At 36.9% G+C, this 72,089-nt stretch overlaps 2 protein-coding genes across 2 annotated transcripts; both read right to left on the bottom strand.

The window, feature by feature from the left end:
- Positions 1-50,064: 50,064 nt before the first annotated feature.
- Positions 50,065-51,063, bottom strand: LOC134743719 (retinol dehydrogenase 11-like; the record flags this gene model as incomplete). Its single annotated transcript, XM_063677324.1, has 1 exon — positions 50,065-51,063. A coding segment is annotated over one exon (987 nt), but the record flags the coding sequence as incomplete, so codon positions are not given.
- A 9,707-nt stretch (positions 51,064-60,770) lies between these two features.
- LOC134743718 (zinc finger protein Noc) lies at positions 60,771-62,669 on the bottom strand. The gene is made up of 2 exons (XM_063677323.1): positions 62,460-62,669; positions 60,771-62,306 (listed from the first exon to the last, which is right to left on the bottom strand). The coding sequence occupies exons 1-2, from the start codon at positions 62,544-62,546 to the stop codon at positions 61,053-61,055; spliced, it is 1,341 nt and encodes a 446-aa protein (XP_063533393.1). The 5' UTR covers positions 62,547-62,669; the 3' UTR covers positions 60,771-61,052.
- Between the last annotated feature and the right edge of the window lie 9,420 nt (positions 62,670-72,089).

Genomic DNA, 72,089 nt, shown 5'->3' with positions numbered 1-72,089 from the left:
CAGACGGACAGAAGGACAGGCGGACAGTGGAGTCTTAGTAATAGGGTCCCGTGTTTACCCTTGCAACTGGGGAAGTACCTTCACCTTACAGAAAACCGAGACACTAGACCCTACTCATAAATAGTGTTGTGTTCCTGCCGGTAAGTAAGGTTGCCAGAGCTCAACGAGGGAGAGGATTGTTAGGGTCGGCAACGCGCATGTAACTCCTCTGGAGTTGCAGGCGTACATAGGCTACGGAGACTGCTTAACAGGCGGGCCGTATGCTTGTTTGCCACCGACGTAGTATTAAAAAAAAACTGACATTGACTTCATATTTAGTCGAAATAAAAACCTTTTCCGTGTTAATTTAACGCTTTACAAATATTGGCGTGACAGATGCGTATTTACTGTGCCCATATTTATTTTACACTACATTTAACACCGCAAGGGAGTATGAGATACAATTTTATTTTTAACATAAGACGTTTTCATAATGACGCTGATGACAGGTGCAAGTTGTTCTGCGTTGTGTTGAGTGATAAATAATGGCAGGTTTTTATGTGACTGTGTTATTAGTAACTTTGGGTTTTTAATTATGTCATAAGTTATCTTTTACACCATTTTTTCGGGTTTTTCTAATGCAAGCAAATTATTTTAAGACTATTTAAATAGGTAAAAAACTACGCATATTTACTTAATTCATATGGTCACGGTTATTCTGTGTTATAACACTAGTACTTAATGTTAAGGACTATATAAAGCCGAATGTTTTTGATTAGACCCTTATCTACATAAAGGGGTAGGTCCTTTTTAGGGTTCCGTACCCAAAGGGTAAACGGGACCCTATTACTAAGACTTCGCTGTCCGTCCGTCTGTCCGTCCGTCTGTCCGTCTGTTCGTCTGTCCGTCTGTCACTAGGCTGTATCTCATGAACCGTGATAGCTAGACAGTTGAAATTTTCACAGATGATGTATTTCTGTTGTAGCTATAACAACAAGTACTAAAAACATAATAAAATAAATATTTGAGTGGGGCTCCCATACAACAAACGTGATTTTTTTGCCGTTTTTTGCGTAATGGTTTGGAACCCTTCGTGCGCGAGTCCGACTCGCACTTGGCCGGTTTTTTAAATTTGTGTAATAGATTCATAAGTTTAATGTACACAATCTGTAAACGATGTCCGTATTAATACGAGTGACAATTTTTGGTTTAAAATCCACGTGTGACCAAATAATACGCATAATTATAGGGGGTTAAAAATTACGATCGTATTTTATGCAACTAAAATTATCGCCAGGAACACTAAGTACAATCCATTAAACTTTTAAGTAACTTTTATAATTTATTATAATATAAATTATAACTTATCATGAACATTACATTAATAAATAACAAGCTACATGCAAATTCGACATGATAAAAAGCTTCCCATTTAAAATAAAGTTACATCAACTTAATTTATAAACAAATGTGTATCCTTATCCAAAACGCGTTCACTATTAATTAGAAATAGCTCATTCAATCTCAAAACCCATAACAGGAACTTATCATAATTACTGGCCATAAATTATATTTCCAGACAGTGGCAAATGACTTCAGTCACTCCCGACCTCGATCCAATATCAAATAATTCAAATATTTGGGCAGCACCCATCTATCACTTACCGATGATAGATGGAGCTGTGTTTATTCAAACGAAACGACGTATACTGCAACTTTAAAGTTAAAAAGCTACTTTAAGACAGTGGGTTAAAGTTGTTTATTGAATGGGATAGCTGAATAAAGTCTTAGTAAAGTTTGGAGTTGGGGTTTGCACGAATGTTGTTTGCTCAATTGACATTATCGTCCACGTTTCACTTAGCAATTATTTATTGATGTCGCAGTAGTTTGGATTAGATAAAGGGGAATTGATGGTCTGTTAATTTTAGGGTTCCGTACCCAAAGGGTAAAAACGGGACCCTATTACTAAGACTCCGTTGTCAGTCTGTCCGTCTGTCACCAGGCTGTATCTCATGAACCGTGATAGCTAGACAGTTGAAATTTTCACAGATGATGTATTTCTGTCGCCGCTATAACAACAAATACTAAAAAGTACGGAACCCTCGGTGCGCGAGTCCGACTCGCACTTGGCCGGGTTTTTTTAAGGATGGGCCGATGGTGTTCAAATAAGATTGGCATTTGCAGGTTGACAAGTTCGGGTCGGAATTGTTATTCCTTGCGTTTCTAGAAATATTTGTATTCTCATTGAGGATACCGACAACTACACTATCGAATATTACTTACTATTATTATAATGTATAAATAGTAATGATCCGTTACACTATTAAAATCAGATATATATTATAATTTAGGTACATTAAGTGTACAGATATGTGATACAATACAATTCTTATTAGAAGCTTACTTGATGTTTCATAGTAGTAGTATTATTGAAGAAATCTTAAAATAATATTTAAACAGCAACTAGCAGCACTTATATGACCAAAATATCTTCTCCTTTTAATAAATCTACTGTCACACAATTCCTATACAGCTAAATGTGACTTTACAATGCAAGTGCTCGAAAAGTGCGTTTCCTACGGAGCCATATCATGCGGAAAGTACAACTTTTCCGCACTAGTGCTTTTTGTTTTCAATTTTTATTTTTTACAGTACATATGGTGCTACTTCCTCGCACTAGTGCGGAAAAGAGCACTTTTCCGCACTAGTGCTTTTTGTTTTCAATTTTTTAATAATTAAACTTATTTGCCATTATATGTTTTTTTTTATTTACTCGCACAATGCATAGTAAAACATTGTATGATACACGTGTGTAAAGATGATTTCCGCACTATGCATAAATAGCTATTATATAATTCAATACAGAACACAAAGCTGTATTCGTTATATTTTATTGGACTCATTGAAAGCGCTCATCATTCAAACCCACTCCCAGCTCTACCACAGCGAACAGAAGCCAAAAGTTAAAATAAATACAAAAATCCGTTCGAATGCACGACAGTTTACACCTCAATCTACTACTCATAAAAGATAAACTCGCCGCTTGAAATATACACTGTAAAACAAATAAAAGAATACACGTTGAAATACGGGCCGAGATAATGGGCTGACAGCTGCGGAGCGTATTTCTTTATCTGTGCACATAAAAAATGTTGAGTTACAGCCAGCGTTGCTGCGCTAAGTCAGACAAATTAGTCTTTATTTTAATGATATTTGGCGTTGATTTGTCCTTATTTTCTATAGGTATTTTATAAAGTGTTTTTTTACTTGCGGTTCCCCTTTTGTTTTAACAATGAAAGTTATTACAAAGGCTGCATCTAATTTTTCGTAGGCAAGGTTTTATAGTGATTTTGGATATTGTATTACCCCCAAGAGGTAATAGGGATAAAATTTTCCATAAATAAATAAATATCAAACAAGCATACATAAATCGGCCTAGTCACACAATCAGCTATTTTCTGTTGTGGGTTAGTACCCGACCTTTGTGTTCCTTAATAAATACGATATTGGTATCTTCAAATACCTTTGATCAAATCAAAATGTATTTATTTTGGAGAAATAAAGTATGTATTAGGTACCTACATGTATCCTATATTAACGATAATGAAAATGCAAATATTTATTGATAACTATTGTTACATGTCGTTTTTTTAGTAGGTTACATAAATCAAATTAATTATTAAAATTATCAATATTCAAATTATTAACAAAATTATAATTATCAGTATATCAATTATTATTAACATCTAACAGCTCTAGCCTGTATTAGTTATTAAAGCACTGGCATGTCGAAAAACTCACTATACTCATAAAACATCTTCTCAAGAAGCTATTTTTTTAATTTAGATTTGAAGCCTACAGTGGAAGTTGCATTTCTAATGCAATCGGGTAATCGATTGTAGACTGAAGGTCCGAGGCAATAGACCAAGTTAGCCGACTTCGCTAATGTGTGTCGCTCTGCTACCAGCCGGTCTCCGTACTTGTTGCTACGCAGCGGATATTTAGAGTTCGTACCCCTGCGTTTGAACAGATCTCGATTGATGTGTGTGAACATCGCTACCTGCTGTATTAGTATACAGGGTAGGGGTAGGATTTGGAATTCGAGAAATAGCTCCCGGGCTAGAGCGTCGTTCGGTATAAAATAGGCTGTTACTAAACCCCGTAAACTTCTTCATAAAGTCCGTCAACGTGTACTATCAGCTAAATATATAACTAAGGTATCTTAAAATTTTAGATCCATAGATACCTTCTTAAAATGACGTTCGGATGGTACCTGCGTTACCTACTGCAGCGGTGAATCTTTTGAATGTATTTCTAATTGTTAAACATTAAATACACATACAAATTAATGGAACATTCTTGTCCATAAATATAATAAAAATACGGCTTAGTGTAATTTCTAAATAAAATATGCTATAAACGCTTTTATTTGTCACATATTTCTGTTCAAACATAGCTACTTAAAGCGCTGTTACGACCTATGAGATAAGCATATTTTATTTTTATTGTCCACATTATACACCTGCATCACAAATGTAAAAACAACTTTAACCCAAAGTAGTAAGGTTTAAAATAGCTTGTTTATAAGCTTAAGGAGTCCTGTAATACTGCCCATGGTATGCTTAAGTGACTTGATATGACGTATATAAGAAACGGCCATAATGACGTCATTAATAACGATCGCTGACGTTTTTATGTCTATCCGTTGCCTTACTCGTGTTATTTGACTACTTTATAAACTTTGGTATTAAAAGACAGATAAATTGTTAAGACTGGTTACATCCATATTTGCGTTCTCTTATGGGACACCTTATCAGGCACGACAGCTTTTTCTTTAACATTCTGGAAGGCAGGATGGAAGAGACGAGAAGCAGACGAAAGCCTAGAAATACATATCTCCGCATGCTTCGCATTTGCATCTTCTCAAATGATTTTTACGTCTAAGTCCCGAATCTGTTAAACAAAAGCCATTGTTTCTTTTCCGCGAGCGATAGGCCATTGTGGGCAATTGTTAAACACAATGGCACGCGCTGTGGTACGCGCTCAGAGATAATGAAATACAATGGCCGACCGTTCGCTTGTTCGACCGTTGTTTAACAAATTAGGGTCTTAGACGTAAAAATCATTTGAGAAGATTTATACTATATGAGAAAACCAAAAGACTGTTCCATTAACGAAAGGATTGTCGATTACTCCACCGACAGGAGCAAAGGTCTTTAGTTATGATGATGATGATAGAATTTAGCCTCCGCTTGTATAACATCATCATCCATTTTGCCGCTCTCTCAGAGCCATTGAAATAGTTAAAACTTGTCACTCATACAATTTAGGCCGACATATTTTGATCTGGCGGTGAAATCAGTTTATACATTTTCCAATATGTCTTAGTCTCACAGCAATCTCCCCTGTGTCTTCATAGACTATGATGAAGATATCGCTATAAATATGGTTTCACCACCTGTCTAATTCATCTATACCTAATGCAACTTTGTACGGAGATTATCAGTCTATATTCTACTGGTCCCTGGCATTATAAATTTATTAAGCCCTCTCAAATTAGGTCGCGACCTCCAAAGCCGAAGGAATAACTTTTCCATATACATTGGTTATTTATTTAGTTCATAAATTATACGTGTGGGTGTAGAGCCTGCATTTCCATATATCTAAGTTAAGTTTAAGTTTCCAGACTACAACGTTGTCTAATTGGATCCTTTGTTTGTAAAAAAATACTGTTACACCCTAAATCTGGCGCTGGCTAAAATTTGGCGTATTTTTGTAACTGCGGCGGTAGCACGGTCGCATTTTTATCGTTTGTCACCATGCCTGTCTCGTTCTAACAATTATGTAAGTGCGAAAGTGACGGCCATAGTGACAGGCGATAAAAATGGAACCATTCTGCGCCCGCTGGTGACAATATGATACAATAATATGTGACATTTAAAAATAGTACGTCGTCAGTTCTATAATATTTTTCTTTTCATATTAGCTTGTGTACGGGGAAAGCTGTCATCTCCATACAATATAACCTTAAAAATATTTTTTTATTGAGATGACAGCTGTCACCGCATCCTAGCTATGTGAAAAATACTATAGGTCTCTTTAATGATCAGACAAGTATTCGAATTTTCATATAAAAGTACAGTACACGAGAATAAGTATAAAAGAAACCGGCCAAGTGCGAGTCGGACTCGCGCACCGAGGGTTCCGCACCTTTTAGTAATTGTTGTTATAGCGCCAACAGAAATACATCATCTGTGAAAATTTCAACTGTCTAGCTATCACGGTTCATGAGATACAGCCTGGTGACAGACAAACAGACGGACAGACGGACAGCGGAGTCTTAGTAATAGGGTCCCGTTTTTACCCATTGGGTACGGAACCCTAAAAAGTACAAAATATTTTTGTACAACATCTGTTTATTTCCTCATCGTTTTCTTTAAAATTAGAATTAACATATTAAACAATTTTAATATGTTAATTCTAATTTTAAAAGTTTTCTTTAAAAAGTAGGTAAATAATAAATTAACAGTGTCCTACTTAGATACAGCTGAATACCGAAAATATATCAAAATACGTAACAAAATTTTGATAAAAAGACATTACGTAGCCATAAAGCAGCTATTAAAGTATACCTATACATTTTGATAAATGTTCTCAGAAGGATATCTCAGTAAATATAATAACAACCGGACCACACCTTCACCGACACCATAAAGCAGAAGTTTATTTCCAAATGTCACCCAACAACACAGACAACAAATACATCAACTCTGCATTCAATCGATGTCTGACGTTCATTTAAAATTCGCCCTTTGTGTTTCATAGACATTATAAAGCTGCCGACGTGAAGTGGCCACCCACTGTCACTCGTCGAATGGCCGACAAACGGCCAATCCATTTACCCGCGCACACTTCCACTGACCAATCCTTTATGACCTTACTACACTTTTTCCCCACTCAATTTTCAACTGTATCTGTTAAAAATTAAGGCTCTAAATCGATTGTAGTGTAGAACGTATTTAAGGTAAAGTTTTTAAAGGTAAGTGCACACTTACTATATAGTAGTGTTTACACAATTCCGGACTGAAAGCGCAGGAAGCTTGGACCTCACAATGTATGTTTGTCAGTCACGATTGAGCTGACAATAACGACGTTTTAAAAGAAATGAGGATAAATAGGGTGAGGTGATTGGGAATATTAATTATGGTCAACCGTGGGCCACACAAGCAGATTTAGATTCTATTAAATTATGTATCTATTATTCTACTGAGTTTGACTGAGTGTAGAGTTTAAAATTGGGATTTTTTGATATTATAATAGGTACTTTTACACCTCTAAGGATAAGTTGATGATCGTTGTTTTTATTATATATATTTTTTTATATTTCAACGCGGAAACGCAGCGAGCGTGTTGGGAACTTTTGCGCCTGGAATGACCCGGGGTGGGTTATTTGATTAGTTGTTATTGTGCTTTTATGTTGACTGTATTTTTTTTTGTAATTTAATAATTGACATTGTAATTGTATGTAGAATTACGAATTTTATTATTTATGTTTTGATTTATGTATTGCCTATTTTCTGTGTAATGTAATGTAGTTAGTAGCTAAGTTTAAATTTGAATTGATGTAAAATAGATATAATTTATTATATATTATATTTTATCTCTGACACCTAGAGACTTAGCAGTAACAGCAAAAACGATCACGAGTACGATCTGACGTATGCTAAGTGGCTTTATGCGCCACGCCGTGCTTTAAAAGCTTTCATTGTGCATCCACAGACGGCATGTCCACGCTTCATCAGTCTGAGGACAGTATTGCCTCATGCTGCACGAACGGGCAACGGTAAAATACTTACCACTTCCTAAACACCATTAAGAGGTAACGGGTAGAGGTATAGTTATCACCCTGTTTTTCATGAAAATTGATTTCCTGAATTTTTTTTTACTATGTTGATTGTGGCTACAATAAATATCTAAATCACTTACTCAAGTTGTTTTATTTCGAAATTCATATCTCTGCCCTATTAAGGGTTAAAAAACCATATATATCGATTTAAACTAACACGATTTTCACTCATAATTTTAAACTAACACAGACTTAATCGCGTAAAAACTTACGTTTGTTTAATCGCCAGTCTGCCTGTGACCACGAATGTAAAGTCACGTTCGAAACGTCAGGCCATAAATAAACGCGTTTTTACCCGATTAAGTACCGTGTTAGTTAAAATTAAAAAACATATATAATACACGTACTAACATTACTGCACTCACTAATTATAATCCCGAAACGTTATTCACCTCCGAGCTAGCATCAAATTCAAATGTAACTACGCCATAAGTTTGAATTATGACTTACGAGCGGCATAACGAAGTGCGCCCTGTATCACGAGCGCGCCGCTAAATGGCCACTATATTAGCTTTGCGGCGTGCTAATTCTGAATAGATTTAAGACTTTACCGGAACACATAATTAAGCTAAGCCTGAGGCCTTTTGGTAACAATTATAACAAATCTTTAATTTTTATTAGAATAAATAAATTAAATAAAAGAAAAGTCTGCAGAGATTTTGACAGCACCAGTGCCAGTGTTATTTATACGTTATAATTTCATTAAAACTTCAATTTCTAGTCAAGCTTATCGACAACCGACAATGTGGTACCTTTTAGTCGAAAACGTCACAAATACACAGTAAACACCCATAAATCGGGAACACAATTTCTGTGATGTTCATACAAATAAAGAAACCGGGACCTCATACTCGTATTTTATGAGTATGACTATGACTATGCGGTAAAAACAACCAAGTCTTCCAAAATGTTTTCTAAATATACATAAACATTTTGGAAGACTTGGTTGTTTTAGTACCTCATACTCATACTCATAAAATACGAGTATGAGGTCCCGGTTTCTTTATTTGTATGAACATCACAGAAATTGTGAAATGCCTTCCTTTACTCGAATTTAAACTATCGTGAGACATACTAACATAAAGCTAATTTTACGGTTTCACTCACGTGATTTTAGTCACTCGCGTCCCCTCCTCCCTCCTTTATATAATAACCCGCACCTTTTCAAGGACTCGTCTTTAAATTAAACCCAACACACGACATCTGCCACCCTAAAAAATCCCAAAAATCAGTCAAAACCTTAAAAAGCCGATCATTCGTTCAGTCATGTCCACCGTTGCAAATCGTTCGCTACCCGATTGGACCGTGTAATCCATGTTTGCCGATCTAATGTTCACGGCTGCCTCACGGACAATATATCACGACTATTGTAAATGCTTTGGACACGGTTGTCTGCCAATCCACAGTTCTGCTTTCGAATAGGGTATTGTTCGTTTGATGTTGAGGGATGACTGTCAGTTACATGTTTCCTTGGTACGTCTGTTTCTTCTGTGATGAACCTGCATTGAAAGTAAAACAAAAACAATTGCCATAAGCTAATTGTAGTTATCGACTAGCTTAATTAGCTAGTTCAATCAATAAATATCCACCATCATCCCTTAAAATATTAACCATAATGTGAATGTCTCTCTACGTCCTGTCTGTTACCTCTTCTAGCTGAAACCTCTGAAACAATTTTATTTAGATGATAGAAGCTCTCTATCTGAAGGTTGTCTGGAAGAGATCGCTGTTTAGCGATAAGTCCGCCTGTTGTTACCTACCAATTTATATCTTTTCTCAATGTCTGTATCTTTTTTCATGTAGTGTGCACAATAAAGCATTTTATTATTATTATTTGTATGTCCTTGTGGATTTCACGGGCCTATAAATCCCGGTCTTTTGATAGGCTTGCGTGGGGATATAGATCCAACACGTAGAGGCCCCTTGGAGAGTTTTAATGTCATGTAGAACGCCTGCTGGAACCCGTTCACAGGCGCAACAATAGACACCCATGAACCGGTCGCAGCAGGCATTGGGACTATTGTAGAAAAAGTGAACAGTATACCGGTCTATGGATTGAAGTTTGGGTGGACAATGAGACTGGGCTATTGTAAAGACGTCCGGACACCTGCCATAACAATGTTTTTACAAGTTATCGAGGCAGGTGGTGACTTGCCGCTGACTAGATGGGCCCCTGAAACTGCCGTCGTGAAGACGACCAGGAGCAACACCGGTGAGAGCGGCTCAGGGGTGTCGAGAGGTGTGCGCCGCTTTCTACCCAGTGGCTGTTAACAGCCACTGTGCCCACTCGCCTCTTATGCATCTTTCACTTCCACCCCTGGAGCATATAGCTCTAGCGACTCCTCTCTGGACAGCCAATGAAGGCAAACCAGAGCGTCTTGCGGGTCCCCTTGGAGTCCACTCCGACCGACAAAGACACGCCGGAGACGGAGACCCTGACCGACTCTCGGGAGCACTCGGGGCCGTGGGGTCGTTACTCCCCAACAGCTCGCCACAAGCTGCCCTGCGGGCTTATTATTATTATAGAAGATAGTTTGAGTCCCAATAAGGACATAGGATAGTTACTATTAATAAAATTATCATCATCATTATTATTCCACGTAGGTGAAGTCGCGAGCCGAACCTTGTTATCAATATTTATTTAAAGTTTAGTCTAATATAAGATTTCGTAAATTTTGAATTCATAAAGTTGCATTTGTGTCAGGAAAAACTTACATTTGGGCAAGTACGTAGTTGAAGATTGAGTTAAATAAATTAAAATATTACAACCAAACACCTAGTTAAAGATTAAGTTAAATAAATTCAAATATTCCTAACGTAAGGAATATCTGCTAATACTCTCTACAACTAGATAGTACTACTTGTATCTTATCTACTTGTATGCAAAATTAGCATATTGTCTTAACGTTAATTACTACCGACAATTGCCAATCTCTTCGTCAGCGTGGGATGATAACCATGACTGATAAAAACTATCCTATCTTTCCTCGGGACTTAAACTACATATCTCCCCTAACAGCATTTATACGTCTTTATGACGTCAGCGACGTCATTATGACTCCATAATTACGTCATTATGACGTCGCTTGCTACCTGGGTCCATACCAAATTTCATCTAACTCGCGTCAGCGCTTTATGCGTGAAGAGTTTACAGAAAGACATACAGTTACTTTCGTATTTATATACAATATTAGTAGGTATTTATGCGGCTTAATATTTGTTTGTCTACTTCATATTAAATATTCAGTTTTCCGCCATCAAAGATACCATCATAATTACAACATCATAAAACGCCAGCGCAGCGTGACGATCCAGCATTAAATCCTAATTCATTGCGGTCCCCAGTGTAATGACACCCATCAAAATTCAGATTAGCGCGATAACCACGCACCCTCATCTCAAATACTTATCATTAAATGACACAGCAATTTCACCCCTAAACAATCGTGACGTAATAAATTTCAACCCCCATGGACAATGAGAGTTTTAGTCCATAAAGTCCTATATTTATTTTTATTTGAATGGCAGTTACATCTTTTTGTATATACTTATGTTATTGACAGTATTGAGCGATCGGTATCGGCTATTGACAAAAGGCAGTGACAAAAAGGGACCATTTTGACACATAACAGCTGGACTGAACAACGCTTGATGTCAATGGTGTTTGATTTATTAGTGGTTGATGATTGTGTTATATTTGAAGTGATTTTTAAATAGATACATAAATAGGTAGTCATTAATGTTTAGAAACTGATAAATAAACTAAGAAGAGTACAACACTGATTTAAACTTTCACGATTTTTACTCATTATTATTTACAACGACGGGACTTAATCGCGTAAAATAGTTTTAAATTTACCTCCGACGTTTCGAGGACGGCGTTGTCCCCGTGGTCTCGGAGAAGACTGGCTAAAGTTGCCATCAACATCTTCTAGGCGCGCGAGTTTTTCGAACTACCCGCACATGGTCTTGTTTATTAACTTGAACGTTTTGCGCACTAGGGATGCTACCGGGTCGACACACAACACTCACAATATTCGATTTTTCAACTTTCGATATTTGGTTTCGCTTACACTTACTAATGACTGGGTTCCATGTGGATGAGATCTTAAAACCTTCGTCTCGATTGAAATTTCTATGTTTCTTGATTTCAATGGCTTCACGGATTTTTCTACTATAAAACCCACGATCTGTAGAAAGTATTCTAGGGTTGTGAACGTCGGAGGTAAATTTAAAACTATTTTACGCGATTAAGTCCCGTCGTTGTAAATAATAATAAGAAGAGTACAGATTTAAACTAACACGATTTTCACTCATAATTTTAAAACTAACGCGGGACTAAATCGCGTACAAGTCCCGTGTTGGTTTTAAAATTATAAGAAGAGTACAGTTCAAAATTGATAAGTAGGTACCTACAATTTTTAAAAAGCCATGCTTAATGTGGAATAATATGTTTGATTTAATATCAAAACTTGTATTTGTTCTATTTTATGTAATAATGAAAACGAATAGGTACCCGGCATAGATACTTAATAATTGTGTCCCGTAAATAATATTCATGCCATCTTTCATGTAATTTAACGACCGGTCTGGCCTAGTGGGTAGTGACCCTGCCTGTGAAGCCGATGGTCCTGCGTTCGAATCCCGGTAAGGGCATTTATTTGTGTGATGAGCACAGTTATTTGTTCCTGAGTCTTGGGTGTTTTCTATGTATTTATGTATTTGTATATTATATATATCGTTGTCTAAGTACACACAAGCCTTCTTGAGCTTACTGTGGGACTTAGTCAATCTGTGTAAGAATGTCCTATAATATTTATTTATTATTTATTATTTATTTAAGCTTCTCAAATTAAAATAAGACTGTATGGGAGTTTTAACAAATTTGTAATCTTCCCTTTTCAATTCATTATGTTCCATAGTACTAAATTTGCAAAATCATTCTAAAATAATACCTACATACGAAAGTACGTGTGGGCACTTTCGTTATGACATATATCAATATAATTGCATATTTCCTAATCAGATTCACGTGTATTGTGCTGCGCTCACACACCGGATTTGCGTGCACATTTGCATCATGGTAACCTCGTTATTATAATCTGTTCTGATAAATAAAATCAATTAATATTAATCTTAGTAATTATAAAGATTTAGATAAAGTACTTAAACGAAATATAATATCTCCTGTCATATTAATGATGATTAATGAAAAGCATCCGAGAAATCCGCATATCTATACATAATTACATAAATTAATTATTTACTGGCAGGTATATCAGATCGACTTTGTGATTGAGTGTATTTCTTGTAAGCCAATTGTTTTCCAGACTTTTCTCGACTACAATAGTATTTTGTGCAACAGGTACTGTTATGTACATAACAAACCCCTGATTATGTACTTACCGGTGCATTGCACATGCACAATATTTTAAGTGTTACGTGCAAAACTTATTTGTTTTGACAAACGGAACACTTATGGGATCATTTTTGTCTTGCAAATCAGTTAAATGGGTTTTTTCTACATAAGATGGCACCAAACGCCTAAAATGTTAAAAAAATCGAAATAAGTGGTAAGTAACAATTTTGTTTGTAGTAAATATTTGCCTAGAAGTTAAGAAAATACAACAGTTGTATTATATAGTATGAAAATTCATAATATGGCTGTTAAGCAGTTATATTATGAATATTATAGACAACCGCCGCCGCGCTTCGGTTCGGTTTTGCTCTAGTTTCGGACGAAACATAATTTTTATGCCGAAACCGAAACCAACACTGGACATCACCCAAAAAAGTATTTGCGCGGCGGAAAGAAGCGGCAGTTTTTTGCCAAATCGAATCTGCGGCCGGAACATTTGCACTCACATTTTAAGCAAGATTATTGTCTCCATAATAGGTATTTATATTTATGCAGTCGATACAGTCACACCACGTTTTCGAGCAAAATAAGCTATGTCGTAAATATAAGCTTCCAAAAGGCGCCTAACATCCTCAACCAGAAAAATATTCAAAAGCACAATTACACCGTAACATCGTCCAAATTGAAATATACGGCTTACGGGGCCATATTCATTACGAGTGGGACTCGCCGTAACTCAAAAATATGGTGCCTTTTACGAGTTTTACGAGTTCCACCAGCTTTACGGGCGGGACACACGGCCGGATAGACCGTACGACGACAAGTCAGGCGACTAACTTCGACACCAGTCTTCTTCTCTTTACCTTAAAGCTTTCCTGGTTGAATACTAATGCAATATCGTGTCCATCGATCGTATCGTGTATCGTGTTTCTTGGGATTAATCATCATCATCATCATCAGCCAAAAGACGTCCACTGCTGGACGAAGGCCTTCCCCAATGATGTCCACAACGTCCGCTACTGCAATATCCGCATCCAGCGGTTTCCAGCGACCTTTACCAGATCGGTTCGTAGGATTACTCAAGATACGCTAAGTCCCTAGTGTTTTCTTTGAGAGCGCGAGAAATATTATTGATATTAGGTAGGTTTCTTAAGCTCAACAAAATACATATTTCTTTATCAAAAAGCTGTTAGTTGAGTAGACATTCTATAGAATTATCTATCATTGGGTCATTCTCAAAAAACATGTCTGCGGTCTAATTTCCGCGACCCATACCTAATGTATGAAAAGAGATGGCAATTACACGCGACCGCAGACATATTTTCTTGACCCACCCAAAATTTAACACTACGAGTAGGTAGGGGGCTACGGAAGTTTGAAATTCGAACAATGGGCATTCGTTAGACGTTCTTCTATCGTTTGAGATTTTCGCTTTAGCTGTTCTGTTCGGCAAAGCAAGTACAGTGATTTCAATCGACTACGATTCTATGGCATGAGTGAAGATAACAGAATTGCGTTTGGTCGGACGCTCCCATCTTCGTCCGTATTAAGGATGACTCACGTTAGACCGGGCCGTGTCCGGGCCGGAGCTTCCGGCGCTTACTTTTCTATGACATGACAGGTGATCACGTGGTGAATTCCATAGAAAACGAAGCGCCGGAAGCTCCGGCCCGGACACAGCCCGGTCTAACGTGAGTCATTCTTTACTCTTATTTCACCTAGAGTGCGGAGATAGCTAATACCTAACTATTTATTATCCAATTTTTTGACGTTGGTGTTCAATATGGTAACGATTCATCTGCTGGATTGTCGGATCGTCCGAATCTCTCGCAGTTCACCAAGAACGCGGAGACAGCTAATGTCTGACTGTTTATTGGCCGACTTTTTGATGGATGCGCGCTGCGTGCTCTGAAACAGTACTTAAATGTGAGCAATGCGGAGTAAGTACTTTTATAATGATCTCTACATAGCCAACAAGAGTAAGTAAGTACTGTAAATGAAAAATAATGTTTTAAGATGGTCAAAGAATGTATAAACTAAAAAGGTCAAATGCAAATGTTCGACGCCCGGTCTGGCCTAGTGGGTAGTGAAGCCGATGGTCCTGGGTTCGAGTCCCGGTAAGAGCATTTATTTGTGTGATGAGCCCAGATATTTGTTCCTGAGTCTTGGGTGTTTTCTATGTATTTGTATATTATATATATCGTTGTCTAAGTACCCACAACACAAGCCTTCTTGAGCTTACTGTGGGACTTAGTCAATCTGTGTAAGAATGTCCTATAATATTTATTTATTTATAAAAGTTTCTCTTTTTCAGGGAAATGACACAGGCCAATTCTAGTTTAATTATTAAATCTCATTCCAATATGATACTTATATGATACACAGATCAGTAGGTACTTATCATCAGTGTCATAAGTGGCATTTCTTCAACCAAAAACGTCAACATTAACACTGATAGATCAGTATCATATGTCAATATCATATTGGAAACAGATCTAATAGGTAACTAAAACTATTGGCCTGTATCTCTGTCGTAGGACAAATGGGGTCTACCGCGAAGTCCGCGAACATTTAATGACGAAAATTAGAATTTTTTTTAAGACGGGACTTATTGCGTAAAAACTCCTCGCCAAATTTATTTATTTCAGGATAAAAATTACACTATAAATTTGCATCAATGTCAAAATTATGCTTATCTTCTTATCATGATCGTCAAACATTACATACTAAAAAATATAAAATAAATTAAAATAATTTTCTCTCCCAATAAGGATCGTCATATAAGTATGTATAAACAAAAACATGTCAAAAATAGATGTCAATCTTAGCAATTTAGAATCATCATTAAATTAGACTTATATTGACCGGGATATAGACCGTGATTACCTTTTGTATTATTTGTGAGCTCCCGATATTTCGACGCAGTTACATGCATCATGTTCACGGGTGACTGAAGATAGCGGGTGGGTGTCAAAGTTGTGTAGACAGCGCTCTGTCTACCCTCATTCTTGCGCGTCGGCTGCGTTCACTTTCAACGTTACCAACGGTCGCATTCACACTTGTTGGTCCGGTCGCGTTAACTACACTCACGGTGTCACTACGCGTGTTTGATTCGGATATCACTGGTTTTTTACACAAACAAATCACAGGATTCCACACATTTGACAGTTTAAACCCATCTTCACGATTGAAATTTTTGTATTTGTGAATTTCAACGGCTTCTCTTACCAATCTTGGTATATAGTGGCGTTCTGTCGAAATGACCTTGGGACTATGCAACTCGATCCAGTGATTTGTACCCGACTCAAGGAGATGCTGAGCAATAGCTGACTTGCGAACGTCATTGTTCTTGACCGCAGCAGCAATGTGTTCTTTAAATGTCAAACAAAATAAAATATCACAAAAGAAGTGAATGTCATTTTTAAAATACAATAAATCATTTGAATCATAAATAAAATTACATATATCATTACAAATTCAATTCCATGAAGTCACTTATAGAGTACAGAGGGTTATCCAACAAAAGGTTTCTCAATACAATACAATTTTATTTAAATTCTACTATTTTTTGTCGCACTATAGCTTTGATATTTGCGGTAGGCCCCAGTCGTGTACTTTTTAGATTTATCTAGCGCTTATTGTATTAGGTACGTACTAAAATAATTGTAACAAAAATAAAGTTGGCAATATTTTTTTTATCAATTTGTAGTCGTGCTGTATACAATATTTCCTCTATTATTGTCAATTTGTACGTAGGTAGGTACTCATGTTTTGGTAACAATAACTTTTGAATATTTTATTACCACCATATATTTTAACTTAAAAATAATTTGTGTTTACCAATAAATTAAATCCCCTCGCATTTGAAAAGATTATCAAGCTTAAATAAATACGATTAAACATTCAACATTAAAAGAATCCGTGCAGATTCTGATTTATAAGCCACGGTGATAATATCCAGCTAATGATACGTAACTTTTTCATCCGCCTTGTTAGTTCTTTACAAACCGAATGACAATACTTAAAACGATTTAACAGAATTTATCGACATACATTCACAAAACCTACGTACTTTATGCTATAAACACAAATACAAAACAATTCAGCCACGCCAAACTAAACCTAACTCTCATTTTAACAAGAATCTTTTAAAACGAATTTATATCTGTGTAATAATCCGCGTGCATAACCACGACAAGTTTAATCTTTCATCAGCGCAAACAAAAAGAAACCATATCCCTTTTAACACAAGAGCGTTTTTATCTGAATTCACATCCGTGGTTACGCAAAAACATGACAAACGATCCACTGGATAGCCTATTATGTTCTAATGCCCCCATACATTATCTGCCTTAAAAGGCCAAGTCTTGTGTGATAAATTGCCATGTCTTTGTGTGCCACTGCGTGGTGTCGAATGGTACCCGGCAGGTGATACCTTTTTTGCGACTTACATAATAGACCCCTGGTTGTAAATTAATTTCGGCGATGTGTCAAATATGTTGGTTCTCGGTAATTTTTGTAAGTACAATGGCGTTAGATGCGGTAGGTAAAATATTATAAAGCATAATGTGTCATTGCTGACATGGTTTAATTTATTTCTATTTGTTAAAATAGATCCATACCTACCTAATATTAGTGATATCGAGAGGGAGCGAAGGGCGTTGTCGGTGAGGAGTAATATGCTGGCTCGAAGATTCGCTAGATGTTCCGTGGAAGTTAAAATAACACTATTCAAAGCATATAGCCAGTCTTTTTACTCTAGCGGTCTTTGGGTTCGGTACACGAAACGAGCCTACAACGCCCTTCGCATTACATACAACAACGCTTTCAGAATGCTGCTGGGACTTCCAAAATTGTGCAGTGCATGCAAAAAACTAACAATTGTACTATGCATTTAGTTTAATTTGTCATAAAATCGATCCTTGAATTAAAATAAATGAGGTTATAAGCCAATGCAAATAGGATATAATAAGATAGAGTGGTACTGTCATAGTAAATTTTGTAACCACAGCAAATTCACTGCCATCTATCCACACCCTTTAAAACTAAAAATGAAGATTTATAAAAATACGATAAAATGCATTTAAATATATATAAATAATTTTATTTTATTTGCATTCATTATTTTTATATGATTTGACCCATGTCCTTTCACTGGTATACGTTAAAATTGTTAGATAACACACGAAACCGTCAACGCCCTCTATACGAGAGTAGGCCAAAGGTAGTGGTGCCATCTCATCGAGAATCAAATTTTCGTCATTTTCGAGGCACGTTTTTTCCTTAGACTGTATCCATCTATTACGGAGTTATATCTATCTTTGCAAATGTCATAGACATCCAGAGGCGTATTCTTATTTTAATAACACGTTGTGAATTTTATCTAGATTTGTTATAGATGTAGTAGTCAGTGTTAAAATTGTCATTTCATGAATCAGAAACGACAGTTTTGACCCTGACCCCTGATAGATCATATCCATAACAACTCCAGATCAGAATTGGGTCAGCCGCATTCGAGGGAAGCCAGTACTGTCAAACTAGTTTAATTTGGCAGACATTCAGACGTACTCTAAGAGTAACCACAATTGAAATGAATCAGTACACAATGTCAATCAAACTCAAAACCTGTAATTACAATCAGAATATGCCTCCCAGTAAATGTAGGGATTAACAACCAGTAAAATAAAAATAGCTTTCATTTATTCGACTATTCCTACAACAGTTACTCCTTATTCAGCCATGTCAAAATATTTAAATGCGATGCAAAGCCGACAGGACTCACTAGTGACACTCGACACTAATCCTCTCTGGTAATATAAGAGCTGTATAATGTTCCCACCAAATATATGTTAATAAAAATTAACTTATTAACATTATAATGATTTGGTTTTTAAGTAGGCCCTGGTCGTGGATCAGTTCCAGTTATATTTAAATTTTAAATGTACCTATGCTTTTGTTTATAGACCAAAATTCCGGAAGACGCGACGTGGGATGGCACCCGTCAACTACTCAAAAAAATGTTATGTCACACTAAACTCTCTCGTTTTGTACACATTATTTAGTGATTATGACAGGTCAGTAATATAAATTTAAAAGTGGAAAAATTACTGCCTTGGGTGAGACTTGAACTCACGGCCTCTGGCCTCTGGTGAGTTCAACCTTTAAATTTATTCTAAGCTTAATAGCATCGATCGCAGACGTTTCTGCTTGTTAAAAATTAATTTAGGTCAGTAATGTATTTTTTGTCGATATATTTTGGCAATAGGATGTCAGTCATCCGTGACCAAAGCTGATCTAACCCAGCTTTACATCGGATAAGGTAAAAATAATGCAATTATATCGCGTTAGACGCTGTACACACGATATGGATGCATAATCTGAATTGAATTGATAATCACTAAATAAATGTTATGTACTTAGGTACAAAGCAACCCGGTTTGATCGCTCTTAGACGAACTTACGATTTAGTAAATAGTGCATATTTAAACTACCAGAGGGGAGAACAGTGTACGTCCAAATGCTGTGAAAATCCTAAGATATCTTATCATAAGTTCAGCTTTTAGTTATAGTATTGCATACAATCTTACGCCATACGCTTAAATGAATCAAATATAACATTAACGCATTTTAGTAGCAATTTTCAAGTCAATAGATTTTGTGGAAAATTTGTTTTTAATGATGTTTTAGACCTATGTTCAAGTTGTTTAATCAGAATATTTATCAGTACGGTTTTTACTCACTATTATTTTTAGTCGCTTTTGGCGACATGTTTCGGGTTCTTTGGGAATCCATCCTCAGGCACGAGTGTCCGCGGCGGTTGTACGTCGTGCACCGTACCGATAAACCGTACTGATAAATATTTTGAAATATGTCTCACTATAGTTTAAGTGCGATTGTTTAATCTGGTTTCGAATCGATGAAGTTAAAAGCCTATTTTTTCGCAATCGTATTATATCTATAAAGCGCAACAATTTTTCAAAAACTGCTGGCTGAACTCACTGGACCTTATCAGTTTATTGTATATTATTAATCTGAAAGAGCTACTTACAAACTGTCAATACTTACATGTCAACAAAAGCTTATATCCAACCATGCCTTTATCTCGGGCGTGTGTCTGTCGGCTTACTGACTTGACGCGCAGATGTTTCCCGTCAACATTGTCAAGCCTCAGTGCGACTAATCTGTTATTGATAAGAAATCAACTGCAGCGTATAGTATCTCGTTTGCTAGAATTGTTTTTGTAAAAAAAATTAAGCTTGTTGTTGTGTGGCTTTGCGGCCATCATGCGAAAGCGGTGCGCCTCATTACTTAGCCGCTGGCGGGGCAGCGCTGAAGGAGCCCACTGACTATCCGTCCGCCGGACGATATCGGCCTGTCAGTTAGAACAAAAATTTGACAGTTCCGAACAACTGACAGGCCGATATCGTCCGGCGGACTGATAGTCAGTGGGCCCCTTTCAGTATCATGATAGCGTTGTTGGATAGGTGGGACTCCCCTCTGCTGCAGCAGTGGACAAAACATTTCGCGATAATTAGATCCCGCGTTGCCTCGTTCTGGAGGAGACTGCGCTGTTCCGACAACAAAATACTTGTGGCTGTTTCTGACGATATAAGGAGTCCGGTGTTTAAGCGCTGGATTTCTGTTCACATGGATCAGAACAGAAAATGACTGAACTAGATTTAGACTTATTTTTAACATGACTGGCACCCCTTTACAGTGTCAATTAGTTCTTAAGTAGTATTTAACTTTGTACGCAATATGGGTAAATGCCTGAAATAAAAGCTTTTATTTTTTATTTATTAAAACTCCACACTGCAGTAAAATAGGTTAATTTATACTTAGGTATGTAGGTTAAGATTAGTTTTGTAATTCTTCTAACACTATTTTATAAGTTAATGTAATATGTAACTAACAACTATGGATCTATGTCCGAAATAAAATTATTTTATTTATTTATTTATTTATTTTATTATATTTTAAAGCAGAAAACTCACAAACGATCAAACTTGTTTAAATAATGTTATTACAAGCGTTTATTTAACTTGTAACGCAATGTACGTTCGGGTCAAATCTTGCAAACTAAATTAGACCCACTTTCCATTATAGATTGAGCTAAAACTTCACATAGGTAAATCTAAATCGGGTGACAATGCAATATAATGGTACCATCGAGCTGATCTGATGATACAGGAGGTGGCCATAGGAACTCTGTGATAAAACAACGCAAGCGCAACTTAATTGTGTTTGGATTTGTTAGTTTTCTCCATAATTTAAAATCTAGTAGTACTAAGTGTACCGGCATTTTTTTTTAAATTAATTTTAATACTTTTATATGAACTACAAAAAAGTCAGTTGAACGAATAGTGTAACCTTATTTATATAAGAAAAATAAAAATGACTAAAAGTTAATTGCAAAAGAAACTTCCACATTGCACCTGACAAGACACAAATTCCATCTTTTCTCTCGTCCCAGCACATATCTTTGAGTTATTTCCCTCAGATGAAATATGTGGCAATTTCTTTGAATAATACATGGGCAATATTTCAGCGGCTACGGCGTAGACGGTCTACGGCGCTACGTCGTAGGCCGCGTAGCGATTCAGGAAAAATATTAGTTAAGGAAACAGTGGCGATGTATCAGTTTGTTTTATGTCTCTTTATGGAAGGGAAGGATTTTTATAGTATTAGTGATGTTTACTTGTGTTTGTATAACGTGATACAGGTTTGTGAACTAAGGGAACTTAAACAAAGCGTATTCCCATCTTAAAGGCCGGCAACGCACTTACAACCCCTCTGGTGTAGCGGGTGTCCATGGGCGGCGGTAATCGCTTACCATCAGGTGATCCGTCTGCTCGTTTGCGTCCTATTTCATAAAAAAAAAACAAATAGCACTGAAACATGTTTTTTTTAATACCACGTATACGGCAAACAAGCATACGGCCTGCTGGTAAGCGGTCATCGTAGCCTATGGACGCTTGCAACTCTAGGGGTGTTACAGTTGCACGATGCGATGTATCAAATAAAATGTCATGGGATGTTAGTTAATACATAAGCTTAAAACGTATAATTATGTAACTTCTAATCCAAAGATATATTTTTTGTTTACTGGACTGAATTCTATAGTTTAGTACAATTCCTGTTTAATACAATGTAAGCCATGGGATACAGTAGAAGAATCAAGGTGGGATTAATATAGATTGCAATTACTTAGCACCATAGAGTAACTGATACTAGAGCGTTACTGTCATAGTAAATTTTGTAACCCCAGTAAATTCACTGCCATCTGTCGACACACTTTAAAACTAAAAATGAAGATTTATAAAAATACGATAGAATGTATTTAAATATAGATAAATGATTTTTTTTATTTGCATTAATTATTTTTATGATTTTGACCCATGTTCTTTCACTGATATGCGTTAAAATTGTTAAATAACAAACGAAACCGTCAACGCCATCTATACGACTGTAGGCCAAAACTAGTAGCGCCCTCTGAACGAGAATCAAATTTTCTTGATTTTCGAGGCACGTTTTTTCCTTAGACTGTATCCATCTATTACGGAGTTATATCTATCTTTGCTTAGCACTAACAAATATCTGGGGGTATCTTCTTCAGCCAGAAATACTGTAGACACAGCTGTCGATGATAATGATGATGATGATGATGATGTAATGATATGTAAGGAAATAACAAGAAATTACTATCGCAATAAGGCTGCTGATAAATTATGTCTGTTACTACTACTTCACTGGCTCAGTGACCCAAAAAGGATGCCATGCAGTGCCCTATTCGGCGCCACTTCACCACGGAATAGGTAATAGTATTATCATACAGAACGGCCACGCACCGCCCCGCCCCGATTCGAATTACCTCGCCCCGCGACTGCAGATTGACGACCTTTTGCCGACCGCTCAGTACTGTTTTTAAGCAACTTACTCACACAATGACGCATGCTGCGTATACAGACGTGCCGTTCATCATCATCATCATCATCATTATCATGTCAGCCGATAGACGTCCACTGCTGGACATAGGCCTCCCCCAAGGCTCGCCAGTACGACCGATCCTGTGCCGCTCGCAACCACCGAATTCCCGCGACCTTCACCAGGTTATAATTTATTCACCAGGTTTGTTATAATTTTCTTGTTACGTGCCGTTCACACATAGAAAAAAAGCAAGCGAATTTTTATGTATAGCGTGTCCGCCGATTTAATTGACACGCCCAACAGCTAATTCCTTTCACCCCAACATCGTATTCCTGAATTTTAATTCCCTTTCATGTTTACTAAACAAAGCAGGCAGTTAAACTTTCTTATCTGAATAAGCAGCGCCGTAAAAAATACGTTTCCTTACGATGCATAATATTTTAAACCACCCCTAGTCTCATACAAAATGGCTGTCGGCACTCGCTACTATTTTTCCAAGACTATGTGGTGTATAGGAAAGGAGATAGCGGAATGTTTACTGTTATCAAAGATAGATATAACTCCGTAATAGATGGATACAGTCTAAGGAAAAAACGTGCCTCGAAAATCAAGAAAATTTGATTCTCGTTCAGAGGGCGCTACTAGCTTTGGCCTACTGTCGTATAGATGGCGTTGACGGTTTCATTTGTTATTTAACAATTTTAACGCATATCAGTGAAGGAACATGGGTCAAAATCATAAAAATAATTAATGCAAATAAAAAAAATCATTTATCCATATTTAAATTCATTTTATCGTATTTTTATAAATATTTATTTTTAGTTTTAAAGTGTGTCGACAGATGGCAGTGAATTTACTGGGGTTACAAAATTTACTATGACAGTACCGCTCTAGTATAAGTTACTCTATGCTGTTATTGTAAACGGGTATGTAGATAAGGATGCAGTTTTTACTGACCGTTTTATTTTGTGACCTAAATTGAAGACTTTAACGTGATTTTGTCACTTTACGCTAATAAGCGCGCTCCCTTGTGCATTGTAGGGTCTGCCTTCTTATGTCCTACATCCTACCTAAACTTGACTTTCTCACTTCTCACCAATAAATAGTGGGCTTCTACGATTCATGCACACTTCTTTTTAGACATTTTAATGGACATTTCAATATTAAAATCTACCACTAAAATTGCAACTATATAAACGCACGTCCTTATTGATAGGTCGGCGCGGCGACTCAACTTTTAAAGATGACTCGCGTTAGACCGGGCCGTGTCCGGGCCGGAGCTTCCGGCGCTTCGTTTTCTATGGAAAGCATCACGTGATCACCTGTCATGTCATAGAAAAGTAAGCGCCGGAAGCTCCGGCCCGGACACAGCCCGGTCTAACGTGAATCATCCTTAATACTGATACTTTTTACGTCTCTAACGTTACCAAAATGTCTCTGGAGTTAGGTATACCAAGAAATCATGTTTTCAAGTTTTTCTAATTTTCAAGTCTATCAGAAAGCAAATCGCTTGTTTTAAAGTATAATATAAAATGATATAAAATTTATATAATATTTATAAGCGAAATTTAATAAATGTGGTGGACAGATTAATAGTGTCGTTCTAAAAATTGTTTCGCCTAAGTACAGTCGAAGGCAAAAATATCGATCCAGAATTCCAGACTAATGGCCGAAAATATGTGAACACGACTTTATTGTCTAAGGTGTAAGAGCGTACAAGTATTTTTGAAATTTTCGGAATGTATAATATATTGTATGTATGTATGATATATGTATGTATTGTATGTATGTATGTATGCCCTTGACTGTACCTACTCTCTGTAGGTATTCATTGGTTCACCCATCCCAGCACCTCCACCAGTTCCGTCCTCGCTACCTCCTATGCCTTATCACCTTGACATACGTGATAAATTCGCGAGGAGTTTCCCCAGCCTTGGCGGAGCAGTCAAAATAATTTATGTACCTAGTTTAGTGGGTACTTTTGTGAATAGATGGCGCTGTCGAGGTGAACGACATCTTTGTTAACTCGCTGCATGCTTAAATGATTGCTGCGATGTTGCTTCCGTTGCGATAAGGGTACCTTATTAACTTCAGTGAGGATACAGATTTTAATACAGATTGAATTCGGTGAATGTTTTATTTGCTGATCGTTGTACTCTTTGTATAGTGTCGTGGTCAACTGCTAATATCAGGCACATTTGTTGCTTCTTCTTCTTGCTGTGCCATATCCTCAGCGGATGTCGGCGACCATCTTACGGAACTTGGTTCTATCCTGTGCCAGTCTAGACAAACTGGCAGTGTCATTAATATTGGACCAGCTTTTAATGTTGTCTGTCCAGGTTAGCTTTCTCCTTCCTCTGCTCCTTTTTGTTGCTTCCCGTACAATTTCTCGTCATTTTCCGCGGTTAGAGGTCATTCTGGTAGACATATGAGTAGTTCGTGAGTGAAAGATTCAAATAAAATACTTTACTTGATGACACTCTTTTATTCACTAGTTCAGTTCGGATTTATTTAGTTCTTTACTTTAGCAGTTCAGTTTAATTATGGCTTATTATTTTCGCGGCGACAGAAAAATTATAGAGCAGCAAAATATTTGCAACTAAAATAATAACTTGTCAGCGATTAAATATTTTGGCAATCATTTATATTAAATAAGCTTTAAACTAAGGATATTTTAAAATTCAAATAATGGCAGCTACTTTAAGGTAGCAGAAATAATAAACAAGATTACTGAAATCATAGGCGAGGTACTATAAATAAAAATGAACAATCCTAATTGGGCCAGAGTGGAATTGTTTGGTAAATAAGTTTTGTAACTGGCTACAAAATGGGAATCCAAAATTACATTAAAATACAATTTACAATAGGTAGGTAGGTTAGGTTCGTTAGGTAGCTTCAAATGCCCGAAGGGCAAACCGCCCAGAAATAGGAGCCCCGCGAAGCGGGGCTCCGTCTAGTTACGTTGTGAAGTAATTTTTTTTTAAAGAAACAGTCCGACGAACTGCAGCTAACTAGACGGAGCCCCGCTTCGCGGGGCTCCTATTGCTGGGCGGTTTGCCCTTCGGGCATTTAAAGCTACCTAACCTTGATTTATTTTATATGCAATCTCCATTGAACAATTAGAGTAGGCCATTTTCAACTTTTTATCCGCTGTCATGTTTCCGCTTAATTAGTCGCCAAAACAATAACTCGATGCTAGTTTATATTGAAACAAATCCGAAAATTGATTACTTAGCTGCTACTTTTTACTTTATACTAGTCTCCGCAATTAGTCGCCAACTCATTATTTTTGCTACCCCCTTTAATTTTTTATAAATCCCTAAATCAGATTAATTTGTCGCCGCGTTAAATACATGCCTTTAATTATCTTTTCATTTACTTGCTCATTCGCTTAGAGAGTGTCAAGGGCGCCACGTTTAAACATTCGATTCATAAATTCATTTATTTGAGTGATTCATATTGAATGAATTTATCAATTGAATCCTTCATTCAACTCAATATACCTATCCGCGAATGAGAGATAGTACTGTTTATATAGATGGATCTTTTGAGCTACTGAACTAAACTGAACTAGTGAACTAAAAGAGTGAAGTACTTCATAGTGTATGAAAGATGCATATCAATATTTTCTTTTTAGTGACACATTTTGCGCATGACTATATTCTGGCTTTATTCAGGGGTCCTTCCATAGCAGATTTGATCTGGTCAGTCCATCGCATAGGTTTTAAAAGAGAAATTTGATATTATATAATAATTCCATTAGATAATGTACTAATAACAAATAAAACTGCAGGTATCAGATGGGTCGCTGTCTTGATAATTTTGTAACCGACCTAAAAATCTTCCTTAAAGTGATAAGTTCGCCTTTGTACTAATGACGAGTTTTATTTTCCTGTTTTTTTTTTTTTTTGTACAATAAAGTGTTTTACTACTACTAAATCTCTTGAAGTTTCAAGTGTTTATAAGCTAATCTGGGCGTAAAAAGCGTGTATTAAAAATGCTGAAACAAAACTTGTTGTACCTACTTAAATTCACTGGAATCAGGAATAACTAACACGTATGGCTAGGTTCACATGGCATTAATTATTCTCGTTTACCATTTACGGGATTTTATCGAATACCGTAGCGACCGATTTTGAAAGTGCCATACAAATTTTGCGGTCACTACGGTATTCGATAAAATCCCGTATACGGTATACGGGAAAAATTAGACACATTGCTTAATAAAAACAGATAAAGGAAAATAGTTATTCAGTGTCCTACTGTAGGAGTTTTCATCATTTGCTTAATCTTGGCTTGGCTTAAAAAAAAACCGGCCAAGTGCGAGTCGGACTCGCGCACGAAGGGTTCCGTACCATTACGGAAAAAAACAGCAAAAAAATCACGTTTGTTGTATGGGAGCCCCATTTAAATATTTATATTATTCTGTTATAGCGGCAACAGAAATACATCATCTGTAAAAACTTCAACTGTCTAGCTATCACGGTTCATGAGATACAGCCTGGTGACAGACCGACAGACGGACAGACGGACAGCGGAGTCTTAGTAATAGGGTCCCGTTTTTACCCTTTGGGTACGGAACCCTAAAAAAGAAATATAACTCCGTGTGAACCTAGCCTATAGATTACCGTAACCATACCGCGGATTTTATATGTATAGTATAGGCCATCGAAGTGATATCAAAACTATATAATCTCAAATTCACAACAATCATACTACACACATTCATAAAGCACACTAATCCGTGCCGGATCAAACCTACGACCCCAGCTTATTACCCAATGGCTCGTAAAGAAACATAAGCTCGCTGTTTTTAGATGCCAGATACCGAACCCTAAACTGCTGCGCGACCCATTAGTAAGAGCATTTGTTCCCAAGGGATATACAATTCACAAACGAGAGCTAAACGATTTTCAACCGTAGTTTATAAGGCTTATGGTTGGAATTTGGTGGAGTGGTGGTAAGTCGGAAAAAGATATGATCAGTTCAGAGTGGTTAATGAATCGACACCTTGCAACCTTATAAGGTTTAATACTAAGGTCGTGTTGGTTTGTGTGTTTTTGATGTTGTGCAAATTCAGATGGCTATCTGGGTTAAGATCGGCTACCTAGTATTTGCTAAACGATGCCTGGTTTTAATATGAAATAGATGTCATATATTAAAGAAAAAGTGACGTAGCCCTCCAGTGATCCGGCCTTCACCACTGGAGGGCTTCGGCTTCGTCACTTTTTCTTTAATATATGACATCTGTGTGTAGTGTGTGTGTGTAGTGTTACTAATTAAAAAAAAATTTTTTATCGCGTATATAATATATGTATATATATTTTTTTATACTACGTCGGTGGCAAACAAGCATACGGCCCGCCTGATGTTAAGCAGTCTCCATAGCCTATGTACGCCTGCAACTCCAGAGGAGTTACATACGCGTTGCCGACCCACACTCCTCTCCATCGAGCTCTGGCAACCTTACTCACCGGCAGGAACACAACACTATTAGTAGGGTCTAGTGTTATTTGGCTGCGGTTATCTGTAAGGTGGAGGTACCTCCCCAGTTGGGCTCTGCTCTAGATCTGGAATGACATCCGCTGTCCTGTGCCCTACCACACAAAGCGAGATGTCATTCACAGTGCCCATACCTCTCTTTTTGACGTAGTTTAAGGACATACCCGGGTCCTTTTGGACGTAGTTTAAGGACATACCCGGGTCCCGGGTATATATCTTTACTTAAAAATAGTTATAATGTATAACTAGCCTTATGAACCGTTTTTCCATGTACAACCAGCCTTAAAGTTTATAGTCTATGATGGTTCATTATTTTTAGTATGTGGGTATTTTCGCACTATGTAGTTTTTCCTCAGTCACCCGTTGACCACGAACGCTGTAAAGGATTCGAAACGTCGGGATGTATTATAAATTCAATATACGCGATATAATCCGTTTTCATAGTTTTATTTCATGAGTAACTAGAGTGGTAACCGAAGACAATAATTAAATCAGAATACTTGATAAAATAATTTGATTTGCTCCCAAAGTTGTGTTACCTGGTTGGTTTTGTAAGATTTGCTTTTATTTTATTTGACACAATCTAATGGATATGAGAAAGGTGGATGACGACTGTCTTAAGAGATGTGTTGGAGGTACCTAAGTTAAGATTTAATTAAAAAGAAGCAGACGAAAAAGACCGAACCAAGTGGCATATCTCGTAATTGAGAAAGCTGGCTGCCATTCCATTGAGGCGGAAACGAGCGGAGATGAGAGGATGATTCCTCTCATCTCAGGAATCAACCAATAGCTTTGGTGGTAATGCAGCGAAACGGAAAAAAGATGAGAATTAAAACCAATGTTTTTGCCTGATTCTCATCTCCGTTCATCTCATCCTCAGTGGAAAGGCAGCCTTAGGGTAGGCCAAAGATGAAATTTGATGAGATTTTTTCCTTTTTTTTTGTTCGTTTTGAGCTGTGTTGAATAATTCTAAGTGTGTTAAAACCAAAGATCAACACTTGTTGATATTAAACATAAACCAATATTCACCACGCCTACGATAACGGCGAGTTATGGCGTATGCGTGATACGGACGATGCGCGAGCGCTGATCAATGATAATGATACTGATTTATGAAGGGGTTTGTTTGTAATCGGCAGTAATAATACTGTATGGTTGGGTGATAAAAGTGCTGGGCGAAGCCTTAGGGTACATTACAAAGTATGTGTATAATACACGGTGGCAAAAAAATAAGTGCATTCCCGTTGCCAGGGAGGTTTTGGGATTATACTGAGCAACTTTTACTTTTGGCGCTTAGTCTGATCCGTTACTTTTGATGCTGATTGTATAAGCATCGAAACTAAATACAAATCGGATTTTAGAGTTTCAAAAAGGAGTAAATTTTATGTGCAGTCACGGACTTTAATTGTTTAGCCATTTAGGGTTCAAGCTAATTTGGTTGTCAATACTAATGGTATGAAATGTCCAATGTAAAGTAGGTCCTGAATGGCTCAACAATTAAAGTTCGTGGGTGTACAGTCAAAGATAAGTTTCATCATCATCATCATACTCGTATCAGCCAGAGGACCTCCACTGCTGGGCTATAACCGCGAAAATCGAAGTTCGCAAATTGCGGGCATTTTTCCCTGTCACTCTAATTACACCTTCATTGGAGTAAAAGAGAAAGATCCTCGCAATTTTCGCGGTAGCCCCTCTGGACATAGGCCTCCCCGAAAGAGTGCCACAATGATCGGTCTTGCGCCACCCGCATCCAGGTAAAGATAAGTTTACCATTCGTATAAAACAAATTATCACTATAAAATATCGTAGAGCCATATACTTTTGTACACGTCAATTAGAATCCGCTTTGGTCGGAAAACCCCTTCCCATAAAGTATTTAAGAGCAAGGAATTAGCTGTCCACGTCCAAGGGGCTTGATTCATTAGTCACCATTAAATATGGACACTAGAACCGTGTGTTAGTGTGCTGTGCACACGAGGAGGCAAATGGAAACTTACATTTTAATGTCAAAATGATGTATCTTTGTTCTAGAATAATAGAATTTCTGAAAATGGGTAAGTATTAGGATGTAATTATATTAACAGTTAAAAAGATAAGATAAAGATAAAAGAACTTTCTTTGTGCAATAAAGAATTATTGCACAAAGAAAAAGAAAAGTTACACAGAAATAACAGCAGGAATTAATAGTAATGCGCATAGGAGTGCGCATTACTATACCGTACCGAGGAAATAAATAAATGTACATCGAAATCTTTAATACCTTCAAAATTCCTAGTAGGTGCAGTATAACAAAGCAGTGAATTTGTGACCCTCTGACACACCAATGAATCCCGAATCATCTTTCTTCCATAAACGTCAACTCTTTAACTAAAGCAATGTCCTATCTATCCATACTTACAAGCTGCAAGATTTATTGTTATTACCGCACATTTCCTTCGGGTAGCGTTTTAATTACCCGGATCGACGATAAACCATCGTGGGGGCGCACTTTTCTTCATTAGAAGACGGATAGTTGGCCGTGTCGAGAGATTTATGCTTAGTATCTTTTTAATAGTCTTTATCCTTTGTGAACATATAACTTATAGATCACAGATTAGAGGTCACTAAACATGCTTGGGTAAACGGTGCTTAGGCTTAAATATTTGGTAAATTTTTCTTCACCTCGATTGACCCACCATATAAGATAAAGAGGCAGTCAAATTAGAAACAAGAATTGAATTTGTTTTAGAAATAAATAATAATAATAAATAACATCGTTCGTTCAGCGTCTTAATAGCAACGTTCGCAGACGTTTCTGATTGATACATAATTAATAGAAATTGTTATAATTTATTTATTATATAGGTATCCAACGAAATAAAACAAAAGCACCTAAACCTAGGGAAGAGCGGTGCCTCCCTCTTATTTGCTTACCGGGTGGCTCCATCCCCTGCATCATATACATTTTGTTTATAAAATAAATAATTTTGAATCTTAAATTTGTATTTGAATTTTGAAAACAGTTGTTCCATTTCAATCTCATTGCAGGTAATTAGTAGTAATATTAGGACGGTGGGACGGTAGAGGTTAAAGCTAAAGCTGCAGCTTCGACTTCTAAGCTAACTCTGCACCGAATTTGACGTGACAAAATGTGAAAGTAGAAATCAAAATGTAGATGAATGTCATTTTTTTCATATTAAATAGACCTTTATGTACCTATATGTTGAGACTTCCACTGTATTAAAAATCTCTGCAAAGTTAGCTTGGTCCAACTCTAATAACTTGTTTACAAGCTTTGAGCTGCTAAAACGAGTAAAGCGAGGTTTAGACTAGCAAGAATTTGCATGCAATTTACGTTACATTGCTGACTACTAAGGTAAACTGCATTCAAAATGTTTGTCAGATACCGCAATGTAATGAAAATTGCATGCAAGTTCTTGCTAGTCTAAACCTCGCTTTAGACTTCCTGTCAGTCAAGTCGCAAGTTGCGTGGAAAGTCATCGGTTGTTTCTGTACCTTTTACACTATATTAAATAGGAAGAGGCGATACCTAGTACATCTCGCGCGAGAAGCAATGTTGTAAGGTAAGATGTGTTAGAAGGAAAGTCTTTTATAAGACTAAGAAAAATTCAATCCATGTATATTTTTGAGATTAAGAAATTTTAGCAATGAGAACGCAAGTTGTATGCACTGGATGTATTGTATACATCTATAATCAATTGTATCATTGAATCTCTATCATTTTCTCAGGTGTGCAATAAATAGTATTCTTCTTTTTATTCTGTTTTTAATGAATATGAAACCTATGCGTTACGAGTATTATGTGTAAAGCTTCTATGATCTTCATGAATTTTAGTAAAAGTTTGCTATTAAAACCTTAATAACATATTATTTATTATTATTTATTTATTTTAAACTTTATTGCTCAATATAACAAATAAAGTACAAATGGCGGACTTAATACCTAAAGGCATTCTTTACCAGTCAACCATCAGGCTAAACAGAAACAACAGACACATACAGATACATACAGAAACAGATACTATTGTATTATTTGCCTAAGCAAAATTTTATAGACGTTAGTAGACGAAGTATATATTACAAATTCTTGTTGTATATCTACCCCAGAAGCCGACATGGAACGTAAAATGATAGCAGCCCTACAATATATTACAAGGTGTCCACAAGTGTTATAAATAACACGGTATAAGCATTAAGCACTCACAATATCTCAAAACCAGTCCTAACACTGACCACTCCTATTGACCCGAGGCAGACGTCATATTTCAAAAAAGCAATAATGTTACCAGTACCATCGACGTCGTTTATCAAATGAGCGGCAGCAATATACAGCTACTACAGTCCCCTATAAATCATTGCAACCCTATAAGGGCAAGACTTTATGAAAAGGAAATCGCGAAGAATTTCCTACCCAGTGTCTGTCGCATGGCCCGACCTTTGATCGTATCGGAAGGGATCGACACTTTCGACATTCACTTATCATTCTTTACTTACACGTTTAAATCTGCCATCCCAAATTCAACTTAAAAGACAACTAGATTTCACCATTTTTCGCTTGCTCCTGTTCACTTTGCCAGATGCTTTTAAGTTTAACGTCTTGAATTTATGAAAGTAATTCCGACTTATTCTTCCATAAACGTGTGAGGTAACTAGGTAATTTATTACCGCGATTGGATCGCTAATGATTTTATTAAATAGCACACCCATAAAGGTTATATTGGCTTGTCTATTAGTTAAAGTTACGACGCACTCGCCGACACGGGGTCGTCCGCAAGCCATTTGTCAGCGGAGCCATTTGTACTTGTCGAATCACGACCATTAGATGCGAGTGTGACCGCGTGGGGTTAACCCCTGTCCCGACTACGTGACGTCACACCCATAAATCATTCAAAGCTGGAACTTTCAATCCTCAAGAGACTTTAGATACTGCCTGTAAAGAAACCAAGCGCACTGATAAAATTTTAGATGTGGAGCGTTTTGTCGCTTAGTTTGAACATGCGACAGTGTACACTTTGTATGAGTGCTGTCTGGTCGATTTATCTTACCTTGCAGTCTATTGTAGAAGTAACAAGATTTATAAGTGTAGTAGTTAATTACGGCGTGTGTCGTTAATTTAACTCCTTTGTATTTGATCTTAAAAGTATATACGTTCGTATAAAACTAAAGTTTATCTCTTAGCCTTTGAAGTACGGGCAGAGAAAACAAACAAAGCAATAAAGCAGGCCTTTATCGGAGCGCGCAGTCGACACGCAAGCTAATTTACAACACGGCCGCGGGTTTTATCTTCATTAACCCATCGATTCACAATTAAGACGCGGAATAAATCTCTGGTAATGCGCTCCCCGTCCGCGCCGGTAGATTCAACTTCAAACAGATGTTATGTATAAATAAAGCTGAACGGAGGCAGCCACTCGATATATTCCTGTCCGCGGCAAACTTTACAGATCTATCAGCGTTCGCTGGCACACGACAAGTCACTTTTTCATCCATACTAACTTCAACTTTGAAAAGCTTAGCTCCATTTAGTTTTTGTCTCTCTTTTCCTTCACAATCCCCTTTAAAGTCTTCATTATCATTAGCGTCTATTTCAACGTCGATAGCGTTTATAATAGCATGTTCTTCATCGTTACTTGAGTCGTTATACTCAACGACAACAAATCCTCATCTTATTTCCAGTGTAACGAGTCGATGCTCACATTCGATTATCTGGCCGCGGTATCCGAGGCATTACACTTGATGTATCGACGGCGACTGCTCGGGATTGTCGGCCGTCGGTTGATTTAGTACCACCATTTCTTCCCGGCACTCGCTAGATACCCATCTGTCGAGCGAGCGTGACGAATCGCGCCAATCGGGGAGCCCGGAGCCCCTCTAATGAATTGTCCCAAATAATTGGGACACTGTTTTATATCGCCGCCATTTGTATCGTGATCGCTGCATTTGTTAGCGACGTTGATTTGTGCATTGATTTAACCTTTGATATTGGGATATTTGTTTTAGATGCCCGTTTTTATTATTATTGTCGATTAGTTTGTTCATACGTAAAAGAAGCATGTAGATAAATTAACTTATGATGACCATTCTACTGACTACTTACCTATTTAACCCTTAAATCGACAGAAAATACGGAAGGTTGTGAGTTCAAGCCTCTTCGGCGCTCAGTAGTAGTACTGATTCTGATTAAGAAAAAATACAAAAAGAGGGTCAAAAGTTATGTCTAGTATTTTGGATATTTCCAAGTTAAGGTGTAAAAAAAAACAGATTTTGTTTTGCATGCAGTTTATGGCCATACATAATTTAATAAGGGGAAATATTACAAAAAAAGACCAAACTCTTACAGTAAGCCCAAGGCTTGTATTGTGTGAAGATATATTAATATTTATTTATTGGGATTAAAACTACTACAAGAAAACTACTAAACCAAGAAACTACTAAAAGAGGATATAATAGATTATATACTGATTATAAATATATAGATACTTAGAAAACTTCCATAAGTCAAGAACAAGGAAAATCATGATAAAAACACAAATACATATGTGCCGTTAGATTCGAACGCGGGCCCTCCTGCTACATCGGCAGGAACACTACCAACTAGGGTAGGAGGCAATAGATCGTAAAGAAAAAGTTATATGTTACGAGTACTAACCTGTTTCATGGAATAACTACTAGCTGCTTTTACTACCATATCAATCCAGACTAGCTAGAGACATAAAAACAAACACTTTATCAATCCCCATACGGTTTGGCATAGAAATACAGTAATAGTTTATAACGCAATATATCAAAGGGACGTAATGTCTCTCATTCCTTTTAGAGGTGGTTCCATCATGAACAAGACTTGGATCTCTGTATCGCATTCCTCATCTCTGCTTCTGAGTTGGTCTGGCGCACGCGAGCAGGCGAATGCGTGGAATGTTCGTAATGTTGTGACAACGCTTTTAACTGCTGAACGATTTAAAGAGATACTTTATTGCCAATGAAAACTTGTGTGGTCAGGGCCTACTTAGAGTTCTGACCGCCCTAGGCTGACTATGTATATCCGCCCCCCGCTTCTCTCAACTCAGAGCCGCCGCCGCGCCCCCTTGCGCGTCCCCTTGGTCCTTGCGCCCTAGGCTTTAACCTTATTAGCCTGTGGGTAAATCAGGCCCTGTGTGTGGTTGTCGACAAAAATGCTCCTTAAAAGATTAACCACACCAAATCTTAGGTAACACTAACGAGGCAATGATGCAGCAAATCGTATAACTGACAGGCATCATCCACTTATGCACTGTTTGAAACTCAATTATTCACCGCACAAATCACTATTACGAGTATAGGTATTGTAGGTAAAACCAACAGTTCTGGTATAACTCATCAAAAGATGTCTCTTTTCTACTACAATCTGGCTCACTAAAACCGATAGTATTTTCTGGTGTCATTCCTGAGTTGATTTCTTGACAGAATGCAAGCAAGATCATCATAATCGTCCTCGCGTTGTCCCGGCATTTTGCCACGGCTCATGAGAGCTTGGGGTCCGCTTGGCAACTAATCCCAGGAATTGACGTGGGCACTAGTTTTTACGAAAGCGACTGCCATCTGACCTTTCAACCCAGAGGGGAAACTAGGCCTTATTGGGATTAGTCCGGTTTCCTCACCATGTTTTCCTTCACCGAAAAGCGACTGGTAAATATCAAAATGATATTTCGTACATCAATTTCGAAAAACTCATTGGTACGAGCCGGGGTTTGAACCGGTGACCTCCGGATTGCAAGTCGCAATGCAAGCAAGATAAGGTCGCATATTTTCAAGAATTCCATGGCTTCTAATTTTTCTCGCAACGAACATTCTTTTCTTCTGTCCAACGCAGCACAGCTTCAATTCACAAAGCTTCCTCAACACACCTGACCAGTATTAGCCTTTACTCAAATTATCCAAGGCTATTACGAAAACAGATATCAAAGCATACCAGAAAAGGATTTACAGACGAAAACAAAGCTCTCTGTTAATAGATAGACAGCTGCAAGATATCGCTGACTTTGATGCATGCGCATGCGACGCATCTTGATAGACGCCGGCTTCTGTATCGATCGAGCACGCCTCGGAGTCGACGTTTATCCTATGTTTTATTTAGAAATATGACCAGGGCTTGAAGTTGAATCTTGAATAACAGACTGTAACATGGCCATTTGAGGGAGTCTTATCTCTATGCAATTCTGAATTTATGAAAACTTATTTTTACCGTGAATAATCAGGACATTTAATCATAATAATTTATTCAATGCAACCATGGTACACTTTTACTTACATCATAACGATATTAATTAAAAGTAAAATAGCTTTACGTGCTCATACAAAAAAATTGGTACAATTTAAACTAACAAACCGAGTTCTTCAAAACTCAAATAGGTTTGTGTTGTGAGTCCTAGACGATGATAAATATTATAATACATAATGTATAATATACAATAGGTAAACATAAATAATATAGGTATGGGCATATCTAACCGTGTATTTAAATATTTGCGCCCATCACACAAATGCCTATACAGAAATTCAAACCCAAGACCACCAGCTTCGCAATTTGTCATAACCAGCTAAGCTAAACCGTTAAAAGCGTTATGAACTTTGAACTGAAAATAACTCATATCACATATCCTTCGCCATAAATATTACCCGCACGCCATTCTCATCTCACGGCCATCATATCTCATAAGTTTATTAGCCGATCTATCACGGCACGCCACGGCGAATTATGCTGGATTACCTACCGCTTGGGGGCTGTTATTATTCACTGATTAGTTTATCTTGGAAGATAGATGTAATGGGACCGATGTTATTTTAATTCGAGGCTAAGAAAAATAAAATACCTACAAAGATTTACAAATTTTTCAACAACTATTTGCTAAGTTTTTTGAAATTCATCGGCTTCAATCGTAAACGGAAGCTTTTCATTTCACCTTACCTTAACCATGTATTATTACAATCCAAAATGTTTTACAAATGTTAGTGAGATAAAAATGTGGACCATACCAAAACGAAACATAAATCCTTCATACATGGAAACAACTATTTTCCGACAACATTAAATATCGGGACTTATAACAGACTTCCCGTTACTTCAATAATTCAGTCCTATTCATACACCGAACATGTCAAAACAACTAGTAGCCGGAGGCTTCCGGCCGTCCACCATAAAACCCTCTGAAAGCCTCCAACAGTCCCTAATTACGTAAACAGACACATTGACGTGTGTATGAAATGTAATCATGAGCTAAAATTTATCACGGAGTGAATCATTCATGTGTTAAGACAGCTGACAGCACGGCACATATATTATAATGATCGACAACCTGACGTTGCTTGTCACAGAGGGATAATGTTGTTGCCACTCACAAACTCCTTCCCCGTTCCAAATTGAACCACAAAACTGTACACTAAAGTTGGATATTGCTTGGGAGTTAAAATCTCCCTAACGACATTCTCGTTTCAGACAGTGACAAATCTAACGAAAAGAACAAAGTTCCAGTTAAACAAAGACAACCTAAAACTTACCTTAACATTTCAGGCGTTTGATTCAAAATCCTCTGTAGGTTCCGTCTTTGGAAAGTTATTCATGTTGGGAATTGTGACGGGGTTCCATTTCTGCTTCTGTAAGGTAAATCAGACTTTAATAGAGAGCCGTAAGGTGGAAATTTGGATCATGTAAGTGGTGTAACGTAAGTTGTTAGTGACGTGGAGTGTTTCGGTAGCGCGGTAGCAGAGAGAAGTGTCGCGGCGTGTCATCGGGACGCAATGAAGATTTATGAACAGGCCCCTGTACCATGTTCCGTTCAGATCGCGTGCTCGTATTTTGTGTCATTTTTAGAAAAAGAAATGATGAATGGTGGCGAGTTGCGAGTCATTGACATAGACGACGGGTCTCTTGATGGGCGGATGTAACGACACAATTTAATTCATTGTCAAGATAAGATAGCACGCTAACTTTTAACGAGCATTTTATGATGGGTCAAACCATTAAAAATTAAACCTGAATCATAGATATCGTTTTATACCTTTATTCTACTAAAATTATTATCCAGGCAAACATCAGTTGCAACGTTGTTGGTAGGCAGTGTATTAACCCCGCCAGAAACAGAAAATTTTATCATAAATAATTTAGTATGGCTAATTTTATTTAAATCTATATTTAATGAGAATGTTTTTATTTGCTGTAACCAATAGTTGTATAAAGAGTTATTACCATTAACAAATAATATCCAAAAACATCCTCCGTAACTGTCCCAAATTCGCAAAAGTTAGCATAGTAGGAGGCTTATTACGTATTTATCCGCCCGTACGTGGTGAGAAGTGCCTTGGACCCTTCCTGTTTTATTTAGCTGGCTTGTTTCAATTCAATTTTCATTTGTTTGCGTGTTTTATAAATGGCGTTTAGGGTCGGAGGGTTTCGGTTGTTCTTGTTAATGTTATTTTGCAAAATAACCTTTGCGAAATCAGTTAAAAAAAATTGATTCACTGAATAAATATCGTGTGCGTGCTAAAACCCAACAATATTTCAATATAAAATCACATAGTACAGTCATAATCGCGGAAACTCAGTAATATTTTTACGAGTAAACACATGATATAAACACTTTAAAGAACATTTATTTTGAGATTTATATGTAAGTACCTAGTACCTATCGAGTATATACAAGCTAACTGTTCAGTGACAAAGTATGGAGGTGTCATCAAAAACGTAAACTAATATTATCATACGAATTTATCATTGATGGTGATAGCTTGGTCTGATTTTAAGTTATAAATTCATTTTTTTATCAAAAAAGCAATCTTATTAACTATTAGTGTTAACTCCGACGAAGTAGGTGGCAAGCCAGTCAACAACGTAATTTATTCGTATTCCAAAATAGTAAAAAAATACAGATTACAGCCACAGCCTTAACCATTAATCAAGCAAGCTATTAAAGTGAAATAAATATAAAGATAAAGCTTCGTGGAGTCCAATTCGATACGAGGGGAGAAACTCTGCGTCCATAAACAACGATAATAATCACGTTCGTACCACAGAAAAAATAATATACTAATTCAAAACTACCGACCTTCGTTAAAAACGTCATCGTTCAAAGGAAAATTGATTTATGAGCGTGCATTACGCCATTATTTTATGACGCGAGAACGCCCCGAAATAAAATACTAACAAACACACAACCGGCATCCACGACTATTATATGAAACACAATTTTAAACTTTCAACCGAGAAAAATATTAACAAACCTTAAAGTTTAGAAGCTACAGATGGAATTCCCATGACAAATGAAGATGTGGATGGTATGATTAATTTGTCAACGACCGTCATAAAGCGAATAAAATACGGGACACATAAAGAATAAACGCTCGTATAAACGCTGTTATGTCTGTCAACATAAAATATTGTATCCTGTGCAGCGGGGCTAGTCCAAATTGCGTTGCCGACTGATTAGATCCGCTGATGACTAAATTGCGCTTTTTATTTGTTCTCATGCGGCTTTACTATGATATATATGGCACTGTCATGCTTCGTGGGACTTAAGGTCATCTTGGAAGATATTAAACTACGTTTCAACTGTCGCTATTGTTCCGAGGAAACACATTAGGTATTCATATATTGCTGTTGAACATTCAATCAAAATTAATTGCTTGTTTTATCATTCTAATAGTAATTAATGTATCCTTAACTTACTTTAAATAACTTCCCTAAGCATGTTTATTTATAAGGAAAAACGTCTAAGTATACGGAACTATAAGACATACGATTGGGTAAATAAATTTAAGGAACGTTGGCAAACAAACATCATTAAAAATATACAAATATAAATATAGAACTGTCAAAATCGTTTACGTGAGTTGGTGACTAAGCTGCAGATTGTGAGCCAAAATATTATTGTAATATTTTTAATATGTTCTTACATTGTTGTGTTCTGCGTGAATTATTTTTAAATATTTTAGTCACACTTAATTGTCTTGCAGTTTGGCATTCTTAATTAGCTTACGTTAATGTTATGTTTTTAATATTTTTATTATAAAATAATAAACAAAATGTTAACAGTGTATGATAAAGGTACCTACTTGATAATAACTAGGATAAAAACAAAATATTATAGTGAGAAGTTTGAACATAACTACAGTGTTTGGAAATAATAGTTCATAAGAATTCTAGCTATTAAACACAATTCTCGTCACGAAGCAACCATAGTATTTTATGATTCTAAGAAAGGTATAATCAGTGAGACGTTTGAAACTTAGAAATAATAGCACTATAATGATTGCAATACAATCCTTTGGAAATCACAGCACATTTTTGAGACCATAGTCTTTTTCTTAGTACATTTCATCTTAAAGAAGTGGTGTAGGCATCTCACCTCACAGCAGTGGTCGCTACTTTTCTTTTACCACCAAATATCGTGAGTACACTCTCCTAATTAGGGAGCTTGGTGGAAGATTGCGTGTTAGCGTTGGTGATCAAGCATGAAGCCAAACTTTCTACTTCAAACTTGTAAAAACCTTGGAGCGGTTTTGAAACCCAATGGCAGCCGAATAAATTCAAGTAGGTCTGATAGTTGGAACGGCTCCCTTAGATTTGTTCTCGTGACAGACAGCGTCGCGGGAGCCAGTCGTTTGTTCTCGGATTAGTGCCGAATGAGTTATGTCGCCGCGCGGTGACATATGAGGAAAGTTTGCCCAACGTTGGCGCACTGGTGCATGTTTGAGCCAATTATTTCATAATTTGAACTCCTGTTGTTTTTGAGATATTTACTGTGCTTACTTGTTTTGTCTTTTGAAAGTCAGTGTGTAAATAGCTTAAACGCATGATATGCCGGATATAGCTATAATCTCATTAGAAATTGCAAAATTGGATTTTTATCTTTAAGATCATTCAAAAACAATCGGTCGCAATAATTTCAAAAGTACTGACATAAATAGAGCACAAGTTATATATTAGTTAGTCTTTTTATATGCGTATGAAAGACGTAGTTATAATTTACATTGTATAGTACAAAGCAAAGAGAATAGAGTGTATAGAGAGTTATTGTCATAGTAAGTTTGTAGTCACAGTAAATTTACTGCCATCGACACACGATTAAAACTAAAAATGAGATGCATAAAAATACCATAAAAATATTTATATTGGATAAATGATTTATTTTTAGAACACCACATGGTTTTGACCCATGTTCTTTCACTGATATGTGTTAAAATTGTTAAATATCAAACGATCGCCAACGCCATCTACACGACTATAGGCCAAAGGTGTGGCGCCATCTATTCGAGCATAACTTTTTCCTAATTTCCGAGGCACGTTTTTTCCTTAGACTTTACTTATACGGAGTTACATATTTCTTTAATGATAACTTGTAAATTCCTAAAATGTTACGCAAACAGGTATAGAGTAAACTCATTTCCTGCAAATCTACGAGTATTCCCAGTTCACTTTTATTTGTACGTCCATTTTGTTGAATCTTTTCAATCTGAGAGTGAATAGACTAGACATCCTTAAGATAAGCATGCTTCACCTTTCCACCGCATCGGCACTTACCAGCAGGTGATACTGTGGTCAAATGTCCTTTGTCCAATAAGTAAAAAATGTTTTGATATCGAGATTATGATCAAGTCAATGAAATATTTCGCAAAGTTTTACGAGCGCCGCGGCATTAAGTCGCCGAGCCGGAAACAGCACATTAATAATATTTACGTCCGTCCATTCAATTATAATAACGACTGCTCCATTTCTTATATTCGTATCAAGGTTGATCAGTATCCGATTTCCTGTTGTTATTTGACATGGCATTTTGTCAATGGTTCTGGTAATTAATTGCTCTGTATTAGCACTACTTTTGTGACACCAATTTGAAATTGTTATATTTTATAATTGTTTCCACTGAAGCGTATTTAACACATTTCTTAGCTGTTTTTATTTCTTAAACCATATACTTAACAGTGTCTCAAATTTTATATTTGTGACGTAAAAATTCGTTTATTTTTTATTCTTAACGGATACGGTTTTTTTAGCGTCAGTGTTAAAAATGCCACAAGCAATTTGAAATACGCGACCTTATGCAATTCAACGCGACATGTGGCATTGCAATCTAGTGTTCAAGACAATCCTTGATATTATGACGTCTGTCATGACACTCATGACAATTATTAAAAGGCTCATTATGTCGTTATTGTCAAAATAACAATTGACCCAGATGTTGACATTGTCGCAGAGGTATAAATTATATTATAATTACATAATGGCGACATTTGTATGAACGTGCAATTATATGATATTGCCAAAGGTATTGTTTGCTTGTAAATTTGGTTAAGGTTTCCGTTTAATTATGTGGTGGCAGATAATTTGCACAACATATTTTTTTAATGATTGAGTTCATAATAAATGGCAAGGTGTTATTATTATTTGTAAAACAGAATTGTAATGAACAGTCAACAGTCAGCTGTCTTAATCATATTGAAATACCTATATAGAGAAACAGCCGTACGAGGGAAGACCAGTATGTCAAACAATATGTGTAATTTGACCGACAAGCAAACGTACTAGTTGAATTCGTACACATTATAAAAACAGAAATAAACAAAATCCAGCCCATAAATACAATATATTTAATATTGTGTTCGGTTACCGCGATAGTTACTCATGAAATAAAACTATGAAAACAGATTATATCGCGTATATTGAATTTATAATACATCCCGATGTTTCAAGCCCTTTACAGCGTTCGTGGTCAACGGGTGACTGAGGAAAAACTACAAAGTGCAAAAATTCCCACATACTAAAAATAATGAACCATCATAGACTATAAACTTTAAGGTTGTACATGCAAAATCGGTTCATAAGGCTAGTTATAACAACAAATACTAAAACAGAATAAAATAAATATTAAATTGGGACTCCCATACAACAAACGTGATTTTATTTGCCGTTTTTTGCGCAATGGTACGGAACCCTTCGTGTACGAGTCCGACTCGCACTTGGCCGGTTTTTTTTTATTTTCGCGGTAAGTCCTTAGACATTGTGGCATAAATAATAGGCAGGTAAGGCGACGTTTAGGAAAATTTATATGTGACTCTCTAACGAGACTTCACACAATTTCTCCTTTTTACATATTTTATAGACCAATCAGCTGCTACTATAATTTCAATGTGTAAAGTGGACTGTCTGGTCTAGACGCACAATCAAGTAATTAACACATGATATCATTACAGTTAATAAATACTTTTCTATATGATAATTAATAGCACTTATGGTGGTCCTTGAGCGTGTGTCAGGGGGCAATTTCTCTGTAATTAATGTACGTGAATTGACAGGAGTTGGTTAGTCTAAGGGACAAGATATCTGAGAATCTGGATAATAATACTTCTACGTCAATATTGTCATCGGCAAAGGATATAAATTATCCTACCTTGGTTTTAAGAACATCATAGTTATCGTATCGGATCGGGTTAGCTCCGTTTTGAGCTGATTCACTGTGAATTCCTGTAAGCCCTCTTCCCGCGTGCTTTCCATTGTGCAAGATTACGCCGATGTTCCCTAATTCATTCGAAATATAACGTATTTCCTATAGTTTTTACTGAATAACTCGATATTTAGTTAAATTTTAGTAGATTAGTGATGAAAAACCATTGAAAAACTTTAGATTTAATTATTTTCCGATTTCGTCCGCGCGACATGTAAGAATTGAAACAAAATTTTCGGCCATAATGAATGTATTCCTTTTTCAACTTACTCTAAACCTAATCCTATTTCTATCTCTTTCATTCATTCAATCATTTTTCCCGTTCTTTCTTATGTCTATTCAAGTATTCTGTTTCGTTCACTCAATGTTTCATTTTACACAGTAACTAATGCACCTTACACAAGTAGGTATGTGAGTATATGGTCTTGGCATATTGTTGACAATATTGTTGAGAATTTGTATGACTTGTAAAATGTATTTTATTTTTACCAATAAAAATCTGTATATCTGTATCTGTATATCTGTAATAGGCGTATTATGCGTGGTTCTTCCAGTATGAATTGACTAGTACGCATTGCTGTCCAAAATATCTGTAAAAGCTAGCGCCAACACCATATTTCAAACGTGTTACGCTTACTTATGTTTGCTCTATGAGTCCATATGAGAACCACGTACCTAATACAATAATAAGATAGCATTATAATGTTCTGTGCTCAAAACCATAAAGAACCGAATTTAAACTATCGTGAGACATTAACTTAACTAACTTAGCGGTTTCAGTCACGTATATTTAGTCACTCGCGCTAAAAACAATGAAGAACGTTTAAAACACCACCATTGAGAGTCTAATTTTTGCATTTTCAGCGCACTCAGTCCTTACTCTTTTATTTTTATTCCGCTTCCCGCTCACATCTTAACTCAGTTTATTAATCAGCCTTGTAATTAGTTTGGTATTATTATAGTTCATTATATTTCACCTTTTGTTCTGATAATAATGCAAGGCAAGTTGTGGCTTCTGTACTTTTCCACCTATTCACAATAATCCACTTCAAAGCGAATTTTATAATTGTATAATGAAACTAATTTGCTGTATAATTATCAAGGTCTTTTATTGATACAACATTTGGTTATGCGTTAAGACGAAATTGGAGGACCCGCGCGAAATCGCCTTTTAATACGAACGTAATCCTCATTTTCCTCTCTGGATATTAACGTTATTGAAAATATTTTGACACAGTTTTTTGCATATCAATCACAGCTCCCAGCGCAGCCCATCCAAATGTAAGGATTTTATTTTTTTCAAATTTTTAATTGTTATAAAAGTTAGGAGCAATAAAAAAAATTGTATTTAATCTTTTTTTGGATCCTAATATTTACAATAATAAAAAAAAACGAAAAAAGGAGGGGCATAGTTGCAGAGCTATGGTTAATAATATACATAAAATTATGTAAAAAAAAATCCTAATGTCAAAATCCAAAGGCGACATTCGAATGGCCACTGCAGCTGCATTACTGTTGGCGCTGTCACTGGCAATTTCCTTTATAAAGTGAGTGATGGTGTGAACATTCTAATCGCGGCAAGAATGCGGTTCCGCACATCATTCATATACCTAATACGCATTAATTTTCTTCGTTCTTTTAAAGACGCTATCATTTCTTCTTTCTTTTCTTCATTATTTTAAAGACGCTATATTTTACAGGTACCTCTACAAAATATATATACGGAATATTTATTTTTGTTTTTGCAACACATTTTGTGATACCGTAAGACCACCCAACTACCGAAAGCTCCCATTTATGGTCCAAAATAAACTCGAACATTTTTCGCTAATTTCATGCAAAATAAATCTATTTGTGTAGTTTTAAGTTCTCATGTAAGTGAATTGTCAAATTTTTAGTGAGAATAAAGAATCTTAAACCTAAAAAATTTGTTCAGATGTGACTATTGTTTGAACGTCGCTGTTCTAAGACAAAACATTTTTATAATTTATAAATGGAAAGCAAAACTACATAAGACAAAATTAAAAAGAACAATGGTATTGATACTTAATTACGTATTGAACCATACCATTGTGGACATACAGTTGTAGTACAGGAATGTAGTTGCGTGGTTTTACAAAACATCACAATATACGAGTGAGTATCTACGATAATTATAATTATTAATTCATAATCTAATGAAAAATTCAGTTGAATTACCGTAAAATGGGGTGAGTAGGGTTCGCGGGGAGAGTTGGGTTATGAATGGGGAGAGGTTTGAAAAGGGGGTGAGATGGGCTTTAGGGCTACTGCTACAAAAATAATTCATTCCAATTTAAAATGAACAGGAGAAATACTCATAAAAAAAACGATCCAACAATCTTCCAAAATCACCTTTTTTTTATTATAAACTGATCGGCGATTGGCCCTAGTCACACCTGATGGAAAGTGAAGACAGGGCCTAAGATGGAGCTCACCGGTTCAGTAACAGCCTATTCACTCTTGTTTTAAAGAGACCGAGGTCATATTGTCCAATTACGAGGGACTACGGGGTGATGTGGTTTTTCCTGTTCGTCAAAGTTATGAAATGGAACTAACCAAATTAAAATAAAAACTAAAATGCAAACGTCCGGAACACTTATTATATACACCATTGAGTTTGCATATGTTTCGTTTTCAACCAAAAGGTACCATATTGTCGCTTGTCTATAAGGGAGATTTCAAATTAAAGCTATATGGAAATAGCGCCTTATTGACAACCGACAATAAGTACCATTTTGATTGAGAATGGCAAATATGTAAAAATAAAATGTTATCCAGGTTTGAATGTCAGTTTTGCTCCTACTCACCCCATTTTACAATTATTCTATACACTTTACAACAGCATAACAAGTAGCAAATCATTGACTGTTGCAACCATGTTCAGTTAGTTATGTGGACATAAATCGTTCTAAATTGTTCTCTGGACCATATTTCCTTGTTTTATGGCCACGTTAATTTACCAAAGTTATGGCAAACATTACTACTGGGTCTTGAAATTATTGCAAACGTTTTACCGACTTTAATATTTCTGTAATGTTTTAAAATATGGTTTTCCTAATTTCAGCGTTAGGTATTTAGAGAATACCTTGATATTTTTATTTAAGCATGTAAAGTACATGATTTTAGTCCTAATCTTTTCTTCCCTTTAGGAGTCAGGTATACGTGTACTAGCGTACAAGCCCCACATTATATTTATATCCAAATTGCTATGCAACGAATATCTCAATGGTTTGCTGCAAACGGAATGCTATTAAATTTAGAAAAAACCAATATTTTATATTTCCAGCTTAGACATAACATAAACAACAAATTAGTTATAAAGCTAAATGACATCGAGGTACCACAAGTTAAAGAGGTAAGTTACCTAGGCTTCATCCTGGATTCCGGTCTCACGTGATCCCCTCACATCGACCGTATGTGCGACAAACTGTCTTCCGCATGCTATGCGCTTTCAAGAATAGCACCGACCTTGACACATGAAAATGTGATAAAAGCGTACTACGGATATTTTCATTCTGTTCTTATTATGGGTGCTGACCTGTGGGCGACGGCGGCTGACCGCGAAAGGCCTTTCAAATTACAAAAACGTGCTGTTCGTATCATTAGCGGAAAGCCATATGATCATCCCGCAAAAAGTTTATTTAAACAGCATAAGATTCTCTCTCTTCCGAGTGTTTACATATTAACCGCATGTAAGTACGTTAGGGCAAACGTGGATCAATACGCTACCCATTCCCTGGCCCGTAGAAGTAACCGGCTAATCGTCCCGCGGTGCAGGCTTGCAAAGGCCCGAAAGTCACTTGGGATCTTAGGCCTAAAATTGTATAACTTGCTACCTGAGGAAATAAAATTAGCTAAAACGGATAAAAAGTTTGACCGAAATCTTAAAACAATGTTAACTGACTTAGCATGCTACAGCGTCGACGAATTTGTTGAAACGTGTACTAACCCTAAGTAATTTATCTCCTAATTAATATGTATAAGCAAATTTATACCTTATAAATTAAAATGACGACTTGTTAAGCCATATGCGACCCTATTGTCTACTGTTTACCTGCTTTGCTTAAAATATGTTTTATTTAATAATAATTAAGTTTAAGTGAGATAAATACTTACTCTAGAAATGTTGTACCTACTATGTACCTACCTATTTTACTGACCTGTAAAACATTAACTTTTACCAATAAATGTCTTGTATCTTGTATACGTAAAACCTGAATATGGGGCATTTTCTTTAAAAAGTGACTTTATTTTCGATGGCGCGTACGCTGCGTCGCGCGGCGCGGCATTGTATTTATATCGGAGCATCGTTAATAATAGCCTAAGCGCCATGCGTAGGTGAAAGTGGGGTAGAACCGGGACGCTAAGGGAAATGTTGAATAAAAACCATATTTGTAGAAAAATCTACGAACTTTACTACTCTCTTTTTAATTGACTTAATTAACTACATATTTAATTAGATAGTGTGATCACTATTACATTATAACACGTGGAAAAAACAATCACCTTTTAAATCTCTATTTTGTCCGGTTGTATATAATTAATTGTATTGTATTGTTTGTATTGGCGATAATTGCCATTCCGCTGAAGTAGATGGCCGGCGCCGCTGTCTCCCGGCAGTTTTGGAGACCCAATACCATGCATGCCTAATAACATACTAAACGTTGGTGGCGGTTTCTGGATCTGAACTATCTCTTCGACCGATTCCCATAAGGCATAGTACGATTTCAGCCAGTAAGCTCTGAAAGTTGTCTCTTTACTTCTGGGACAGCCAGTAGATAAAGTAGTGTAGGTATGTAAGTACATACTTAGGCATTAAAAGACTTGTGGTCTTTTTATGACACTCGCTTTTAGCTTGTTTCATAAGCCCACACTCATATTTTAATGCCTCTAGCAGCTATTTAAGAGGCCGTAGTCGATTTTGGAGCAAAAATTTTAAATTGATAGATTTAGTCGTTGAAATTATACACGTTTTGTTACGTAATATCTAAATAACAAGTATTGGTTTCTATTAGCACGTTTTCTCATCCTGCCTTTTAATAATGAGGTCGCGAGCGTCCGTCACCGGTAATATATGAAGAGAAGGGGCAGTTTTTAAAAATTCATCAAAAAATTATGGTGGTAAATTATACAAATTGATGTATAAGAATAGTTTCAGCAAATGTTGTAGATTGTTTAAGTTTCCAAATTACGTTGAAATTAAGTCGATTTTCAGAGAAATTGTAACTTGTTTTGAAGTAATTTCTGGAGAAAATTGAATTCGTTTAACTTTCATTTTCTCGAACTTTAAGTCATATAACAAAAATGTAATCTGATAAAGGTCAAGTACAGAATATGTGTAATACAAATTTACCATTTTTAGCAGTCCAAACTACGAAATTTACAAATAAGAGCGACAAAATCAGTGCTTTACGCGCGTTTACCTAAACGTCCTTCAGAAAAACAATCATTACTAATTTAGTGAGTCTGTTTTCAAAAAAATGATCTGATAAAAGGCAAGATAAGAAGACGTGCTAATAGAAAGCAGTACTTGTTATTTTAATTTGGTAACAAAAGGTGTACAATTTCATCGACGAAATCTATCAATTTTACATTTTTGCGACTAAAATCGACACCGGCCTCTTAATGCATATAAACTACTATAATATTTTGAACGCTTCCATTTATTATCTATTGCGTTATGCGTAAGCATGTAAGTATAAATCTTATCGTAATACGAGACCGTTTTAGATTAGCACTGCATTTTGCTTCTTCATGGCGATAAACGTAGTGTTAGCCATGTTAAAGGTATTAGAAATGCAACGAAAACATTTATCAAGTGAAAGTTGATTAAATTTTCAAAAAATCAATTATTACCTAGTACATAGGTCTTGTGGATCTCTTGTCGTCTCTAAAGTCAACAGTGCACTTTATTTCAATTTAACAAACTTTTCTGACACTTCCCACAACTCGCGGGCTACTTTTAAGTCTTGAGCACTTTTTGAAGGTATAGCTTCATGGCAGTCTTTAAAGTAGCGACCACTGATTGACGCCACCTCTGGTGCCACGGCGAGGTGAACCGTCGTCTGGGCACCTTCCCAGCTATTTTTGAAGAAAAGCCTCAACAGGGGCAATAACTGGTTAAACACTGGTATGAAGGTTAAGATCTCAGTATCTACGACACCCGGATGCAAACAATTAACAGTTACTCCAGTACCGTGCAGTTGCCGATCCAGCTCAACAGTCATCAATATGTTGCACAATTTAGATGCAGAATACACCTTACTCACATGTATCGTTTCATCTGTTTCTTTCTCACCATTAAGGTTATTGAAATCGATGATCCCCCTTTCATACGCTATAGAAGAAACGTTGACTATACGACTAGGTGCTGATGATTTTAGTTTCGGCAGAAGCAAGTTAGTCAGTAAAAATGGTCCAAAATGGTTAGATTGCATTCCTAGTAACAGTCCATCTTCAGTCTTCTCTAGTTTTGAGCCGTATATGGCAGCGTTATTTATAAGAATATCGAGTCGTTCTTCTGTTTTGTTGATGTTGTCGGCGAATTCTCTGACTGATTTTAAAGATGCAAGGTCAAGGTGGCGGTAGTGCACATCAGGGTTGCCGGTGGCAGCAACAATCTGGTCTCTGGCAACGGTGGCGCGGCCCTCGTTCCTGCATGCCATGATCACCCGCGCCCCTCTCTCCGCGAGGTTCTTAGCCGTTTCAAATCCTATACCCGCATTTGCACCGGTCACTATAACCACTTTTCCCACCAAATGACGACTGCTTTTACAGATGCCGGTCGTAAATTTGACATAAACCCATGTGACGAATATGAGGAAAAACAGTAAGAATAATAACTGAATTAAAAAACACATGGTGACTATGCCGTGTCTACCGTACGGAGTCGTGTATTACACTGATATAACAATGGCTTGCCGATTATTTACCTACACAAGCAAGTTACACAACGTCTACTGTCCAAAACTTTGTCTTATCACTTCGATAAAATCTATTTTTTTAATGTAAAAAACAAGATTTTCACTTTATTGCACTATTGACAAGCAAATTGTCAGATCTGTCAATACCCCAGTGTAAATTTCATTCGATAGCGTGACGAGATGTACGCGTTTGCGTTAAGTAGTAGTAGTAATCACTTTATTGTACACAACACAGGTTTACTTTAAATGGAATTTTGAGTTTCCAAAACGTGCCGCTTGCCGCTATCTAAAGAAATTTACACTTGGGGGGGTTCAGAACTAGAGTCTGTGCGGAAAGAGAAGAATCGTAAAATGTATTGGATTTTACTACAATTATAAGACTAGAATTGTTTAAACCCCATGCATTGTCCAAAACCGGGTAATCCTATACCCGATTTTGCCCCTTACTAAAAATAGCAATGGAACACGTCAAGTTCTTCAGGTTCCCAACCAGTACGCCATTCAAGGGCTATTTTTTTACACTTGAGACAACAATACGTCTCAATGGGTACAAACCCAAGCATCGTTTTTCCGTGTATTGTACAAAAAAAGACACTTGTAGAAAACCGGGACGACCCGATTTTACCCCGACCGGTTTTGACCCGAACATACCTACCAGAAACTAAAAAATCTGCTGACCTAAAATTGTAATGCAATAACAATCAAAGTAATGTTTGTTGATCCTTAATACATACATTATTGCATAAAAAATACAAATTGTACTTACGTCAACGAACGACAAATTGGTATAGTGATGAGTTCTATGAAATTATTGTATCAGGCACCTCTAAAAATGTTTTTCTTAATTAATTTCTGTACGCCGGCATGCGCGTCATTCAACATTTAATTTGTTGACAAACATACCAAGATGGTAGACAGCAGTGACCAAAGCGTTCGTCAATCTGGAACTGTCTAAGTAGCCATACTGCCGTGTCCTTGTTTTACCCCGTGTCACGGTTTTGGACTAGTCTCCCCTACCTACACAACAGCTTAAAACTTAAGACATCAGAATGATATGAATAGTGTTTTTTTTCGAAATCGTGCATTTTGCTCCAACTTGTGCGTAAATGTATAGGCGCGGGCTGGTGTATGTGTACGTTTGAATTGGCTTGGTAGTTACCTACTTACCTAGCTTCCAGACTCAACGGTATCTCAGAATAGACCGCGAGCCAGACGCAAATTTCGTCAGTCATCGCCTCCCGGGCGAAAGCTGGTATAGCGGTTAACGGCTATGTATGATGAACTCGTGAACGTCAGCTGCCGCTCCGTTGGTGGGTTGAGGAATGGCAGCCATCGAAACGCGGAACACGGTTTTTCCACCGCGATACAATCGGCTGGCGATTTGTTTTATTAACAATAGCATCTAAACTATCATCTGACAAAGTATCAAACGGGAGGCGATGACGTTGATCACTGAAAATAATTTTCTCTTTTACATGTTCATGTGACCAGCTGACGGTCTTTCCACAGCGATACAATCGGCTGATGATTTTGTTTATTCACAATAGCATCTAAATTATCATCTGACAAAGTATCAAGCGGGAGGCGATGACTAAATTTTTATAGACTTTATTTGCTGTCATTCCTCAACCCACTGACGACCAGCTGACGTTCACGAGGGTTCATCATACATAGCCGTTAACCACTATACGAATTTTCGCCCGGGAGCCGATTGGTCATGGAAATCTGTTCCTGGCCCGGTCTAGAACATGTGCAAATGTCGTAAGTCGTAACACTACTAATTGACCTATGTAAACGATGCGGCACGAACATTCGCTAAATAATGCTGTAAACAACTTTATGACTGAATATACAATGTTTGCAAATGTAATCATTATAAATAAATGATTACTCCGTCGTATGTTTAATAGAAATAATAAAGTACGTATACTATTTACATATTAGGTATGTCTATAATATGATAATCAATGCAGACGCGAAATTGTGTTTTTACGTTTTTCAAATGCAGATTTTAATCATACTTTTATTCTGTTAGCAAATATGTTTTTTCGAAATATTCACAAATTTTATTTACCACTAAAGGAAGATATTCGCTCTATTTTCTTTGTTTAACCTTTTTTTTACGAAAACTAGTACTTAGTACTTACCATATATAGATATATTATATTAAGTGTTACGTAAATTTTCATGCCAATTTTCATGTAATATGTAATTTAGTTCTGCGTTCTACTCGCAGAACTGATGGCCGGTGGGGCCGGAAGGTTCTGGAGTGGCGTCCGCGTACCGGAAGACGAACTGCCGGTAGGCCTCCAACGAGATGGAGCGACGACCTGGTGAAGGTCGCGGGAATTCGGTGGTTGCGAGCGGCACAGGATCGGTCGGAGTGGCGAGCCTTGGGGGAGGCCTATGTCCAGCAGTGGACGTCTATCGGCTGACATGATGATGATGATGTAATTTAAGCATGTCTTTTAAAACTTAGAGCGTAACTTAGATTGTATGAGCACAGTTTTAAAAATATGCAACGTTTGTATTAGATATTTAAAATACATACTTCCTTTTTCTATTCAATAAAAAAAAGCAAATAAATAACGGCAAATAATCTTTTCAAATGCCAACCAGCGGATTTAAATAAATATCTCGGCGAAAAAAAACCTAGCAATTCAAGCAATTTTGAATAGAGATAGGAGATAACCCGTTTGAAATTGTACACCACAATGTACACCCAAGTTGTCACAACTAACATGAGAATGGGTTTTGCATAATTTGATTGAACGCGTTCAAGATCTTTATCGTTCAACCATTCGGTCATTGTCAAGTTTCCGGTCTCGTTCACTGAATTTACACTTCATTTGAGGTTTACAATAAAGGTAATTCTGTGTGTGTCGAAGGGGACCCTTGTTACAAATATTGAATGAAGTATCGCATTAATTCTATTTCAAATTAAGTGTGAATTTGAATTTCGGAACGGGTTCTGCATGTTAATCGTTTTAACTTCTATTTAATACTTAAAAGTGAATAATTCATGCGTGTTGTTGTTACGGTACAATTATAATATGATGAGAACTATTCTATCAGGGCAAAAAACATCGTATTAAAAGCCAAGCATTAACATTTTAGAATTTTAATGTTTGCATTTTTAATGCTATTACTATTACTCTGATTACTCTGATTTTGATTTTATATTCCTTTGCTCAATTATGTTGATAATTCTTCCACACATATAATTATTGTGAGATGCATCTTACCTATAGAAACCAACACTACAGCAAATCTAATCAAAAATTGATAAAAATATAATTATATCTACTCCGTATACGGTAAATATATTCGTACACGAGCGCTTTTTTCATACAAATAGCAAAGTAAGCTGCAGAGACAACTCCCTGTATAGAAAATTGTTTGCAGGGGCAGGGGGGACCCAGTTATCTCTGCAGCTTACTGTACAAGATTGTTAACTTTGGTTTCAGCAGTCATAATCAGATGGGGTCTATTTGCTACGGATTTGGCCGCATTGACCTTAGATACAAAGATTTGGAAATATTTTGTTTATTTTTCCTAACATTTGTTTTAAACTAAAATTAAAATATTTCTGTAAATTTTTACAATTTGACTAGTACGGCCTTACATAACCAAGAATTTCTGTATTTTTTTTACAATTTGACTAGTACGGCCTTACAAAACCAAGAATTTCTGCCAATTTTTTACAATTTGACTAGTACGGCAAAAAAATAATTTCTGTAAATTTTTTACAATTTGTTTAGTACGGCAAAAAAAAGAATTTCTGTAAATTTTTTACAATTTGACTAGAAGTACGGTCAATCGGTGGACCTTCTGCTTTTGGTATTAATAAGGTTTACGAACTGTCAGTTAACAGTGTGGGCGATATGAAACTTTTTCATTTCTCATGCTCTGAAAGAGGGTCATTGTTGTTCTAAAAGGTGTGCAGATGATACATGTCTGCACTAGAGCATTTTACGTTCGAAGTACGATTTTTTGAATTTTATTGCGATAAGCAATTGAAATTTGAGTTTAAATGGATTTGTTATACAATTTCCATTCTGATATTTGACTCTCCATTCCATAAATAGAGACACTTTTGCCTAAATTGTTAACTGAAGGTACCCTTAAAAAATACTATTAAAATTATACTTGGTCATGTTTTAAAAAAACACATGCATTTTACTTTCCTCGTATTCGAAATGAAAAGTAGAGTGTTCAACTCGGGTGAAAGGCATCATTTCAGCCTCGGACTATTGGCGCTCTCACTGCGTTCTAGCGCCAAAATACCTCGGCAGAAATGAGTGCCTTTCATCCCTTGGTTAACAATCTACTATATCCTGCGCAAGGAACCCTAACCTGGTTCTTGCACGCAACCCTCTAATCGCATCCATAATTCAAAAGATGTAAAGCCACCTTATGTTTATGTTAATCTTAATTGGTTATTTCGCGATTACGCATCCATCTTGGATAGGCATCCATTTTGAAATTTGTTTTGTTTAGCTGTCAATGTCGATTTGCGTTTAAAGGGACCAGTTCACTGGGAGGAGGGATCACTTGCAATGAAAATGTGAGTGTGACGACTTTTGACGTTCGGGACGTGTTTGTCATTTATCATTGAATATCAAATATGACTGGTATATAAATTCAGCGGGGCCACAATTCATCTTATATAAATTCATAATAATTCTGTGACATATGTATAAAACCACCACATCTACTTACTTTTTAGGGTTCCGTACCCAAAGGGTAAAAACGGGACCCTATTACTAAGACTCCGCTGTCCGTCTGTACGTCTGTCTGTCTGTCACCAGGCTGTATCTCATGAACCGTTATAGCTAGACAGTTGAAATTTTCACAGATGATGTATTTCTGTTGCCGCTACAACAACAAATACTAAAAAGTACGGAACCCTCGGTGCGCGAGTCCGACTCGCACTTGTCCGGTTTTTATCAATACTATTCACGTCGTTAAATAATCATAGTTGGGTGTAAGTTTGGTTATTTTAAATATAAAACCATCAGGATTTTAAAAGTGACCCAGGCGACCGTAACCATCGCAACGAGTGACAAAAAGGTGATTCACCCAGTTACATGTCTTTTTTAGGGTTCCGTACCCAAAGGGTATAAACGGGACCCTATTACTTAGACTCCGATGTCTGTCTGTCTGTCTTTCACCAGGCTATATCTGATGAACCGTGATAGCAAGACAGCTGAAATTTTCACAGATGATGTATTTCTGTTGCCGCTATAACAACAAATACTAAAAACAGAATAAAATAAATATTTATGTGGGGCTGCCATACAATAAACGTGATATTTTTACCGTTTTTGAGCGTAATTGTGCGGAACCCTTCGTGCGCGAGTCCGACTCGTACTTAGCTGGTTTTTTTATCACCATATATTATTATAAAAAAAGGATATCTGGTAAAATTCTTGCCAAATTCGGTTGATTTATAAAAATGAGTTTTTTTTGTTTTTCTATCGGTCTTCATAGTAATTCATCATAATTATTGTAATCAAACACGTCTATATTATTTGGCAACATTAAAAAATACTTAAACAAGCAGTAAAAAAAGCACAAGCTCCAAACTGCAAGTAGTTCACGTCTCTACCACTAGATGGCGCCACGGGTATCAAACAAGAATAAATCTAACCTATGATTTACGCGCAGCTCCTAAACTATGTCAAAGTCGTATTATCTGACTACCGTATTTATTGCTCTAGTGATTTATGCAAATAATGCAATACGCATAAAGTTCATTGATAAAATCGTTAAATTGTAATTACCATCTGGAGGCGGGTAATTATCATTAATTATTATCAGAATAGAACTAACTTTAACTGCAATTCTTATCTTTTAAAAGAAGAAGGATTTATTTTACTTGTATACATATTTCACAGACAGCCTTAGATGTGTATTTTGGGTTTTTTAGATAATTAAATAATTTGGTTAGTTTAATTAAAAGATAATTTTAAACAACGAAACCGGAGCTACGCCCGGTAGTCGTATTTTGGACAATTTGAAAAAATGTGTTTAGGAGTGAGTTTGGTGTTATGTTGCATATTCGAATAAGAGAATCAATAATATTGTCTTCGGTTACCGCGATAGTTACTCATGAAATAAAACTATGAAAACGGATTATATCGCGTATATTAAATTTATAATACATCCCGACGTTTCGAACCCTTTACAGCGTTCGTGGTCAACGGGTGACTGAGGAAAAATTACAAAGTGCAAAAATACCCACATACTAAAATAATGAATGGTAGTCTATTATTGTTCATTATTTTAGTATGTGGGTATTACCTACTTACAATAATCTATGGTAGCATTTCCCATACTATGGGTCGCGGGTATTGAGTGGGCTCTGAAATTACCAGGAAATGTGACGGTTACCAATAATGTTTTATGCCCCCTTTAAGCGGCTAAGAGTTCATACTGTATGGGTACTTTGGACCCGTAGTCTGATCCCTTATAAAATTAAGTTGCAAGTAAGCTTATACAGGGTGGCAAAAAATAAGTGCATTCCCGTTGCCAGGGAGGTTTTTGGGATTATACTTAGCAACTTTTACTATGGGACCAATCGCGAAATCGCGAAAAAAAAAATTACCCTCCCATAGAAAATGGACCAGCCAAAATGTACGAAACAGCCAAATTTTTTTTCGCCTTTTCAGGATTTGCCACACTGGATGCGTTCTGCGGGCAGCGGTCAGGTTAAACTTCAACTTCAAAGGTTGCTGTCAATGTTGTTCATACATAATGCGGATTTGACCTGACCGCTGACCGCAGAACGCATCTAGTGTGGGAACGCACTTACAACCCCTCTGGTGTTGGCGGCGGTAATCGCTTACCATCAGGTGATCCGTCTGCTCGTTTGCCTCCTATTTCATAAAAAAAAATCCTTTCGGGGTTGGTCTAATAGTAAAAGTTGCTCAGTATAATCCCAAAACCTCCCTGGCAACAGGAATGCACTTATTTTTTAGCCACCGTGTATTTTTAACATAAACCGTTGAAGGTTTAATTCGAGAGGCAATACTAATGCACCGGCTTTTTGCTCTTTACAGAAATGAACTTTGGTTTAAAACACGAATGGATGTTACGGTACGAGTGGGGAGAGTCAATCACTCGAAACTCCCGGTTGTCTACGGGGGCATAGGTCAAACCAAGACAGAGGCAACAACTGACAGGCTACATTACGTTTTCTACCTTTCTTTTCTTGATGGACTTGAGGGCGGTGTTGCCCGTAGCCAATGTCACGTAAAAGGGTAGGAACAAAATAAATGCTCTTAGAGCACGACGCTGTTCGGTGGTTGTTGTAGTTGTCTCGTAAAACCGATAGCTGGATTTTACGAGAAGCACGTGGACTACCGGCCGTTGACTCCAAAATGGTGGTTAAACACGCTTTGAGATTAATTCTCCATTCACTGCACACTACCACATTAGATTATTGTATAATAAAGCTATCGATATTACACTTTAAACAATATTAATGAGCAAAAAACAAAGGAATTAATCACGAGGCTACTATCAAGATGGCGTTCGAACCGGAAGTCTTTTCTACCTTTATTTGTTGATGAAAACAAATACCGTAAAACGGGGTAGCTTTAGGAAAATTTGGGGCTACTTTGATAGCTTTAAAACGGCCATAAAATTACCATTATTCATTATTTACTGAAACCGTTTAGATTACTATATATTGTTGTTCACCTACTGTAAAAAATCTTGCATAAAAATATATTAATGAAAAAAAAAAAAAAAAAACTGAAAACGGATTATATCGCGTATATTGAATTTATAATACATCCTTTTTTTTTATTTTATATATTTATGATTTAAAAACTAAAATTTCTATGTCGCCACTGTATTTGAAAGCCACCCCGTTTTACAAATATTCTACATTGAATTCTAGTTATCTACTCTAGGTACATAAATATAGGTTTAGTTTGATCTCACTGCGATGCGAACTCTATTTTTATCGTATTCGTTATTGGTTTTTAGGAAAGTCATCTAAAGTAGAATTTTATACCTATATCAGATAAACATCAGGAGAGCGCTGGTGGCCTAGCGGTAAGAGCGTGCGACTTGCAATCCGGAGCCGGGGTTAAACCCCGGCTCGTACCGATGAGTTTTTCGGAACTTATGTACGAAATATCATTTGATATTTACCAGTCGCTTTTCGGTGAAGGAAAACATCGTGAGGAAACCGGACTAATCCCGACAAGGCCTAGTTTCCCCCCTGGGTTGGACGGTCAGATGACAGTCGCTTTCGTAAAAACTAGTGCCTACGCCAATTCTTGGGATTAGTTGCCAAGCGGACCCCAGGCTCCCATGGAGCCGTGGCAAAATGCCGGGACAACGCGAGGAAGATGATCAGGTAAACATCATTGGTTTATTTACTGGATATTATAATATATGAACACTAATCAAATTTGCATCTATTGTTTGAAAATAATATGTTATTGATCACATGACATTTGTGTTAGCGTATAATTGTTGAAATAGAATAATTTTATATTTGCGGATGTATAAACTAGAAACAGCTTCTATTTGTTTGTGACTGTAAATAATTAGTTATTAAAGCCTTTATTAATGATACGGGAAATATGTTTTCCTCCCGTTAATCAGATAAGCATTGAATATATAGGTAAATTGCTTTAAGTGATTGGTTGTATCATTATATTGTACAATTAATACAAGACTTGTCGATGAACGATAAACTACTGCCTAAGGCGATAAATAGACTTGTTATACGGCTTAACTATAATAGCTGTATTATGTAAAAACTCCCACATTTGAATAATCTTAATTATTATCACTTCAACTTAATTGCATTCAATGGCCATAATTCACGTGAATTTATTCACAAAACAAACGACTAAGCGCTAATGTTCTAGAAAGCTAATATTAATATCAATATAATGTTAATGAAATAGATATAAAGTTTATGTGCCAGTTAATCTTAACGGATGTCTTTTTAATTATTCAACAGAACAAGAAGTTTATCTTTTAATGAGATGTCGGTGGGATTGAAACGACAGCGACATTTTATAAAAAAAAAAGCGTGACGCCTCTGTCTCGTATTATCCTATAACCTGTCTTTCAGTCTTTTCGTGTGACCAATTATGATTTTGACAGTTGAATTTCCAACATGACATGGGCCTTATCAAAATAGCGTTTATTAAAAAAACTTGACATTAACAAAGCTGACAGCAGCTCTCGGCTTTGTTATTAATGATGCTCGTCAGGCTAACGCGCGTTTTTTATGCCATTCAATTAAATGAATTATTTTGTTAGTTATTCCCCGAGGTGTGTGGGTGGCGTGGTCGTGATTGCTATCTTGTTTTACCGGGATCCCGCTGATTGACGGGCCTAATGTGTGCGCTGGCGCTGTATTCATCAATCACACAGTTTATTACGTCTTCTCCTCAAGAGCTGGTGCTGGTACATTTTGTTTTGATGTTACTTTGACGTTGATTGCTTATGCGCTTTTTATGTTTACTATTTAAATACTTAACATTCATTAATTCAAGTATAATTTTACTTTGTAAAATATCAAACGGTTCTATGAATTTTTCATGTTTTTTGTGTCAATGAATATTCAACAGATACGGACCATATCTCCTTAATGAAAACCATAAATCAGAGGGCGTTTTATGAGCGAGAGTAAAATAAAAATAAACTTTTATGATTGGTATGTAGATATTATATTCCAAATAATTCCTTTAATATTAAACATAGAGATTATTATTTACATATAACATTTGGCTGTACAGAGTCACATCGTCCGAGCTAGCGCATCGCCGGCGATTCCACTTACATAAATAACTATGTTACAATTGCACTAATCACTAAATTTGTCATGGCGCGTCCCGCCGTAGAACATGAATTAGAGTCTATCGATATCACAGAAGAAAATTGGACAATACAACATTAATTTATGACATTCGTATCCACTACACTGTCTACTGGTGGACGGCGGCCGCGCCGAGCCGTTGGCCGTACATCGCGTACGGCGAGTAGAAGGGGCCTAGTGCGGGGTTGAAGGCACCGTAGGGGGATGCGCCAAGGCCGGCCGGGAGACCGGCCTTCGAGTATGGGTGGTACCGCGAGGCCGAGAGCGGACTCAACGGAGCCGTTGGATACGCGCCGCGGAGTCCAGCTGTAGTGAACAGCGGGTTCAAGGGGCTAAGCAGCGATGGCTGTGACGAGGAAGCCGTCGATGGCGTGGATCCGTCCGTCGTGTGACTCCTCAAATGCTGCAGCAACTCCTCAGAATTTCCAAATCGCTTACCGCAGTAAGATTCCCCGACAATCCAATTGCAAACGTATGGGCGACTTAGTTGCGGGTAAGATAGTCCGCCGGCGGCGGCGCCTTGCTGCGACAGCGCCATCGCCATAGCGATGTTGTATTTTTGGTGTTCGCACTGAGTGCACCCGGCGGGACAGCTGCCGTTGCTCATGAGGAGGTGGTGGTTGTTCACTGAGAATTGGCATCCGGTACAGTAGGGGTCTTTGCATACTGGGACTAGAGTTTCTCCGCCGGCGGGCGTTTTGACTCTAGCGTAGCCAAGGTACGGATTGGGGGATGATCCTGGGAATCCGGCGGCAGCAGCGAGCATGGCTGCGTGGTGAGCGCTGAACGGAGCGCCGGCATACGGTGGCCTGAAGGCAGGGTTAGCGTGCTGCTCCATCCCTGGAGGGCAGCAGAGGCCGGCGAGCGGATTGAATCCAGGCAAACCGGGCAGATTTTTGAAAGCCGCCAGCGGGTCTTTTCCGTGTCCTAAAACTTCCAACCCAGATCGGATAATTGGGCTTGTGCCTGAAGAGCCGGCGGGAGACGATTTCCGCTCATGGGAAGGGCTATTTTTCCCATTTTCGCCGGATGGTGGAGTGGATTTCCTTCCAGGCGTGCTCTTTCCCGATTTTTTGTCGTCCGAACTGTCTGAGCTGGCTTTAGATGAAGGGCGCTCCTCAGGTTTCTTTGAAACAACATTAGTTTCATAGGGTTTGAAAGCCAGATGTTTGTTGTCCGGAGTGGAACGCGGTTTGTCCGTTTTCGTGCTGTTTGGTGATGAACGAATAACTGTGTCACTAACACTATTCACTGATTTCTTCTTGTCGAGCGGCGGCAGCAGCGGTTTGGACGGGGTGGTGTCCGCACCGATCTGACTGCAGGTTTGCGCTAAAAGCGCAAGCGGGCTTTTCTTCGAGTCCAACTATAACAAAGAAAAAATAACATAAGTTTCATTTTGAACAATTAAGCAGATTTTTTCTAACATAAGAAAACCTAATATACATCTATATTTTTTTGTGTTTAAAAATTTTCAAGTTATTTTAGGAAAAACACTTTTTAAAAGTAAAATACTTACAGAGGACGGAAGCGGAGCCAAATAATCAGGCTGTAAATATTGATTAGGATTAGTAGCCATCATTCCTCCGTCTTCAAGCACCACCATTTGGCTATAACTTTTACTATCACTTGTAAACTTCACTGCGATCACGGAATGCCTCTGGCAAGTACTCTGTCACGGCGCGAGAACGCGTGCGATCGTGGCGGCGGTTGCGAGGACTGTGAGCGAGGCCCCACCAGCCGCCGAGCCCCCCGCACGGGCAGAGCGAGTCAGAGCTACAGAGGAGCTTTGTCAGAGCGGGAGGGCCAGACGTCTCCGCTGCAGCGTGCGGCGATAAAAAATAAAGCGGAAACGACACATAGCTGCATTGCGGTAGGGTGAAAAGGAAAGGCGGCTTCGCCGGGTGCGGATTGAGACGTGCGCGGGTGTCGGCTCGCCACCCATGACGCTTTGACTCGCCGCCGTACCTGACCGCTGCACCGCGCGTTTTTACCCATCGCGTTTATTACGGCGTCATCGCTTCAAATTCGGAACTACTTACGAGTCGCTTTGTGCTCGGTTCAAAGGGGATTTGATTCCACGAACGTCGACGCTTTTAGGTGCTCTGGTTTAACAGCATTGACAGCGCTAAGTCTATAACGTTAATGTTAATCCGACACTAAAACCTGTCAAACACGGGTTCCGGACCCTCCGTAGCGATCAAATTAAATATGTCAATTTGGGGACCCATATCAACAGCTGCGGGTGACGTCGGCCCTTTAGAAATATTGCTTATTGTGTCCAAACAAAGATACTAAGTATAATGTATGGGCGGAGGACAGGGTAGTAAATAACCCGCGGGCTGTAATATATTTGACAGCGCGCGGACACGCGAAACAAAAAACATGTTTATTGCGATCGGACTCGAGGCCGAGGGGACTGCGGGACCGGGAGGCCTCTTTTATAAAAATAATGGCTTAAATTATTGTGAAAAATGCTTATGAAATTTCACATTTGTTAATCTTTAAGAATAAAATACTTAAAGCAAATAATTTCAACAGACATTTATTTGGTAAACTGCTTTTTGGACGGAATTTTTGCCTAAGTATTGAATTGTAAGTTACTATGTGATACTTTTTTTATTATACATGCATTATGAAAGCTTTCGAATGACAGTAAGGACAGTTTAGGGCATAGGTAACAGAAAAATAAAATTATTATTCACAACGACGGGACTTAATTGCGTAAAATAATTACTCCGAGGTATCTACGAGACCACGGGGACAACGCCGTCCTGGAAACGTCGTAGGTAAATTTAAAACTTATTTTACGCGATTAAGTCCCGTCGTTGTGAATAATAATGAGTCAAAATCTTGAAAGTTTAAATCAGTACTTAGAAAAATAAAAGTTCCAGAAAATTATTATATTTTTACTTTCTATTTCAACTAAATGTTTAGAATACAGTGCATTGTATACCTTTTTATAAATCTTTAACAAACTTTTCTATTTATTTATTCAAGTATAAGTTTTGGATGTATTCGTGACACAGTATACCTAATAGACTGTTTATTTTTTACTCGCCTGTCAACTCGCCTAAACTAATACCCAATTTAATGAAGAATGACAGTTTTCTGATCCGTCGTCAACCATCCTTTATGAACCACCGCAGACTGAGCAAGTTTTATAAACCAATTACACGGCAGTGGGAACTAGCCGAGTGTAAACGAAGCTTTATTGTGTGGGAATAAGCCAAATTGGGTTTCTCTATATTTTATAATGTGCAGTGATACGAGTAAGCAATATTGAAGATTTTACTTTGTATTTGGGGCATTTTCTATGAAAAGGGACCTTATTGTCGATGGCGCTTACGCCACACAGCGTCGCGCGGCATTGTATGTATATCGGAGCATCGTTTATAATGGCGTAAGCGGCATCGACAAAAAGGTCCCTTTTTATAGAAAATACCACATTTAATGGAATAAGAGTTGGGATCAGAGGGCTTACCGCGAACCGCGTTCGACGTGTAGCCTCCCTGTCACACTTACGTACGAATTTACAAGTGCGAGGCAATAGGCTATAGGCCCTCTGGCACCTATTTCTTTCTTAAAATAAGTCTGGTAGATCTTGTATTTGCAAAAATGTTTACAAAGGTTTAAAATCTTAAAACTAGATGGCGCTATGTAAAGATGCTTAAAACGCTTTTATTATGTTTTATTTATTACTTTTGTGTATATGACATTGGCCAGGAAAGTTATATTTATGGTCTAGAAGTCATAAAAGCAGTGACGGATTGTCAGATTTTATATGTGGTATTTTCTATAATAAGGCTACCTCATTGTCGATGGCGCTTACTCCATTATAAACGATGCTCCGATATAAATACAATGGTCTGTCTGTCTGTCAGTTTGTCTGTCTGTCTGTTAACTCTTCACGCCTTAACCGCTGAACCGATTTAGTTGAAATTTGGTATAGAGATATTTTGAGTCCCGGGGAAGGACATAGGGTAGTTTTTATCCCAGAAATCATCCTTTAAGGGTGGAAGTTTGTGGGGGTCTGGGGGAAATCGATAAAAAGCAGATTGGATAAAAATAAGCTACCCAAATTACTAACTCTACGCAGACCAAGTCGCGGGCAAAAGCTTGTCTTGAATATTCACTTGTCTGTGATGTACTTAACGTAATTCTTGGCAAAGACAAAACTAGTCATATTATTATGTTTTCATTTGCTTTTTCCCGCTGCATGACCGCTAGTTTAAGTTAAAACAAACATAGATATAACTCCGTAATAGATGGATACATTCTAAGGAAAAAACGTGCCTCGAAAATCACGAAAAATTGATTCTCGTATAGAGGGCGTTGACGGTTTCGTTTGTAATTTAACAATTTTAACCCATATCAGTGAAAGAACATGGGTCAAAATAATAAAAATAATTAATGCAAATAAAAAGTATCATTTATCCATATTTAAATACATTATATCGTATTTTTAAAAATCTTCATTTTGTAATTTTAAAGTGTGTCGATAGATGGCAGTGAATTTACTGTGGTTACAAAATTTACTATGACAGTACTGCTATAATAATATATCCTCTTTGGTAAAAAAAAGTAGGCGTGCTGTTTATCACCTAAAGAAACAGAAACATTCTGATAACCATGCCCTACTTTTGAGGCACAATAATACACAATTGAGGCTATCAACTCGTACTTTATTGCTTTTTTAACTAATCCCCACGCAAAAAGTCCGGGGTTCGAACCCGGAGATAACACGACGGCATTGTGGGCCGACGCCGGATGCGGCGACATCAAAGAACGGATCATTCTACACTCGACCTGTAGACGCCGCGTTTGGACTTGATAATTACAAGCTGTTGAAAAAGTAATGAGTCGTGAAAGGTATGTTTATGGCTGTTGTTTAAATAAGCATCTTTCCATAAATGTGGTATTTTCTACAAAAAGGGACCTTATTGTCGATGGCGCTCACGCCATTATAAACGATGCTGCGAAATAAATACAATGCCGCGCGATGCTGTGCGGCGTAAGCGCTATCGACAATAAGGTCCCTTTTCATAGAAAATGCCCCATGTGTCCGTAATTCGCGTGAATTTTAATTCCTTCTTTAAAAAGTTTCTTTAGTACCTACTTGAAAAAAAATCATTTGAGTAATAAAAGCCATTAACGATGTCTTTTTAACGAAATTTGGTATAATGTCAGCAATTTTCATCATAAACATCAGGCCCCAGAACTAGAGAAAATAATTGTAAAGAAGCCATTCACTCTTCGGTAGCTCTTCTATGAGGGAAAGATTCATTGGAAAATCATAGTAACATCTGCGAAGAAATAAGAAAAGTGTTTTATAAAGTCGGCAATTCCGAATTATATGTTATATAGAGTAACTTATACTAGAGCGGTACTGTCATAGTAAATTTTGTAACCCCAGTAAATTCACTGCCATCTGTCGACACACTTTAAAACTACAAAATGAAGATTTTTAAAAATACGATATAATGTATTTAAATATAGATAAATGATTTTTTTTATTTGCATTAATTATTTTTATGATTTTGACCCATGTTCTTTCACTGGTATGCGTTAAAATTGTTAAATAACAAACGAAACCGTCAACGCCATCTATACGACAGTGGGCCAAAACTAGTAGCGCCCTCTGAACGAGAATCAAATTTTCTTGATTTTCGAGGCACATTTTTTCCGTAGACTGTATCCATCTATTACGGAGTTATATCTATCTTTGGTTATAGTGACTAGATCAATCGTCCGATTTCTGCAAGTGATTTCGAAACAGAATCATACAAAATGATCAAAATGTGTTTTTCTATATTAAGGTTCGGTACCTTCATCTCCATTCTATTCACTGACATTTCGTTTTGACAACCCTACCAAGGTAACACGGATTGTAAACACATGTTATGTGTCAAGTCATACGTCAGTATCGAGGGCAAGCACAGCTGTCAAGAGTCATACAAAAACCACCGAAAAAAAACCTTTAAAAAATCTATTCTGAACTTTAATTAAATGTGGATAAGGATCACGCTACATGCTTTGTTTGATTTGTTTTACTCCTGAAAAACCATAAAACAAAAGCAAATTAGTCAAGCGAAAGTTAACCTTGTATCAAGGATGTAAAGGCTTGATAATGTGCATAATTTTTATGGTGTCTATCACTGAAGGCGCCCGCGCACTGCTTTGATCTAGCAGCCATTAGCGAGCCGATGTCTGCTGATATTGATGAGAGTTTCGAGTATGCCCACTGTTGGCTGCAAATGCATTTGAAACACTTGTGATGTGCTTTGAAATGATTGTAGTTGTTTTGCAGTTATAGATGAGCTGCTTGAGTGTTTGACTCATAATGCACAGTTCTGTTTTAATTATATTCATCAGAGGCAATATTTTTAGTTTACTTTTTCGTATACATACCTTAGAATCATTTCGATGAGTATTAGTTGCCTGTTGAAAGAAAAGAACAGTCAGCGATAAAAGCTTGTATCAAAAATGAAATTTTTGACAAAAAACCTATTCAAATAGGGAATTCAGTTCTTTAAACTTAATAAAAAAAAAGTTTTTTAAAAGTGCAACGTTGCTGAGAATGTGATCTTATACTGTTCAAAATAACTTACATAACTTTAAGAACAAAATAAACTCTCTAGTTGAACTGAGAGCAATATAAATAAAACTAAGGAAAACTCGTCTAATATTTTTAATTTACAAGCAATAAAAATGCTATTGTTATCTGTTCATCTGGGACTTTACCCCACGCAATACCATTTTTAATAACTGACAGCAATTTGACGTTTAACAACTTTTACAACTTCTCTGGGAGGTCTCAATGAAACAAATACTAGTTTTCTTTCTAGTTGCCGTATTTATTACCCCATAAAATTATTGACCAGCAAGCAAGAGTGGCGCTTAGATACAAAAATTCCGCGTAAAAGTGGAGATATTTTAGATGGTATCTGGATAAAAATTGAGTAGAGACAACAGGAAAATTATAAAATAAAACTATGTAAACGGATTATATTGCGTATATTGAATTTATAATACATCCCGACATTTCGAACCCCATTACACCCGTCACCCGTCACGCGTCACCACCACCACCACGAACCACGAACCACCACCACCACCAACGCTGTAAAGGGTTCGAAACGTCGGGATGTATAAATTCAATATATGCGATATAATCCCTTTACATAGTTTTATTTTATGAGTAAACATTGCGGTAACCGAAGACAATATTAGGAAAATTATAAGTTAACTTCTGACAGTACCTACATGTGTTAGGTATATAAATATATTTAGTAATCCATATTACTTGTATTATACCAGTTCATTTACCGTAGAAATAACTGTGTTATAGTAAACAGTAAATAAAATAATATATGATCTTTGACACTGACAGTCGATAATAAAATTTCATTGCTTTTTTTGTAATTCCAACTTTTAATTTAAAAAATGTTAGTTATTAGGTATATATTAAAAAAAGGCGGTTATTAATATTTTGTTTGTCTTAATTTTCTGTTTAATAATGTTTGTATTTTTATGTCAATGTAAATTTTATTTGTGTGTCGTTGGCGTACGTGTCGCCATTATTTTTAGATTAAGCCAGGTCCCCACAGAAAACCAGCGCCACGGTTTGCCGCGGCACTATGCTGAGTGGGGATCCTTTTTGGCGTCCAAATGTTTTTTTGTCTGCATGCTTTTCTTTTTTTTTATGTACTATGTTGTGGCGTCAAATAAATGTATTTTCTTTCTTTCTTTCTTTCTATATATTATGTAATTGGTACCTAATGTTTACAAGTAGCTCACGGTGAGTTTAAAAATCAAATTGATTGCCATACATTTTAATTTTCGCCCAAAACCGCAGATAACTTCAATCTGATTTATATGATTATCTAATAATAATATGGTGTACCCCTTAATTTTCATTAAAGTCTCAAAAGGGCCTCTACGTATTGGCTTCGGCTCCGCGCATGCCTCCCAAAGGTCCGGAACACCATTGTTCCGAGATGGGAAAAAAATTTTACTCTCAAATACTGCTAGTCCAAAATGTCCAAATACTCAAATATGATACAAAAATAACTAAATACTATCTTCCTTTAGATGTGATTAATAAGACGGAGTTCTGAAAAACAAAAATATTTTCCTAAAAGGGAGAAAAAAAACTTAGGTAAAACTAAGAATGGCATTGGTATTGATACTTGAACATGTTGACCATAGTTGCAGTATTGGACTGTAGTAGTTAGGTCGTTTTACGATTCACATTTATGACTAAACTATTGTAGCCATAATACTTCCCAAGAAACCCTAAACCGATATCAAACAAGCCTCAACCATCTTAGATAAGCTTGCAAAATATAACAGACTCATTCATGGGCTCATTGTCGGTTTATCACCGTCGTAAACCCAAGGCAAACATCTTGCATCTTCCGGCGAGAGCGGGACAGGAAATATTCACTGGGACGTTTTGAACGATGTTTCAGGTAGATACAGTCGCGATCAGATATATCGGGGTGGTCAAGGTGCTCACAAATATCTGAACACGCCTCTATTGTCAAGGCGTTAAGTGCGTGTACAGATATTTTAGAGCACCTCGGCCGCTCCGATATATCTGATGGCGACTGTACCTTAGTTTGAATGTTAAGATTTACTTACCTACAGTCCAGATCAAATAGGTATATGTATAATATTGTCTTCAGTTACCACGATAGTTTTTCATAATACATCTCGACGTTTCGAACCCTTTACAGCGTTCGTGATTAACGGGTGTTTGCACGAACGCTGTAAAGGGTTCAAAACGTCGGGATGTATTATAAATTCAATATACGCGATATAATCCGTTTTCATAGTTTTATTTCAGGTATATGTAGTAGTAGTAGTAGTAGTAGTAGTAATAGTAGTACTAGTAGTAGTAATAGTAGTAATAGTAGTAGTAGTAGTAATAATAGTAGTAGTAGTAGTAGTAGTAGTAATAGTAGTAAACACTTTATTGCACAAAACAAGTACATAACACAGAGATATGTATACCTAGTGACGGCCAATGTGGCCAAATATACGATAAGTAACACAATCTTTGTTACTACATATGTAAGGATGTGTTCCAATGTAATTAATAAGCTATTTTGGCCGTAACTATCTAGTTGATTATGACTACATAATAAAATGGGATTAAGCTTGCCTTGCCGTGTTGCAGTACTTTCAAAAAGGACATTCCTAAAATATTTAAAGGCCTTGTTACACCATATTTCATGTTACGCGTTAGATCAAATACCCGATAGTGATTCTTCAAATTGTACGTTGCTGTGGAAATTTGTATTTCGAAACTAAACAAATAAGTTTCTTGGAAACAACCAAGTACCAACTGTTACAAGTTACAATTACTAAAATAAAATTTTCTTCCTGGAAAGTTCATAACTTTACTAACCTGAGTCTTTTGTTTATCGATTCATAGAACCAACATTTTAATTTCTATTATCTATTTTTTTTTCACGAGATGGAGCGACGACCTGGTGAAAGTCGCGGGAATTCGGTGGTTGCGAGCGGCACAGGATCGGTCGGAGTGGCGAGCCTTGGGGGAGGCCTATGTCCAGCAGTGGACGTCTATCGGCTGACATGATGATGATGATGATGATGATTTTTTTTTCAACTGTTTTGTACTCAAAAATATGTCTATGTGTGCGATATAATTCAAACTATCCATCTACATATCTTAACTAAATGCTTGTTGCTTCCAGTCCCTTAAAAAACTATAAAAAATCCAAACCAAGAATTTTACCGCCAGTTATAAATCTTCCATTCTCCAAATTCACAGAACCTAAGAATACCAATATCTTCCTTTTTCAGTCGGCAGCAGCTGCGATCCAAATCCCTTTGATCTTCGTTGAGACAACAGATCTTGGCTGTGGTGTCGATTTCACAGGATAGTCTGTTATGGTTGAGTGCCCTCAGGATTTTATTAGTAACCTAAGCGGAGCATTTAAATATCAAGAAGCATCAAACGTTCTGAATACGTGCTGTGCTTTCAATTCTTCATTTAGGTAAACAAACAGAGTTATCGCACTTAAACTATCGTGAGACATATTTCAAAATATTTATCAGTACGGTTTTTACTCACTATTATGTGCACGACGTACAACCGCCGCGGACACTCGTGCCTGAGGATGGATTCCCAAAGAATCCGAAACATGTCGCCAAAAGCGACCCAACATAATAGTGAGTAAAAACCGTACTGATAAATATTTTGAAACATAGAGTTATTTCATACACGTTTGTCAAATCAAACAAACCGTTGATCAAAGAGTGAAGTAAGTATAATAGGTAATAATCTTTGATAATAATAATAATTTCGAATAGTTCGAAAATGTCTACAGACAGATTTACAACTTCCTGAAACACATAACCAACGTGTACCAATCATCACAGCATCTCTAACTCTACCCGAAATAGAAAACCTAGGCCAAAACGATCAAAATTCTACAGACAATTAATATAATATGAGATGCACTTGGCTTCGGCCCGTGCATGTTATTTTATTATACCAGTTCTCCCTCGAGTACTGAGAAAATCAAACATCTAAAAAAAATCTTTAGTTGATAATCTTTAGTTCCTATCAGTTATTTTGACATTTCTGTTTGTTAGTAAGTGACAAAATTTAACAGAAATTTGTTAGAGGTTGCTAAGTTTTATGAACGTGGGGACAAATTGTTGAGTGAAAACTTGACTCGTCTTACATTTGGCGTGCCATTGTAATTTGTAATACATTTGAAACGAGGAATGTAAAGATACATGATTTTGTCGATACGGTACCGATAGTACCGATACCGATTTTTGAAGTAAATAATCGGCGATACCGATACCGATATCGATGGCTTAGTAGTTAGTAATTATATATCAAATAAATAAAGAATTATGTACTTAATATGCCTAAAACATTTATGTTTAATAGACACTAAATTTTGTGAAGTGTGAAAAACTAAAATATAAAAATAAAGAAAAATGACAAATAAAAAAACATTTATTTAGGTAATCGTCAAGCAATCAAAGCAAAAGTAAATCAAATTCAGTAATTAACGTTCAATTTAGTCGGATTTTTGATAAGGAAAAAAAAAAGCCGTTTATTCACACTAAGTTTAGGTTACATTTGTAGGTTGAATCTATC

This window comes from Cydia strobilella, chromosome 8, assembly GCF_947568885.1.
Source record: "Cydia strobilella chromosome 8, ilCydStro3.1, whole genome shotgun sequence".
Taxonomy (NCBI): domain Eukaryota; kingdom Metazoa; phylum Arthropoda; class Insecta; order Lepidoptera; family Tortricidae; genus Cydia; species Cydia strobilella.
This window is presented reverse-complemented; position numbering and strand designations above follow the sequence as displayed.

Bases quoted from the DNA above. Each gene is read 5' to 3' on its own strand.
- LOC134743718 (XM_063677323.1), bottom strand. From the start codon at position 62,546: ATGGTGGTGCTTGAAGACGGAGGAATGATGGCTACTAATCCTAATCAA. The intron at 62,307-62,459 runs GTAAGTATTTTA...TCTTTGTTATAG, and splicing joins TGGCTCCGCTTCCGTCCTCT to TTGGACTCGAAGAAAAGCCC.